The following is a 72,089-nucleotide window of genomic DNA, read 5'->3' as shown; positions in this document are numbered from 1 at the left end:
TAAAAAATAATCTTTAATAGTTAAAGTTGTTAGAAATTCATTATTTATCACTACAAATATATGTGTTTGATTAATTTTATAAATATATATGTGTGTGTGTGTGTGTGTGTGTGTGTGTGTAGAATTTGATTTATAAATCTATTTTATACTGCACTGGACCTTATGTTATGATGTTCGTATACTATAAGTTTTTATCTTTATCATTTTATCCTCTTAGGTGGTATATGACAGTAAAACTATTTTTTTCTTCATTAAATTTCATGATTTCACGTGCTGAATAATATTATATATCTTAATAAACATAACCCATACCTACTCTTTATAATATAATTTTTTATAGCGTACAAATTATATTATGTAACATAAATAATTTACAACCAACACATAACACATTAACATATAGCTTATTTATAATTTAATGTACATAGAAATATTTTTAAACAACCGTTATGAAAAAATTATATACATCTACTCATGCTAGATTTTTCTATATTATATTTATCTATTTAACCGAAATGCGTTAAAAAATATTATTTATTATATACCATTTTGAATGAATGTATAAACATACATCATCATGGTCCTCAGGCTCAACAAATAGTTTAGTGATATAGATGGTGTTCCGACTGTAAATATTTTAGAATAATAAACACATCGAGTCACAAACTTACATAAACAATGAACCCCTAGACTAAATTGTCACTCATAAAAATAAATTTTTACATAAATAAAATGATATTTAATATGAATTCACTACAGTGCATATATGCAATACATGGTTCGCTCTACATGATTACATATTGCAAATGTCACTGCAACACCCACCACGCGTAGTTTCTACGAATACGCAATATTGGTATACTCCGAGGAAAGATTATTATATAATAATATTTCAACGAACCAAGTGTATTAATGTCTTCCGGGCAAATAGTAATATTGTTGGTATGTAAGCAACTATACTTTATCTATTTCAGTCACGATAAAATGCATTTAAATACATAGTGTACTTATATAATTAACCATGACTTATCTATTCGTATAACCAATTGTATTATTATATGCTATTATATCGTACAATATTCTGTATAATAAATTAGTTATTTTTTCAATTCCAGATCGCGTATGACATCATGACTAAGAGTCTTAAATTTCGTTTACAAATGGATTTACTGGATAAAAAAATTATGAAATTGAGTAATTTACATACAAAGAAATATATTTATAATGTGAAAACAGAAATATTAAAAATATTAAAAGTACCCAACTACTATTTGTTGATAAAAAAAACTACTTTATTTTTACAAATTGAATTATACTTTAGATTATATAATATATATATATATATAACCACATTATTTTGTATGTATTGCAGTATACTGAATTAATTTTCATCGAACAATAATATAATTTCATTCAAACAAAACATTGCAATTATCAAATATTCACTCACTTTTAAAATATTAATACCTACCAATTGATAAAATGTCTCATAGGTAGGTATTGACATTTTTAACCCAACATTTGTATACATGATGTATTGTAGTACTTCTGTAGATTCCTAACTAATGTAATGGTAAGAAAGGTAGATAAGTGGGTATCGATCTGTTGTGCATTAGGTACCGAGTGAGTCGCTATTATAGTGATCCCATAGTGTTGAAAAGCGAAATGACAAAATTGCAAGACAGATATTAATAGGTAAATCATTTTATAAACAAGTTATTTGCTTTTATCGACATTTTTAATATTGCGTATTCTATTGTTCTAATCAATTTAAACTTAAAATGTCTAAATATAAAAAAAGTATGTAAATAGTACCACTCTGCTTGTACATTAGGTGTTGAGTAGGTTACTGTTATGGATGTGTTAAATTTGAATTCAATGATACATCATTGTATACTAAAACGATTCTGAAAGGAAAAAGTCTGCGAGCCTTTATTACTCAGTATGTTTCATAATATGTTTTTTGATATAGCTATTAAAGTCATTTATTTTTGTTTTAATATTACGGTATGTTGATATACATTTTTTTTTTTAAATATAACATTTATTATTATATTAAGCTGTATTTATACCATATTATCAACCTACTACTATGTAACTCAAAAGTTTAAGAAAACGTTCAGTAAATACCATAAAAAAGTGAAAATAAATTCATAGTGCCTATAAATAAATAATATCTTAAAACAAATCAAAAATGCCATTCCGTATAATAAAATTCATAATAATATAATATAATAAAAGTTTTAAGTCATCAATTCCCCATGCATAATGTCTTCAAATTATAAAACAACAGTTAACATCATTATTTATCGTCAAAATACGCAATTCCGTCCAAATTTTAACTTAATATGTCCATAAAAATAATTGTTTATACATTTTTATTTTAGATTTTATGGTTCAGTATGAACTATTCATGAGAAATCTTCAATCAAATGTTTAAAACTTGATATGAAAAGAAAAGTATAGTAATTCTAACATCTAATACATATAAAAAATATCATGGAAATATATTTTTTTTACATATATATAAGAACAACTTATATTTAATATTGTATTAAATTTTCTAGAATTTATAGAACCCAATTATAAAAAAAAAAGTTAGTTTTCTTTAATTTTGACCTTTTTAAAATACAAACTAGATCTAATTTTCCATACAAAATCACATTTTAAGTTAAAAAATCAAAACATGTCATTAAAAACTTTTCGTTTACTATCGTATAATAGATGATAGTACAAAATAATATATTATTAGTTACCTATTCCAATAAATATTTTATTATTTAGCTAAAAATTTATAATTATAATATTTCATCATAATTAATGTCGTTGTGAGTATTAAATACATGAATGTATTTATTTTTAATTTTTTTGACAAATACGTTACTTGTAAAAATAATAAATATTATTGCAGTTAACCAAATAAAACAATCGTAAGAAACCGAAACGTTCGTGAGTTTAAAAATATAATAGTGTACATTTTATACATTACTCTCGACGATTGTATATGGAATATAATGTATACGTATCTCGATTTATTTTCGGCCGATGGGTTTTCTATAAAAAATTAATGACTTTCCGATGCTCTTAAATGGAAAACCTACAGAGGATTAATGTTTTTCCTTTTTAGAGAATACACACATACATGTCCATCTATACATGTGTATATATATTATACATATATTTTATGAGTATATAGTGCTAGATTTATTTTTAAGTCTCGTGTAGCCCCATATACACAGCGAGCGGTGGCATATAAAGCTTAAATAAACACCGTCAATGCACGGATCGTTGATAATGGCTGCACCAGCGGTCGGTTGGATTGCGTTATCTTTACTGAATATGTAGTTTTTCTATTCGGTCTTATTTTTAATCTCCGTTTTTAATCCCCGTGTGTGCGGCGGTACCTTCCGCGTGCGAAATGATCATACCTCAGACAAATAGCGGTGATATTAAAACGCATTTATACGAATTTAAAAATTATTATTATGTACAAGGTGATTTTACTATCTTGCACCAAAGAGTATCTTAAGAAATGATTGATATTTTTAAGTGGAAAATTTTATTATTTTAAGTCTATAGTTCTAAAATAAATTAAAAATTGTAATTTCTTAATTGTTTTAGATATATTGCGCGGTTTAAGGTAAAAATAATTAAGTCCAAAGTTAATATATAAAATCCGATAATTGTATCTATATTATAATAATAAGGTAGATGAACATTTTCAAATTGATATGACGTGTTTATATCAAGAATTTTCACATTACGTAGTAATAATCATATATTTATTTTAAATAATGTGATAAAATATTAATAAAAATACATGAAATTTCATCTTTTTAACAATTGAATGTGTTTTGTATATATTATCTGTTAACTACTTTAAAACAGAAACTATGGAAATGTTCAGTAAGATCTGGTTGTTGTTGTGTTTTCAGACATTTATAAAATATTGAGTTCCTATTATATATTAAGTACTAGAAAAATAAATTTATCAAGCGAATAATTTGCGAGTTATATTAAAATTGTTAAATAAACCATATAATTCTGTTAAAACTAAGAATGTACAACCATGATTTGAAAAATATTAAAATTTAAATTTAAAAATTAACAAATTGATAACAAATTTTATTGACAAAATCACTTAGGTACTTATCGTCTATCATAAGTTAGTAATTTTTTTAAATGTTAGCCAAATACCATTTTCAGGCATTGTAATTATAGCTTTTTTACTAAATCGTATAGGAATTTCAGTTCTTTCACATGGTTTTACTTCAAATTTAGTTAGGATCTCAACCAAAGCCAATTTCATTTCCAACTCAGCAAAACGTTTTCCTATTGAAATAAATATACATTTTTTATATCCGATAAAATATAGGTATTTCACATGATTATTTCAATAATATACCTATACATATTCGAGGTCCATCGCCAAATGGAAGATAAGTACCACTTATACGTTTAGCTTTTTCTTCCGGTGAAAATCTTTCTGGATCAAATACTTCAGGATCCGTAAAATATTTTGGATCGTAATGCAGTGAATAAATAGGAATTATAACTTTTTGGCCCTTTTCAATAGTTAATGAATCGTTTGGTACGTGATATGTTTGTGATGCTTTTCTGAATAAAGCAAAGGTCGGAGGATACTTACGGAGTGTTTCTAAAAAACATAATGTTTATATAATTAAATTTTCGTGATTCAAATTTTGTACTCAGAAAAAACAATAAATAGGTAAAAATGACCAATATAATCTTTAAAATAAATGCAAATAGCAATTCAAAATTAATAATACAGTCTATATTATGAGTTTGATTTTGGGACTTCGCTAATCTTGATATATGTGTTAATATATTTTGTATATTATGATAAATCGTTAAATTAAAAAATCTCAGTGTGCTATAGATTTAATTTATGTACGACAATTCAAATTTTAAAGCTTCCTTAAAAAAGCAAATTTTAAATCTTCCTAAAAAAAAATATTAAAATTATTTAATAATAATTTAGTTATTAAAATGAATCTCTTAACATCATTAATATTATATATTTTATAAAATAAGAATTACCAAAAATACTTAATTTGGTTAAAAAAAATAATCTAAAAATATGCTAAAAATTAAAAAATTAAAATATATGTTATACATTTAAATCAATTCTAAATAAAAAAAATTATTTAATAAAAATTCAAATAATGTTTTTAAATACAATTTAATTATCTTCGTTAAGTAAATATCATAGCGTGTCCTATTTTCCAATAAGCTGATTAAGACCATAAAAAACTTTTCTGAACTCTCCTCAAACACCAAACATTAGAACAAAAATATATTATTGTAATATTAATAGATTTCTAGATTGACTCAGGTAAATAATAAAAATAATTGTATTATTTAAACAATTATTACCTGCTAAAACCATATCTAAGTAATTAAGTTCTATCAGCAAATCGTTATTAATCAGTCCGTTGTTTTTCGATAGTTTCAAATTAATTTCTTCGCGTACTTTGTCTTGGATATGCTTCTTTAACGCTAACTCATACAAACAAAAACTCATAGCAGTAGATACGGTTTCAAATCCAGCAGCAAACATAACAAATGCATTGGCAACAATTTGTGACTCTAAAAATCTTTCTAATAACAAATAAAATTAAATTCACATAAATTATTTATAAGTTTTCAAGAAGGAACACGTTTACCTCCTTGAGGTATATTTTTATTCAAAACCAAATCGTTTCTCGCCTGTATCAAGGTTTGAACAAAATCGTTTCTGACTATGTTGTTTTTTTCTCTGTACGTTATCGTTTCGTGAAATGCTGAATGGAAAAATTCAGTTGCATCCGCTGGGAAATCCTTAAACTTTAGGATATTCAAAAGAGTAGGACTGATCATCAAACTCAATTCCCTTAAATGTGTTCTCAGTGACGGAACAAATAAAGACTTCCCGTATTTCCGAAACGTAGAATTATCGTCGCTTACGGCGTTTAATTTTAGACCGAAAATGCAAGTGCCAATGACGTCCGTTGAATATTTTCCCAAAATGTCTCGCACTTCTATTTTATTGTCGGTTTTCATTAAGGTCTTATGGATATTTCTCATTAGTTCGTCGCCACACTCTTTGATTTGATCATACATTAGCTTGAGTTTTCCAGAAGTGAACACTGGACTCAATATTTTCCTGATTAATTTCCATTGTGGATTTTCCATAAAAAATAGGTGGTTTGACAGGGGATTCGCTGAGAAATCTGAGTAAATACCGCGATTAGGGAAATTTGAGAAGTCTTTGATAAGCACATTATTTATTATTTCCGGGTCGCGGATCATCAAATACGGAGTTCTCATCTGAAATAAACCTCCGTATTTGTGACCAGCCAGCTCATAGTAAATTTTTCTATAGAAATCTATGGGGTGTTGCATACCAAAAGCTACATAGAAGAAATTGCCGAATAGTGGAATTGGCTGAACATAAGGCACTTTTATTTTGTCCCATTTACTAAATGTCAAAGTACAAAAATAATAAATAATCGTAAAAATTAGTAGGCACGGTGTTATTATATTTATCCACCAACTGGAAGTAGACACAAACATTATAAGAATAACACAGAATACAACTAACTCAATACACACAAAAGTTAAAACTGTATTAGCATTAACTATTTTCATTAGATTTAAAGTGGATAAAGTATTAATTATCCTTGAAAAATTCACTGTAATTTTTGGTGGGGTTTTCTAGATGATTGAAAAAAGTGTATAGCGTGTTGTAAACCCCATATTTAGTCAGCCAATAACTGCAATTATATTTCCTTAAAATAATTGTTTTAATGAATGGATATTTTAAAATTACCAGTAATAACCATGTCATGTATTGAAGTCAATCTATAGTCTTTGATAAACAATTTCAGGGTTAACATAAATTTAAAAATTTAAAATTCTTTTCATCTATATTATGTAATTTAAATTACCCATAAGACGGTATAATTAATTGCATTTGTTTTTTTTTATCATAATAACTATACAATAATAATGTTTTCTTTCAAACACTTATATTCAACAATAATCAATAATATTTATAAGATATATTTATTTGATTATAAATTATCGGACATAAAAGTACGTACGACACATTATATAACGTACATACAATACACAGAATGTAGAACAATATCAATATTATATTGTTGATAACAATTTTACACAATTAATTATGTGCAATATCATAACATATCGTAATTTAATATGATATTACTTATTAGGTATAATTGGTATTGTAAATAAGTTCGCGTGACTGTTATTGGTCAATTACGTTGATCAGTCGAATGTAAAACAATCGCGTTATTATAGAGTTTCAAAATTCATGACGTTGAAACATATATACGATATAATTTCATGTCATATCACCAATTATAGCTTATAACACGGCATTTAAATATATGTGAGTAAGATTTTGTATTCGTTAGTTGTTACTTATTGCGTCTCTGAAAATTTTACAATACTGTTAAAGGTAGCATAAGTTAAAAAATAGATGATATTCTATACACATTAGGTACCTAATATTTAAACATGTAATACTTGACTTCTAGTTTTAGGTACTTTGTATGAATGTACCTAATCCAATTTTACGTTACATGGGTACAATAAAAAGACGCATGATATTATAATATCCACGCAAAGAAATTAAGTAGTATTACATAATAATAATATTATATTCAGTTATGTTTATCATTTTCTTGTATATTTACTGTTTCTATGTTTACTCTCGAATGCACATTGCACATAGCAAACTGTAAACGGTTTTAGTATAACTGACAACTGTTTAAGTTGATTCAATGAATCACAAAATAATATTTAACGTCAAGTTGAATTCATGTATTGTTAGCATTTTTAAACAAGTTCATCGTATATTAACTCCGAATTACGAATATCATTTTTATCATCAATACATATTATTCATACACGAAATTTCTTTTTTCTTTTTAAATATGTAATTTATGTGATACATTTTTTTACTATTATCTATCTTTTTTTTAGCATTTGACGTACCTAATACCTACAACAACTTATGTATAATACTACCTGCACACGATATATACAATCTGTAAAATGCAAGTGTTAACATAGGTACCTACAGAGGATTATTTATCCGTACATACTACGCAATAAATTATACAGTTACGTGGAAATACTATCAAAATCAAATCAGAACTGTATTCAACGTGTATAAAAAATATCAAATGAATTTCAAATTTAAAAAATTTAGATTTTCATAGTTTGTGGCAAACCAGTACCGTCGCGTTAAATGATCGTTGTTCACAATAGTGTTTTGATGAAATGGTCTTAATTATTGCTCTTTTTTATTTTATCAAAACTATATTAATAGTTCCTTATCCTAATTTTCATCTATAATAGGTATAAAATTTACCTATCGAAATAAACATTATATAATAATGTTATGTTTATGTGATAATTGTTTATTATTAAACATTATCCTTTCACTATTAATAAATACTGATAAGTTGTAAAATATTTATTTTATTAAATATTTATATGTATCTATATGCTTTGTATGGTTTTGTGTATTATCGATTAAATTTCATTAATTAAAACAAAAGCTTTTGATTTATCAAATGTATTGAAATGCAAATCATATTTATTTAATAATTTAACATAAGTATCAATATGTTAGTGGATACATCGATGGAAATGTATTCCTAGAAATATTTTACTACGTCACTGTTGAGTGGTAAACGATAATAATATGGAATTTAATTTGTACTGCTCGCTTGTCAGACATTTCCGATCTAATCACGATCACTTCATCGTCAGAGCAGCAAACAATGATGGAGAAATATCGTTAATCAATGAAAATATTAGAATATTATCTCGCTTTTTGTTTGCACTGTTTGTTAACAATGTCAAAACTACTCTAAATTAATACTAACTTCTTTGTTTCACTGATGACGTGAAATTGCAGTATAATACTATAATATGAAATTAAATACCATTGATAACTGTTTAAAATTGCAATACAATTTAGATAGCTATGTCGAATGTTCTGATTTGCTATCATTAAATTTGGACAGGTTTAAGATTATGTAATATTTTATATTACACTAAATTTTTATTTTTTTGGTGCAATTTAAAAATAAATAACTATAGATATCAAAAAATTTCACCAAATATTTTATCTTATAATTTTCTGTACATGACACATGGTATAATTAATATTTTGATATTGATGTAAATGTCAATAAAAAAATATTCAATACATCGCAATTCGTAAATATATAATACAAGATTCTACGTAACTAGTTTTTATATCTGTATAATATTATTAAATATAAGTACATAAACACAATTTTTTTTTTTTTACTGTGCATTAGAATTTCTAATTTTTAAAAGAATTTACAAAATCATGAAAATTACAAACTACAAGTATTTTTTAATAAGACGTTTTAAGACATTTAAAAAAACTTTAAATTTTATAGCCAAGTCTTGAAAATTCAATATAATATTCCTCATAATATGTATCTCATACTGAAACTAAAAATCTAAAAAATACACAGATACATTTTTTTATAGACATTTTAAAAAGTTCAATTTTCAAAAAAAACTACGTATTTTGACAATGAATAATGACGTTATAAATCAAAAACATTATTCGTGGGGACTTAAAACTTTAATGTATATTAAATTATTATGAATTTTACTATGTGCAATGATATTTTTGATTCATTTTAAGATATTATCTATTTATACTTTAAACCTATTATCACTGCTTTACGGTATTTACAGAAAACTTGTATTAACTTTCGAGTTATATAAGATGATAATATGATAAAAATACATATTATTATAATAATTAAATACTATAACAGTTATATAATAAGTAAAATATTTTCAGAAAAAAAAGATGTATCAACGTACCGTAATATTAAAACAAAAATAAATTACTTTACTAGCTATATAAAAAAAAAAACATATCATAAAATATACTTAGTAACATAAGCTGACAGACTGTCTCCCTTCAGAATCGTTTTTTGTGTACAATGATATATTACGGAATTAAAATTTAACACACCCACTCGATACCTTATATACAGAAGAACGATACTCACTTGCCTATGCCTATTTAAAAAAAAATATATTTTATATGTAATACTATATTAATGTACTGTTATAATAATTTTAAATGATGTAAATATCTTTTTTAAGGGCTTTGTCCGTATAAATTATTGAAATAAAATAAACAATTGCATTGGCAATCCTGAAATAGTGTTGTTAGTTAACTTGTCGAGTTGTTACACAGTAAAGTAAATAATAATCATTATGATCAGTAAATAAAAAAAATATATACAGCTACTGCTCGTTTTACTGCAACTTCATACAACATGTACACAAGCGTTTATAATTCGAATTTAGCCAAATTTACCATGACGTGTACATATATGAAAAATAATAAACCTTGACCAGATTAATAATTAATTATTAATTAAATTAATAATTGTCTATAATTATTTATTCTATGACGTATAATATGCATAATAAGTGTTATACTGTGTAAATTATTTAAAAAAATTAGAATTCTTATTAATACTAACACATAACAATATGGTATTTTTTAAATAAATATATTTTTTTCATGCTATAAAAAAAAAAAAAACAGAAGTAATCCATCTGAAATAATTACAATGTCTACTTTCACGTATTAAAAAGTTGTTCTATATCTTGAATATGTCTTAATTTATCAATTTAATATGATTTTTACTGTAGTTATTATTAATTAATAATTAATATTATAATGGCATTCAAAAAATATATTTATGATGTTTTGAATAAAATTACATTAATCTTATAATAAAATAAATAATATATTATAAGAATTTCTTCTAATATATTACATTTTTTAATTCAAAATTATAAACGTTAGGCAAAATATGAAAATATAATTATTTTATGTTATCATAAATTATATTACATTAATATATTTTAGTGGTACAACCATGCAAGTGCGTGAGGTCGCCATAATTCCATAATCACGATATCCTCCCGTTATTGGCAGGATCGGTGCTGAGCCGGTATCATTTGTAGAAAATGTCAATATTGTTCAGCCGTGATAATCAATGGTCTACAATCCAGGACCGTAAACTCTACTCACTGTGAAATATGATTGACATATTATTTACATTACGATTCTCATAATCGAAAAGATACGAATGTAATATAATAAAAATATATAATTATAAAAATACCATTATAAAATATGTATTATCCGTGGTATTTGCACTGTCTATAAAAAATAATATTTAAATTGTTATTCACCAATAACTCTAAGCCATTTTTAACATTTTCTATAACCGTTTCGATTATATTTTTTACATAATTTCTATGTTGTAAAATGTACCTCATTCTATAATGTATGTAATGATCTTTTATCAATAGTCAATACTTTGACTCACTAATTGAGTCTTTGTGCAATGGTTCTAGCTGCAGAAAGGGAAAAAGTCCATTTTTAACAATTTTGATTATATCATTATTTTGCAGTAATAGCTATTGAAATTCTATACCGGTGTCACATTAAATTCCTCCTCTATATAAAAAAAAAATTGATGATTATAATGATGATACTAATCACTATTTGAGCAAAGTTTTGGTGATGGAAGTCTCATGCACTCCGCAGTGAATATTTACCATAAGTCCAAGATATCGTGTAATAGATATTTTCTTTTTTTGTTATTGATCTTTGCACAACTTTGACTGTTATGTCCATTAGATACATTTTATATACATATATATTATATTACATTATTCTGTTTATATTAACATTAATTGAAAACAAACCAGCTAAATCTTACTAACATAATAAAACACAAAATTATTCAAACACCGCCTTGGATTAGTCAAATAAACATCAATACCGAACTTGAAAAATATAAGAAAAGTGAAATCTACCTAAAATCTTCCTCGACGTAAAAAGGTACATAAAAAACAACCTCTCTGGTTAAGACATTTACATAGACACTTCCAAAAGCGAATACGGAGTGGCATAGCGGTCATAACCAAAAACGTAAATAAGTCCCACAAATTATCTAAGTTCAATATATACAGCTGAAGCACTTGTCATTTTAACGGCTCTTAACCATATAAATAAAAATCTCATACAAAATACAACATATTTACAGACTCTTTAAGTGTCATATGCCCATATTAAATGATATAAATAGCATACAATATAATCTTTTGCTCAATGACATCACTACAGTAATAATAACTAAAATACCAAAATTAAAACAAGCCACACAATATAATAAAGAATTACAAAGTGGCAAAATGTAACATGGCATATTACAAAACATAACTTCGAGTAGCGCGAACAACTCCGGACCAGTGCCCATATTCTGTAACTCATTTGCGAGACTCACTTTTCAGAATTCGTAACTGCCTGCTTTGGACACCATCAAAGTTTTGATAGTGGTGATAATAATATTATGTAGTATGTAACAACGGAATGTTCAAATCGAATTAAATAGAATCCCCATGGACATAACTGAAAATGTGTGCTCAGTGACTATTCTTGGTACATCCTACCGATTTTATTTTTCATCCAATAAATGTATATTATAACATAGTTGTTAATTTTATAATAGGTCTTATTAGGTAATAACTTTTATTTAAGTACTATTTATAGTCTACATAATAGTTAATAAGTATAGTGTACCTATTTTCATATTTCCGAATTATTTTGAAAATGCGAGAAATTTTACACAGATCATAAATTCATTATATATTGTAATTACATGTTTTAATAGACTTATGAGTGCTCTTATACTCGTAGAAGTGATAAAATTTTTTATTAAATATTTCGAGTTTATGGATGGAATGAATTTTATTATGTTTACGAAAATATTAAGTAGATTACTTAAAGAATACATATATTATTTGTTTTTAAGCTTTACGAACCATTTAGACTCCTCTGCTTGAACGCCAAAACAATTTCTTTTCACTGCTCTTTATCAAACGCTGAGTACTCTTCAATTTCTTTCAGTAATTCACTGACACTGTCATTCCGTCTTCTTTGCGGTCTTACCCTTAGTCTCTTTCCCTCATCACATCTGCCAAAGTTCCTTTCAATATGCTTCCATCGGCCCGGAATACATAGTATCCTTGTCCATTTAACTAATTGAACTAAATCTTCTCTTTTGTACGTGTAGCTGGTATAGTTGGAATCAGTTTTTATTTTTAATATTTTTTCTTTATAGTGGAAGGTGGCTCAATAATTTGTCTTAAACACATTCCATTCAAATATATGTAGCTTTTCCATATCTCCTCTGGTTGTTATCCGTGTGACACTGCGTACATCGATACAGGTCGGGCATAGCCTAAAATATAGTTGTTGTTGTTTTGTTTTTCATGACAACAGTTTGGATTTAAAGAGGCTGTTAATGACACAAAAGCATAAGTTGGCAGAGGCCTATCTAATATTGATTTCTCCGAGCCTAATGTTTTGACTCTTTACTATTAAAGATTCCAGTTTTTTAGTTTATATTATGAAATTGAGATTATTTTATTATTTATTACGACTTATTTTTATGTAAATAATTTTGAATCATAGTCGATTCAGTTAGTTGGTTTGTAAACGTGGTCGAGCACACATTTAAATTAAAATTATTTCTAAAATTCAACATAGCATATTAAATATCGAAACTAAAATCAAAATATTAGAAAAACTCGATTAGAAAGAAAAACGTTATGCATACACATAAGTTTCATTTTCAATCAAAACATTGCACTTATCATTGTTTGATTATCCCCCCTCCTATCCCTGTTCTTGAAATATAATATTATAATAAAAATTATATAGGATATACAATTTATTTTTGTCAAACATTATTTCAACCTAATTTACTACTAATAGAAAAATAAATTACTAACAACAATATAAATTTATTATACATTTTTTTAGAAGAATAGACTGACAGATTGTCTCCATTCAGAATCGTTTTTATTTATTCGCTGCAATTATTTGTTGTTGAATTCAAATTTAACACTTCCATTACATTGACCTACTCAATGTGGAGAGGTACACTTGACAACTAATATACAACAAAGTGAATTTATATTTTATTTAAGATTTATTAAACAATATTTTAAAAGAACATTATATTATTTATTATATTCATTTTAAAATAAATAAAGACTTTCTTTTGAAGGGATATTACGATTTTAAACTTCGAACACTAACATTACATAGGTATAGCTATAGAAATATATGTAACATATTTAACTAATTAATACAATTTTCCTTATTAGAATATTATTTAAGCGCCAATATTAAATTATGTTTAACATAATACCTACGTCAACAATACTTATTAAACGGAAAACTGGTACGGTCCACAATAGTCAAGGTTTCCCAAACTTTTATCAAAAAAAAAATAATAAAATATCAACAATTATTTTTAATTTCATTTTACCGACGATCGATAAAGTATATACATAGTGTAATAGAATGTATCCAACAAGATGAAGCGACAACGCGGATTGAAAGAACCCGTTTTGAATCAAATATACACAATAACTTACCGCCTAAAAGTTCAAAAAAAAAAATACTCTGCAAGACAAACTAGTAATTACACAACGAATGTGAAAGTTTCTTAAATAATGAAATTCAAATAGGACAATTTTTACATAATATAGCAAAGTATTCGAAATAATTATTATTAGTCATAAATTATATTATATCATATTTATTGTACCTATATTTGATATTTATTTTACCTGTCTGTTACTTTATATGTACTTATTTGTGTTTTTTGTTAATTTTGATTGCTAACATTATTTTTTTGTTTTAAGTATTATTTAAATTTAACTTGTTGACGATGGTGATTTATCGAAATTATATTATAAACATTGTAAATATTTGAGGACCACTGAAAATTAAAATTTGAATAGTATCAGTTTTCCGCGTTTTTTATTTCTTTTTATATAAATGTATGAACCATACCAATATTCCGAGCATTACAATACTTATTTTTAATCTTAATTCTTAGGTAACCTTTTGTATTTAATATAAGTTTTGGTATTTACAAATTTAATCTGTAGTTTTGGAGTGAAAATATTGATATATAAGTATCATAAGTAGGTATTCATCAAAAATTGAATTTTAAATTAATAATTTAAAAATGTAAATATTTTGATATTTGGATATCATGCTTTTTGATAAACTCTATAGTTTATATAATACATACTCTATTTTAAAGATAGTACTTACTTTATAATTTTAATTCTTATGTATAAGTGGAAAATGCACCTAAAGTATCATGAATAATTTTGAATAATCAAACGATAATTCAATTTTTGAATTCGGTTGTTGCAAGAAGTAAGTGTATGTTAGATTATTTTTATTACTTTTTCAAGTTATTGTCGTGCGTTTGGATCTGTGTGTAATAAAACTATTTTGGTAGTATACTAAATAATTATAAATATCTAAAAGATTTGTGAAATGAAACTTCAGATGTAAAAAAAAAAAAATAGAAAATGAATAATTGTATTTGACTACTATTTGTATTACACTCACGGTAAGTTGCGAGTTGGTAACGAGCTTATTATAATCCAGGAGTTTTACCTATGCAAACCATTGCCATTATGTGTATAGTTGTCAGTATAGTTATAACTACCTATGTAATAATTTGGACGGCATAAATACAAATTTGTTGTTAGAAGAGTTTTGTTAAGACTTAGTTTAGTATGAAGGGAAAGTTTTCATTGTTATTTTATTATATTTACTATAATTCTATTCATTATGCCAACTTTGCGTCAGTACAACAATTTTTTTTTGGGAAAATTGAATTACCCAAAAAAATAATAATCTTTTTTTCATTCTAAATACACAAAAGTTAACAAGTACCAAAAGAAATACAAATAGATTATTAACTTATTTCACTTTATAGGTCAAGAAAATATTTAATGATACGAAGACGAATTCAGCTTGAGCTTGGTTTTGTGAATACCTATATGTAGATTGTAGTGGGTCCAAGTCAATTTTCAGTCAAAGTGGATAATATACCGATAAATGTTGTGTTTAGTAAGGTTGGCGATTCAAAAAGTGTAAAAAAATAAACATCAGTTATGATAAAGTTTAGTTAGAAATCGAAGGTAGTTTTATACTTAATCGTTTTCTTATACTTTCTAAATAATAAATGTTATAAACATAATGAAAAACCAACATATTTTTTTTAAATCTTACATGGAGACCAGTACAAAATATTATTCAGTAGTATTTGAAGTCTGATATATTTCGTGTAAAATATAGTGAAATATTTCACAAAGACATAAACGATTGAAGTTTTTATTAAACACAAATATTGACGATTATCATATTGGATGCCGTAATCGACATATTATTTGGTCCTTATATTATTAACTATTTAATATATTTTACAGCGAAACTATATTTTTTCCTTAGGAAACAGCTTATCGTTGGCTAGGTATATGGTTCAATAATATAAAACTATTATTAATTAACAATATTACTATAACTACAATAAATTATGACAATACCGTTTTAAACGGTAATTACATGTCAACTATATTTTATATTTTCATTATTTTATTTTATTAACAATAAACGTATACACACTTTATTCGTATACCTATGGAAAAGTCATTACTACTATATTGTGTACAAATTTAATATTCATTTGTCAGTGTAGATCCCAGTTTTCTTTTGGTATTTCGTTTCACATCACTAATTATATGGTACGAACTGCCATTATCACCGTACGATGCATCTGGGAAATGAGCACCTAAGCCTCTTATAAATGTTTTCTATTATTATTATTACTACCATCTGTTACATTATTAATTCATTTATTCTGTTTTTCTTTATTTATCATTATTTCTTAACTGTGTTGTATTATGTAATTGCTATTATCTAGACTCTGTACTTAGGCACTGTGTATACTACCTTATTGCATTCAATTGTGTATTATACACCCAATATAATTGTTTGTGTTTTTTGTTAACTAAATAAACATAAAACATTTAAAATATTTTGAATACTATATTTTAAAAGAGGACGTTACACGATCGTTAGAAAGATTGGTCAGGCATTCTTGAGAAAAAGAAAATTTTAAATCACGAATACATCGTAAATACCAATTAAAATTTACAAGCACTTCTAAGTATGTACCGTTGTTGGTTTTGTATAATACATTATGAGAATATATTATAGAAAAATGGTTTTGTACAAAAATTTATTAAAGAACTGAAAATAACTATACAGATTATTATAGCTAAAAGTAACCTAGTTTAGAATACTATAGCTTGAGTATAACTCGAATAATACATAAGGTGGCTTGTAAATATACATTTATTATATGTACTTATTATATTATGTATTCTTCATAAAGGTCTGATTCAATATTACTCAGACTTGCAACGGTTCAAAACACTTTTAGTACCTTTTAGTTATGTTTCGCCCATATATACACAAACATTAACAAATATAATTTTTTTTTTTAATTTGCATTTATATTTATATTTATTTAATTAATAATTAGATAATTATTTTTAGTAATACATACCTATTAATAATTATAAACTAAAAGTATTCTTCTAAATTCTAATATAGGTACATCATGTTGAATAACAAATTAAATTTTAAGTTATAAGATTTAATGTGAGAAAATATCAGGTATTGTATTTTAAAAAATATACTTATTATTTAGAGTGCATTTAGTACTATAATAGTGCAACTGCATTTTATTAAGTCATTAATAAATTATCGTAGCAATCGATATTATGAAATTCATCCTTAAAAATGACAGAATTAGTAACGTGTTATAAATCACGTAAGACAAACCATTGGAAAACTCAACTCTTTTGCGGTATATAGTTTCGAGTGTACTTTATTTGCGTACTAAAAACAGTTCTATTCATAGACTGTATCTACTATTATTTTTATTTTTAAGGAAACTTATTTTACAATTTATTAACAATAATTACATATAATTTGTAATTATTCCATTAGTAATATAGATACTTGTGTTAAATTAATATTTGCCAAAAAATATCGCAAATATTATATAACTTATTATTATAATTTTATAATCGTATATCATAAATCATGTAATATTTGTTATCAACTTACGTCAATACTGCATTTCGTAAAATATCATAAATAGGCCCATGCCTCGTGGTATAACTACCTATCTATGGTAATTTAATTAGCTTCATATAATTTTGAAAACAAATTTTTCTAATTATTAGTCATTTTATGTGTGTACTAACATTTTTTAATGTGTATCGTCTATATTACTATACATTATTTATGATACATTGATACTGAAATGTCATCTGAAAAAAAATAATAATTTAGAACTATCATTTACGAGCATAAACTCGAAATTCGACGCGGAAACTATAGGTACGTAAATCGTGTTATAATATTACATTACCCGTGAACAATCCACCGAGACGAATCAACGACGTGTTCGGTGCATTTTATTTAAGTTTCCGCGGTGGCGGCTAACACTTAGGTAGTTGATATTTAAACACTATAATATTATGTTATTATATTACGCCATTAGTATCATCCGCAATGTCTTTGCGGTGTTTTCTACCAAGCCGCGGACGACGATAATTCGATAACAATAGTGCACCCGGAGTATTATATAGAGGACCCGGCAATACCGAAAACAAATAACTGTGGTAAAGCTAACTCATTGTGTAAGACACCAGAACCGCCATAGTACATAGGTACACGGATGAATGTTTGTGCATTTCGTGCTGTTTCTATAAAGGTGGCTGTATTTTTAAATATTATACAATTAAATCTCAATTAATGCCTTATGTGCTTGGTACTTATAAGTCCCATGGCGAAGATAACGACTGCAAAACGGTGTAAAACCATTAAAACGCACGTCATTTGGCAAAATAATTAATATATATAACATTTCCGAGACTTTTACAGATTTTTCAAACTATACCTCGGGTGTATATAAATATGACCATACAAGTCGTCGAATTTTCACATTTAATACTACTATTATTTACTTAAGTCACGTCGACAAGCCTAATTCTTTTAATACCAATGAAAATATTTTCCGAGGATAACTTTACTGGTGTAGAAATTACTCGATTACGTAGTCGCGTGTAAATATTATTGTGCCGTGCGCACAATTTATTTTGTTTGTCGTAATAATGGATTAATATTTACGTAAACTATAATTATCTTTAACTTTATAACCGTTAACAGTTTTTACAACTTAATCTTTTGTAAAGTTAATGAAACCCGTTATACAGGTACATTAGTGGCAAACTGTTTAAACAAATTTTGCGTTTTATCAACACCAGAAACAGTTTCTAACCAGGGCCTTATTGTGGTTATGCGCTCAAGTGAAGTAAATTAACAACCGGCAACAATTAAAAACTTATTAATTTTATAAATTATAAGGCGTGAATGGCATGGAAAAATACAAACATCGTATAATATGATAAAATTATTTGCAATTTTAATATCTTATAAAAAAAAAAAAAAACATTATATTAATATTGTTTTTGTTAAAGTGTAACTGTGGAAGTATTAAATAACATAACCACACTTACCAAATTTTTGATCGTACCTACCTACAATAATACTCGCAATGGTTACATAAAGCGCATCGAATATTGATATAAATAACAACTAAATGTAATTAACATGTTATTTTATCGGTAATTGCTTACTGAAATATATTATAGTGTAGTTGTAGTTGTGTTCGCGTTTATACTGATTCACTTCCGCTATAACTGTCACGAGTATTAATAATCTATGAATACATTTTTCCTAGATACATAAATCATAATTCGTGATTCATTATTTTTTCTATTCGTTTCTACTGCCACTATATCTAACCATATGGATACACAAAAACATTAGATAAACTACAGCTTTGTAAAAAAAAAACAAGCTGCCGACACCGTTCATTATAATGTGCCGTATCTACATGGGTACCCGAAAATGTCTACATGCAAATGTATTATTATTTTTTTTTATCTATTAGTCATTTTTTTTTTTTTTTTTTTATAAGAAATATAATGGTCGTTAAACATAAACCAAATGGTATGGCAAAGATTCTACTGAAAAAACAACACGTTTCTCTCTATAAAACTAAAACTATTGTGATTACCTACTAAAAATAAACGACATACGCAGAAAAATGTTAACGCAAACAAAATACCTAACGTATATTCAGTTAATCGTATTACTGTGGAGTTGGGTAGTAGTTTAATCTAATTAATGTGCAACTTATTATAACTGAATTATGAACATGCTATAGCAAACTGTATTCATTATTAAATATATACATATATATACCTCTACATGTATACTGTATTATAAATATAATGCCTATTAAATTATTTTTTTACATATCATCGGTCATTATTTCTTTCAGTAACTCTTCCTAATCGTTTGCTGATTGTTATTCATATTATGAAATGAAAATTCAGGTGAATTATTAGTCCAAAACCTTATATTTTATAAGTTATCGAGGAGTCATCATTATAATTAGAAAAATAAAATCAGAGCTAGGAGCGCTACGTGTCTTATAAAAACCAACTAATATATATACTAAATAAATAATTAAATACATTATTTTAAATACAAACATTTTTTAAATATTGAATACCTACCTCTTGACTTTTTATATTTATCAACTTTTTAAATTACCTATAGGACAAATTATACAATATATATAACTGGATTAAAACGCATGAGTGCATTCACTTAACATTAGTACCATAATGACATTTGCCTACCTCGGAATGATTTTTTTTTTTTTATTCCCATAATAACACGAACGACAAATTTATGCTTGACAAAACTAAGATTATACTAAAATATGCAATGAATATTGTATTTATACAGGAAGTTTTTCAAAGTCGGCATGACGACATAGAATTATTTAATAATAATTTGTCGATTAATAATGTGAGTGAAAATATTTTGGAATGTTTTCCACAAAGTTGTGTACGTCGAAGTATGTTTATCTGCTAATAAACAAAATATTACTGGCATGTACCTTAAAAATATTTTTTGTAAATTTGAATGGTATACGGGTGAGTAAATAATTTCGGACAAAGCAAAACAATATTTTGTATACTATACGTATGAACACGTAGTATATTATTATTGCGCAAGCTAGTGATTAATTCTATAAAGTGTTATGCGCAAACAAATTCTAGGTTTAAAATAGGAAATTTTAAAATGTGTGAAAAACGGTCGTAGCCAAAAAAATGATCATTGATATAATGATACTCAAGGCGACTAGGTAACTTAAATTATTATTCAATACTATCAAGATTATTAATTATTTAATTAAGAAATGTCTTTAATAACAATCGTCAATTAAGTTTTCCAATTTTAATGGTCTGAATATAGACCATAAAATATATATTATTTTACAAAAACGAATTTGTGACAATTTAATGTTTTTAGTTCTACTCTCTGTTCTAACTACAAATATAGTACCTACTATACCCGATATCCGCCACCGATGTGGTGAAAAAAGCATTCCAAAGAATAACGAGCAATTTTCAGTCGTTAAAATAAATTAAATACTCGAGTGTCGTATTTTTTCGATCTTGGATCCATGAATTGATGAAAAAAACAAGTAAATTCTGGTTTATGACAAAATATAAAAGAGAAATACTTTAAGGTTGTAGATATTACCATTTAGTGTAAATATACATTTTCATCGTAAAAATTGCATAAATTCGAATTACCTACATTTAATATTCAGATTATTTAAATTATAGCTAATTTATCGAAACTTATTTATAAAAACAATATGAACATTATATAAATTTAAAAAACTATTATTATTGTGTGACTGTAAATGCGCAATTATAACAAAAAACAAAAAAAAAAATGTGAAAAAGTAAAATTGTAAAATCTTATGTATTTATACTGAGCTAAAAGTGTGTAACTACTAACTAATACCAATTATAGACATAAAATCTATGGACCAATAGATAAAAACGATTTTAATGAATGTTACAAACTGTATTATAACTCATTTACAATATTAAAACAAATTATATTATTGTATGGTGTTATCACCAACACTAGGAGTCAGGACCAGATAACCAAAAAAATGTTTTCGTTATAATATCTTATAACATAATAAAAGTGCGTATAATATACATTGCACGAGTAGGTACGCAACATTAGTGAGAATAATTAACAGTTGAGTATATCAAACAATATATTAAATAAGATCAGATCCTTAACAAAATGATCACTATTGCTCGCATGTACTCCTATAATGGACTAATCTGCCATCATCACTGTAAACATCATCAATTATTTTAAAATTAAATTCCAAACTAGAGGTAATATAGTGACGTCATTTCTCATCGAACACTGTCGTCCCTTAGATAGTGGCCTTGTAACACGTGTATTCATGCACAAACGCACCCACCTTGTTCAGATATTTGCTCAAAATGGGTTACATTTGAAAATTCGATCAAAGGAAATGTTGCGCAGTACATGTATGCATAGGAATGCAACAAAATAGTAATTATTCAATACTAGCCTATTAATTAGTTTATTTAACATGCATAATATAAGTGGAAAATTATTCACTGCTAATTAGTAATCATTAATAAATGTAAAATGATAGTTATAAATAAACATATTTGAATTTCAAAAAAAAATACATTCAAAAATAAAGTAACTACTAAAATAAGATCATTTTAATTATTGCGAATGTTTAATATGTTAATTATAAATTTATAATAAAATATTAGTACTATTTATACTTTATATACAGTCAAATTCGCTTATAACGATCTTCTAGGGACCTAGGGAATCTGATCGTTATAACCGAACATCGTTATACCCAGGATCATAAAAACTAACATGATTTTTTTGAAAAATTGATTTATTAAACATATTTTTTACTGTATAATTTTATTTAAGAATACATATTATATTAACATTCAAGGTATTTATATAAATTGTAATAAAAATTCATATTATATTACATATATAGTATATGTTTACGATTTATTTGAAAAATAATCTATAATAGTAGTTTGTTTATAATTTGAATACGAATTTTTAGCATAATTATAGAAATATTATTTTTTAAAACGTAATGTTTGAGACGGTGTTAGACGATAAAACAGTCCAGTTTCATCAGCATTATAAATGTCACAATCTGCATAATTTTTACACAAATTAGGCCAAACGTGGTCCAGCCAATTTTCCGAAACACCAACAGGAACGCTTGACGATTCTCCACTTATTTTTCCAAAAACGATATTGTGTCTTTGACGAAAACGGGTAATCCAAGAAGAAGAACATTGAAAATCAATTTTATTAAAACGCTTCCCGAATTCGGTCGCTTTTTCTTGAAGTATCGGACCACTTATTGGAATATTTTTAGATCGTTGTATTTTAAACCATTCCAAGAGAGCCTGATCGACGTCTTGATGTTGGCTACATTTTAATCTTTTATTAGATGTCACGTCTTTTTGAAAAACGCTTTTTATTTGGTCTTTTGATTTCCATATGGTAGATAGTGTTGATTGACTGATTCCTAGCTGTTGATAAAGATCTTTATTAGAAACACCACTTTCTAAACGTTCAATTATTTTCATTTTTTCAGCAATAGTGAAACAGCGTCTTCTTTTATTCGACATTTTTAACTTATTCGTAACGTGTCTAAGCGGATAGCAATCAAAACGGCGACTAAACGACTAAGAAACGTATGCTGTATACAATACGGTCGTATACAACACATTATCTGTTACAGATAAGATTAAAAATTATCGATTTGGACGAAATCAAATTTACTACACAATATACTATACAATATACTACAATATAATATTATTAATCGCTATAGGTGATTATAAAAACCAATTTTCGTTTTAAAATAACATCGCTGTATCCAGATTATCGTTATAACCGATATCGTTATATACGAATAAAAGTACTACACATAACATATAAAACCAACCAAATTCCATTGCTTGGAATCGTTTTACCCGGAATATCGTTATATACGGCATCGTTATACGCGAATTTGACTGTACCTCGTTATCTATTTTTTTATAAAAAATATTATGTTAGGCCCGCTTGTTAGAACTTTTCGACCTCCGTCATTCTCCAGCATTTTCACAGCGGAATCCTATGCGTTATATTTGGCAGTCCAATTCGCCATCCAATCAGACTACAAGTATACTCTCATAATAAGCGACTCTCTCAGCGCACTGGTCTCACTACAAGATCACCACCCTCAAAATGAAATAATCCAACTAACCAAAGACCTCATTTCATCATCGAAAAACAATATTAAGTTTATGTGGGTCCCTTCTCACATAGGTATCCCCGGGAATGAAAAAGCCGACCAAATGGCGAATGAAGCGGTTACATCCACAACCTCTACCTTCATAAATAAAATCCCAAACAAAGATCTCTCAAATGAAGCCCATAAACGGATTATAAAAACATGGCAAAATCACTGGGATTCAATTCCCGTCAGCAACAAACTCAGAAACATTAAAAAAACTGTGTCCAAATGGGCAAATCCTGAGAACGCATCCAGAAAAGAACAAATAATTATAAACAGAGCCAGAATAGGTCATTCCCACATCACTTACTCATATTTGATAACCAAAGAGTCCCCCCCTTCGTGTGACACATGTAAAACTCCCCTTACAATGCAGTACATCATTAATGGTCTGCCCCAAACACTCAACCGCACTTTGTCTTCTCAATAATCCAAGGTCACTCGAAGAAGCCCTCAGTCAACATAACTCCGTCAACATTTTTAAATTTTTCAAAAAAATAGATCTAGATAAAAAACTGTAAATATTACAATTTTTTCATTGTACCCCAACAATAATAAGATAATGTCGTCTTTTATATTGTAAAACTATAACTTTTTGTAACTATAGGCTAATAATCTTTGTAATTAAAGCCTTTATGTCAATAAAAAAAAAAAATTTAAAGATCAAATTTTTATGAACACAATATTATTACAATGATGACTTAATTACAATTAATACAATATATTATTATTATTATTATTACTATATTATTATTTATTTATAATATATATTACATTATTATATTTTATTTATTACAATCATAATGTACTTTCTTAATTGTGGATATATTTTTAATGTAAGAATATAAGGGCGAATACAATTGGATTTACATCTGCCTCTAATCAATCGTTTCAACAGATTCATCGCATCTGTTTTCAACTGTTTTGAGTAAAATTAAGAAGTGAAAAATCATAAAATTAATCATAATAATTATGTTCATAATATACTATATTTGAACTGATGGAAAATGGAAAATGATAAATAGATAAATTTTAATCCAATCGAAGTTGAGTAATACAGCAATTAATAATAAAATAATATAACTATAAGTATATTTTTATGCATATAAATACTTGGAAAATTAAGTTTTTAAAGATGTGTGTATTTTAAGATATTGTTATCTATTTTTACTAATTTATTACGAAACAATTTAAATAGCATTAACATAACAAATTATAAATTTAGCCGTCCAATCATTCGATTATCTTAAGCTCGAAATAACGTAATAGCCAGTTTCAGTTACAAACAAAAATGTAATCAAACTTTGAGCAAAATTTAAATTATTTTATTTAATATTTAAATATGTATAAAATACGCGACTTTTATGCAAAATCATCTTGAACTTTGTAACTTATATTAATTTTTACTTAAATATGCAAATATGCAAACAAATTTAATAACCGCAGAGTCTACGAATTACGAAACGTCGACATATCAAAATTATTCTGGTCAAGTGTAGGCAAATATGCGTTTGAATAAATATCTAAGTGTTAGTGATTGCCAAATACTTGGGATTTGATTGATACTGCCTATATCGAATAATTGTATAACGTTTTCGGTCGGTATCGAATATTTGTCAATAAATCGATATCATACCGACTTATCAATATCGTTCGTTGCTAATAAATAATAATTATAATGTGCATTGGTTACTTTGAACACAATATAGTCTTATTTTTATATAGCTATATAGATATTATATTATGTGCCTATCTATAATATGTGCGCATATTATTGCTGCTCGCGGTTGCCGAGTTAAAGTATATATTGTTGAACTGATATTATCAGGTTATAGGCTAACTTATAATAGTTCACTAATAATCTACTAATAATAATCATAATAAATCTGTTACTATGGCCATTGCGAAGGAATATTTATTACGAAATACCCAATTAAAATTAATTTCTCCCGTAATTATAATCGTGTCAATATCATCACTGTATATAATAGTGTTCCGTTGTTTGTACGTTCAGCCTTATACATAACACCATATCATGTTCAACAGAGTATGTACTTACATTTTCTGCACAATGGCTAGTTAAATATCATTAGTAGTACCATCCAAAGTCCGTTCGACCGTACACAATACCTGCGCAATACAAGAACGTTCCTTTTTAAGGTCCAAGTGTACCTACAACCTGTTATGTATAGGTGTATAAATAAATATACTCGTACCTATGATTTGCAATAAACATAAACTTTGAAACTTACTTGCGAATTGTATTATTTCGTAGATAACCGACAGTAAAATAAATAATGATTTAATCGTGCGTGTCAACATTTTCATTATCACATACGTTATACAGATTTAACATTCGTTAACGTGTGCATAATACATATCTATATATACCTGCAATAATTCAATTCCATTGTTTGGTTTAAATAATAATGTTTTCAATTTTTTAATACGAACATTTTTAATTCGAGCTATGCGATTTTATGTGCAAATAAAACTATGTCGATTGTTAAAAAAAAATATTGATATACCAATCATAATATTTACCTTACTTAGACACTAATGTTGATAGAATTTTTCTGGTGTCTCAAGTATTAACCTGGCTTGACAAAAGTTTCTGCAGAAGGTAGAACAACCCCGACGCGTACGCCCACTACGGACTTTATAAACAAGAACTTTTTCATTACCTACCTGATTTGCATTTCACATCAATGCAAATAATGCTGCAATATTATAATATAATTATAAACCTTTATTTTCATTATGGTTTCTTGCGGCCAAGAATTATTTGAGATTTAAAATTAACGAGAACAATCAATCATTAATAATCAATATTTAAATAATACAGATACATTTAAAATATAAAAAACAATCACTCTGCTGTATAATATATACTGAGCACTGAACATAAGTTACACGCGATTTAATAAATTCAAAAGCAGTTTTTTCTAATTCTGAACTACGATCAATTTGGTGAAATAATAATTGTTTCCATCCATTCAACAAAACGTGTGCAGTGACCACATAAACACGATTTCATATTTCATGTACATGGGCGCCTCTATACAGCATAATATAATATATTGCTGATGTGAATTGTGATTATTTGCACGATGGATAAAATGTACAATTCAAAAAATTATAATTGTATGGTGCAAATACTGCGACTATACTGTAAAATGTATCTGTCAATTCATAAAAATTTACGTATTCGAATGATTTGTATTTTATTTGAGAACAATGCATTACCTACTTGTGCTGTTTTAAATTATAATTGAATACAGCTTTTTCGTTATTATTAATGTAAACGCGTCTCCGAAGAATAATATCTTACCTAGGTACCTACAACAATAATAAATAGCGCAATTTGTACTAGTATATAGAAGATAACCTTAAACAGCATCGATTTAGAAATCAATAAATTAATCTTCATTTAGAAGTAATTGAACTATGTACAGCGTATTATATCGATGAAAATTAGTCACTAATTAAACACGTTTTCAAATAATAATACTATTTCTTTCAATAAAAAAAAGTTCGTGACTTACAAGTCTAAAACTTTGTATTGACGACATAAATTAATACGTTAGTCGGTGCAATTTGATTTTTAGTATATATTAATTTATACGATTAATGAACTCATAATAACCTTCCCTAATCCAATTTCTCTGCACAATTACAATATAAATTGTACTTTATAGGTTAAACATTTTTGATTAATAATTGGCTTTATTTTATTGTAAGTCACTTTTAGAACGTCTTTTAGATTTATTGATAGGTATCGGTAAACATTGACCTTTTTAGTTTTAAACATAATTTCATTGATCGTATTTCGATCTTTATTGTATCAAAAAAAAAAAAAAAAAAAAACTGAAATTACAATCGAAGATCGTGTACTTCGATAACTTTGTCTCTGTAAGGTCGCTTTAGTTTCTACGTACCTACACATTGACAAATACTTTTGTTCGATCGCAAAGTACGATACGCATTGTTTATTGCAAAGGCATTGTACGGCCTCTATATGTAAGTAGCATAACTATGCACATGGTCAATATACAAGGTTCCTCGGTGAAAGCACGATTTATTATTATTATTATTATTTTTTACTTCAATTAATTATAATATTATATTATAAAAATCGATAAATAAGCCATATCAGTTGTCGAGACTAATTCATTACGAGTTAAAACTATTATGTACGCGATTATTGTATTATATATATATATATATATGTGTGTGTGTGTGTGTGTGTGTGATGGTATAAGATGGTTAATAAATCACAAAGTAATTGTAACATTTTAATCTAGGTCAATAAACTTAGTTTGTCGGTTTGGACAAAACAATGTATACACATTAATTGTACAATATCAGTTTTCAATTATCTAGTGTGTATGGTCATGTTAAATTTTAAAACAATGAAATCTTTAGAATACATTTTTTTTTCTTCAATCAAGTCAAGTCAACAACAATTTATAAACATAAATAACAACTACTATAACTAGTATAGTCTATTATTATTATTTAAAAAATCATTACTCATTATTTGGAAAATATTAAGTTGAAAGTTTAGATTTGCTGAGTTAACCATAATGTGCTTCATTATTTGCTGTCGTAGTATTCTTTTTTAGGATAAAAAAAAATTCCAAAAGAGAAATTAATATGAAAAAAATAATCAAGCAAATCACGTGAAATAAATAAATCAAAACTCTGTATATTTGTATTTAAAAAACTACTTAGTAATTTCGTTCAAAATATACGTACCATGTAATACACAATATTATTATAGCAATAAAATATATAATATAGATAAATCGTATAATAAATCGTATATAGAATGATAATAAAAAAAAAATTAATATAATTTAAAAAAAAAACTAACACTCTCAATAACGTTATATTACGATTACGAAAAAAAAAATGTTAATGTGGACCCACTTGTTAGTCATATAATGCGTATAATATTATATAGGTACCTATATAATATATATGTATATATATGTATATTTATAAATATAATAATTATAAAAGATTAAAATAGAAAAAAAAAATTAGAAAATCGCGTTGCGAAGTATTAATATAATAATAATAATAATCATAAAAATAATGACGTTCGTCGATTGTGCATATTATTATAATATTATATTATATTTAGAAACGCGTAAAAAAAGGAAAAACATTTTTTTAAATAAATCATTCCGTATACGTTAGCTTCTGGTGCTGGTGATGGCGGTGGTTTCTTGCTGAGGTCGTCGATCAAATGTGTTTGGCGATGGCGGCCAATAATTTAATCAGACAATAAATACAAAATATAATAATATGCTTGTCCAACGTGTTCGTCTCACATGGCACCGCATTCTCTAAGCACTCTGTTTCCAAGTGGCAGTGGCGGCCTGTAGTTGTTGACCAGCTGAGGTCCTCCGTGCGCTTCCGAGCAACATTCTTCGGGTGTCCATGTCCTCATGCTTCTGAACGCGTTCAGCTGTGAACAGAAACGTCAGTGTTTAGAAATAAAAAACAACTTATGTTCGATATTGAGCGAAGACAAAAAGGCGTGCATGTCAAATTAAGGTTCGGGGGTCAAGATTTCAAACTTGAGAAGTGACCAGGAATATTTAGTCCGCGAGCACTGATTTAAAGGGGAAATTAAATGTTTTAAATAAATAAATTCCACCGGAACTTCCTTATGATTTGTAGAAATAAATCTAAACCACTGAAATTCTTCTAAAACTATTTTTGAGCATCATCAAGGAGGTTAATTAGCCAATATTATAATTATTCTTTTGAACGAAATATATAAATAGAAAATTTAGCTATATTTATTTACTAATTATTTGCAATTATTATATTATTATTAAGTTTTTAATATGTTGTATTATTAATTAATTACCTTATTGATATATTTATATTTTGTCATTGTTACTAATTATTATTTACACATTACTATTATAATTTCCTTTATTATTAATTGTATTGTATAACTGTTCATGATTTGACATATTGTAGACATTCAAAATGTATTAAACTGTAGAGTGCTACAGTCGGACATAACATACAAAGGAAATGTGCCTGGTTCAATTATACAAAAAAAAAATTCACAACATATCATGAAAATAAGGTATACTATAAATATAATAATAACTTTATTACCATTTTACCAGTTAGTCTTAATTCTGTTAGTGGCCAATTAATTTTGGCCTTCAAGTAAGAAAGGAAATACGTGTAATTATAGACAAATTCAATTTTAAGATTTAATTTATTATTATTATAAATATATCGTTTCTAAAAACCGAGTGACTAAGTAATTGATGTAATTTGTGTTTTTTTAGTTAAAAAAAATTGTGTTACAGGAACTAGAATAAAAAAAAGATACAATCGTACAAGTACCCAATTAGGTGTAACATATAGCAATTACAAATGTCTCACCAAATATTTTGGTTTACTTTGAGTAAACAAAAACACTGGGCTTAAAAATACACGTTATCACGACTAATATATTAATTAATCAATATTCATTGAAAAAAAACCCGTAGTGTGCTACTTGATTCATCCAATGTTCGGAAAAACATTGTACTACGTCATATTTTTAAAATTATTATTTTAAATATATGTTTAAACGAGGTTGCTATGGTAACGGAATTATGTTATGTGTCAGTTGCTAGGGGAAACCTCAATAACCTTATAAAAAAACATTATTTATCCAAATTTCCCGGATCCATTATTATTTGGTAACTATGGTAACGTAATTATACTTCCTAGTAGCAACCTACATAAGATCATAGAAACTGCAACGCGAAATCATCACGTTTTAACATAATAACAAGAAATCAACAACGATTACGAAAAAAAAGTTGTAACCAGCCAAAAACATATCTATGATAAAATATGAATTAGGAAAAAATACAGTACTTAATTAATAAAAATAAACAAGGCGAAGGACTGTATAAGTATTATAATAAGCTCAGCACCCTCTCCGTAGCCCATATAACCAAAAATTGGGGCAAAGGGAGCTCGGGAAGATAAGCTGCTCCATTAGACGTCTCAAGCCCTACAAGATATGTACATGCTTCTTATTGTCTATACGACAGATTTATGTATATAATCATTGTATTTAAATTTTTAATAAATTGTATTGTCATCATAATATAAGTTACGCAACCGTCGGTCATATTTTTTTTTACGATAAAACCTGTTTAGTATGAAACTTTATTAGGACTCTGTCCACGTGTATACCACAATGCGGTATGATCGACACAAACAGCACCATAACTCATAAAATGATTAAAAAAAAAAAGTTCACATTGGTCTGTTTCATTATTACAAATATGTAGTTTCTTGATTTTTTTCTTATCGCTATTCACCGAGTAAATATTGGAACATGCATTATAGTAGTGGTTAAATATACATAAACACTTCTTTATCTTTAGTTTGAGGGACCATAAAAATTTTAAGTAGTCATAGCTCTATCTTTCTTTAATAATTGTCATCACTTATTATCTTTTTATAATGCTCATTCGTGTTTTAAACTATTAAATTACACATTGTATTGTCACTACACAGTTTTACAACGCAATGATAATTAAAAGTTAATTTCATACTATTTTTTAATTGCATAATTTGTGTGGTTGCCATAAAATACTTCAAATTCAATTAAAAAAAAAAAAATTGATGCCCAAGAGAATTAAATTGTATTTGTATTGAGTATACTGTTACTACTTTATTTAAGTGTAAATAGATTTTTCACAGCAGTCGTAATTTATTTCCCATCGACTATGGCGCTAATAACTACTTTATCGTAGCAACTGTACATTTTAATCCTTTGTAAATAAATGGATCCGTTATAGATGTTGATATGCACACGCTAATTTGTAAAAATATATTGTATATACATTATTTGCATTTTATTTACCCATACTACCAGTCGTTACTGTTTAAATAATAATTATTGGAATATTTTTTTAATTGTACATTATAATAATTATTTAAAACAACCAGTAAGGACTATCAGAGAAATATATGGATACGAATAATGTGTTGGGAGTGTGAGACAAACGATATGTGTATACTGTATATATATATTATTGTCGATTCGCTATTAATATTATTTCAGATTAATTTCTACGTCTTCTTGTTACAAAGATTACAACAGCATTGTCAATTGAGTTTAGTTTTGATCGATTATCTATTGTACACGTATTTCGCTATTATAGTTAATGTGTTAACAATGAGCAATTTATAACGTTATTAACCTTGTTCAGCTGATAACTATGAAATGGTTATATATAAATAAAAAAAATTTAAGTTTATGTCAGATATACATAAAAGCAATAATATTATAGTGTTAAGAATGTAATATCAGTAGTTACCAGTACTTAATGACTCGACTTACACACACATACAATATACATAGAAGTACTTTAACTCAAACATGAGTGTATATTTTATTAAAACCTTTTTTTTAAATATTAAATACAAAATAGTATGAAAACAATGATTGAAATAATATATTATTTGAATGGTATTAATTATTATGTTTATATTATGAATTTATCGGTAAATATTTGCACATAACACTGCCAACGACCAAGGTCAATAATCGGCACTTCGGGATATAGACAAGAAGTACCTGTCACGGTTCTTAACCTTTTAATCACAAACTACTTTTTATAAGAAGGCGTAAGAGATTAGGCAACATAAACGCAGTGATCAAAGTATAGAAGAAATTAAATTAAATCCATATAGAAGCGATTGTTATAGCACATCATTAATATACAAATGATTTTAGTTTTAAATTGTGTTAAGTTACAAGCAAACTATAAACTATTTATTTCTCAATTTCTTAAATATAATGATGAATAACATTTATTTTTTTATAGACACACAAATGCAGTGTAATCGTGATGAACTCTTAACTGATTATCAATTTGGACGTGTTTTAACACGTTTAACTTTTAAACGCTCAAACCTAGAATCTTATTAATTGAAATTACGACTTAAATAAAAAATAAATTGATTTATTTGTTTTGCAACTTCATTCCAGTTTCATTTCACACATTAAAAAATAATTTAAAAAACAAATAAAAACTAATTAAAGCCGAAATGCCAAGTTATTTCTTAATAATTCACTAATCAGCAGATATTAAATATAAATAATGTTTATTGAAGGCCTAATTAATGTGTTTTTTTTATTTATACAGGGTGATTCTTTCATCGAACAACACTAATTATTTTAAAATCTATTAACGTTTTTGAAAATAGTTTTTTTACATAATTTTCAGTCGAAATATACAAAAAAAAATGTAATATTTTTTTTTAATGAAAACATACGTTATTAATTACTTATTCTGAAGCAAAACATTTTTCGAAATATTTCGATTCTTACAAATCTAAATTCAAACGAATAGTTAATGAGTTATAAAACTTATATTTTTTAAAGTTTAAGAGAGTGGAATAGCATACTATTATTTTGCGGGTATCCTCATCCCCGTACCACTCCACTCAGCTAACCTAAAACTCATAAACTAGTCGTCCGATTTTAGATTTTGTGAATCAAAAAACTCCAACATATGAATTTAAAAATGTATATTGTTGTTCAAAAATGTAAAAAACTTAAATAAACATAACGATGAAAAATAAAAAAAAATATTTGTTTTATTTTGACTAGAAATGATATAAAACAAATATTTCAAAAACGTTAATACATTTTGTAATGAAGAGTGTTGTTCGATAAAAAAAATCACCCAGTATACACAGAGCTAATTAATTTCTTGTGACATTGGCTCAATCTCAATGACTAAAAACATTTAAATATTAACTATGGGTGCTGACGTAAATCACATTATACAAGTATTTATAAAAATTTAGAAATATAAATGAATGGTTTAATATGATATGGTATATCGTTTTAATATTTAAAATGGATTAATCTATGTAATAAAATACATGTTAAATGTTATCGTTACAAGAGGTGTTTATCATAATATTATTACTAATAAAGGATGAATAAATAATAATCGATATTCGTATAGATAATTTTAAAGATAAATGATAATTAAAACAAAATGTAGATAAAATAAATAACGGAAAAAACTTGACATTATTATATAGTTTTAAACATATTTAGTAATATTTCCACTAGGAAATAATTATAATTATTTTATTCATAAGACATAACTCATAACACTAATAACTAATGAAATACTTAATTATTTTAATTATCTTAAAAATAGTAAAATATGACTGTAAAATGAATAATTAAAAATATATAATAAATCTTTATAATTTCATTTTTTTATTTGTATATGTATACGTATTGTAAAATATTAATATTGCTCGTGTAATATTTTTAAACTTTAAAAATAAGTCTATCTAATATGTAGTAAAAATTAATAGAACCTGTTTAAGTGGCATAACCCAACTAAAAATTATATTTTATAAGTATTAATTCTAGATAAATATTTTAAAACTTAAGACAGGCACAACATAATTATTTGTCTTCAAATTATCTAATCATGCATAATACCTACACATTATATAATTGATCAATAAATTTTATTATAATAGTTATATAAACAGCTCTATTCGGACTAATTTTCAAAGCGGTAGATAATTGCTTTCAATTTTAATAAACGAGTATACTAATTAATTTGCATAAAATTTAAATTCAATTTAAAGCAATTTTAATGGTTAATACAAATATTAAATTAATTAATTATATTATTGGGATATAACTAGTAATATTGAAAAAAAGTCAAGTATTAATTTTAAAAACATTTTTCTACATAATTATTTACGCAAATAGCAAAATTACAAATTTTTATGAGGTGAAACCCACTATAAGGCAAATAATAATAGAAATATTATGCCAAAGGATAAACGCATATTAAATTAATCTTATTTAAGACGTAAGATAAAGTATCGAAGTAATGAAAAAATAATAAGTACTGTACCTAAATTATAACTATAATAAAAGCATATATTATGATAAACTCTTGACGCGTACGTCACTTCCATTCAACTTGAAAAGCTAAGACCAGTATAATATATTTTAGTCTAGTCTACGTTAAGTACCTACGTATTGCACATTAAATGGCGTAAAATTATGATAAATTAAATTACAAAATATTATGAGTATTATGACTATTTGGCGATGATAATTCGATTAACACGAAATACCATCAATATTGATATTAGTTATTAAAACTCACTTCAAAACTGTTAAACTGTAGCAAAAAATTAAACATTAAAAACGTAGCTGAAAGTATATTAGTTAGGTATAGACTATAGAAGAACGCCAAAGATTAAATTGATGAATGGATAGATGAATGAATTTAAAACAACGAGACTTAGTAAAATTGGTTATTATTTAACTGAAAGAAAATATTTAAAGACCGAGAAAATGTTATAATACTGACGGGGGTCGCTACAACTTTTACAGTTATGAAGCCATATGATGATGATATACAGCTTGTATAAATTGTACATTGTTTATTAACGATAAAATATATATTGTATTTAATATATTTACTTGTTTTTCGGAGACTTCTAAGGGGCTCTTGAACATAATCCATGTAACACATTCTGAACATGGTGGAGTGGTCAGTGAACCATGATATGTCCAGTAAGTTACGTCCTCTGAAAGTGAAGTACGCAAACAATATTATGCAAAAGCATATTGGCATAGTGTTCATGTGTATGTGTGGGTACCTAGGTGAATACTGTTCGTGAGTATATGGTTTATTTTTCAAATAATAGTTACCATGATCATCAAGATGTGTATTATATATATATTCGTATATATTATTGTGTGTGTTTTATTGATAGTTATTAACAGTAATTTAGGGAAAATTATTAATTACCAGGCAACAAATTTTTCGGATTTATGGAATTGGTTATTTCAGCAGTTTGGTTTCGTAAGGCAACCTGTGGAATCAATGACACAATTTTTTCCAATTCATCGTGAGATTCGGTTCCAGCCTAAAAAAATTCATACAACCACACACAGATATGATTATTAATGTTATAAAACAAATCAATTATTATAAAATGTCGAATAGTTAAAATGTAATAAATGATAATAGTTTAACAATAATAATTCCTAAACTATATAATGTGGGATTTATGTCCCAGATTCGATAACACTCAATGTGTCTGTCGTCTGCGACAGACAAGATATACTGTGAGGTACTCACGCGGAGTCTTAAACAGACCCATTCATCAGAAGTTTGCACGGTATTCTATTTGGAGGACCCGTTAAAAATTTCTAATTTCCCCGACTTGGACCGATCTATAATTAGACAGGTACAAGTGTTTTAAAGATCAATCGACAGATTAATCCTAAATTGGTGGCTGAAGTTGATCCGTTTCAATGTATCTAACCAATGCTAGTAAAAATTAAAAAAAAAATAAACAATAACAAGTATCTAAATACTACCGTGTCATATATTTACAAATATGGTAGATCAGCCCCAGACTCGGCACCATAACTATAATTTGGCATACACAAAGTACAGAAACTAACAGCAAACGTACAAGTGTAAAACGTAAGATGCATTATTATATGTTTTTTTATAATAGAGCCGAGAGTGGACAGACCTAAATCTATTTAACCAGTTGCGCCCGTAAACCATGCATAACTTTTGAGGAAGTTCTCAATTACGAATATATATATATATATATATATCACACCGCGTGGATTATTTTAAATACCTGTAAGAACACTCCAAGCACAGCCAAACCATCTGGATGTGCAATGGCTTCAGAAAACGAATTGTATTTATCACAATTCCAGTGGACAAGGTGTAACTGAAACATTTAATATTCATAAATTAATACGGACAACTAACAGCATCTGATGAATTTAGGTTTTATGTAAATGTGTTGAGTGAAATAACGAAATATTGTCCACCAAAAATTGAATTTGATCTCTTGTCACAAAATCGTTGCAATACTAATATTATGTAAGCGACTGCACACCACCATGCAATATCATCAATAGAAAAATATCAAATATCATAAACATCAATAGAAAAATAGACAATAAAAACAAATGACTATTGAAAATATACACTCGTATAAAAACAATGGTTTCACCATAACAAATGAGTAACAATAAAACTTGAAAGAGAAACAGGCAGAGGCCCATAACGGGGAATCTATTGAGTAGGTAAGGAAAATATTTCGTTTGTCATCATTCATCACGGACAGGGTCGTTAAACATGAGAATAGGTGGACGGACACATTTTATTGTGTTCATTAATGTAGTAATACATGATGAGGTATTAACTTTAGTGCAATATGGATTAAGATATTATAAAAAGCATATTCTTAAATTTTCGAAATACACTTACCTCGCCCGCATAAGGCATTCCATCAACAGTGTGTTCTGATCCCTTGGAGCTAGTACATCCCCAGTGGCAATGAAACTGTTCCAATTTGTACTTATGTCCCAATGGACCACCAGAGAGTTCTAAAAAAAGTAAAACATAATTGTAAGAAAACTCAATCTCAAGAATTTTTCATCCAAAATACAAAGTAAAACTATTTTATTTCATATTAAATTTTCAATCTTAACAAACTTAACATCTATGGAGTAAATTTTATTATTGATTGATTTTTTCATTGCATCGAATATGTTGTAACACATAAAATGCCTACGATACACGTCTTTTAATTATATTCAATCTCATATCTACAAGTTAGGCAATTATGAACATTGTTTTTGAAATAAAGGCGGTATTGTAATATTAGTTAACTAATATATTATCATATTGTTATGGCAAAAAAAACTTTACAGTTATTGTTGAAACGTGAATTGCTAATAATTTTAGTACAAGCACTACACGGCGATATTTAGATACTCGTAACTATTATTATTATTATTTTCAATGTACTATAATATGTAAATATTGAAAAATACCTGATCCTTCACCACCGGTAGCATCCACTTTCCAACCATACCCGGTGTTGATAATTTTTGTGCACATTTCAGGGCAGTAATTCCAATACAAAGGTTTGCACTTTAGGGTCATGTCGTTGGTAGACTTCGAAGTTTCAATGTTAACTGGTGATTGTAATAAACCACCGGCTTGTGGAAATAATTTTGGCCAGACCATTGGTCCTAGAACAAGAAAATTAATTTATAACAATCAATAAATGAATAGCAACATTTTTTTTATAAAATTACTATTACTGATTTTTAAACAACACAAAATAGAATGTTACAAATATAATTTATTCTATGTAACGTAGAAACCCAATTCTGTAACTTTAATTCCAAGTAATATTACTAAACATCATTACACAAAAGTATCCAGTTGTTTTTAATACCTACTATTAATTTTCCTGTTGCAATTTGTTAAAATAATAACCCTTGGGCCCATTAAAAAATCGCAAAACTAGTTTCCTGTTTATAATGTTTTTTTAATTGCTTGACAAAAGTATATTCGTGTGGGTATTGCATCAAAATAAAAACAAAATATTTGATGTTATGATATCGATAAAACCGGTAAGTACACTTCACACTGGTTTTTAAACTTGGAACGGAGAGCAAGAGGACTGTTAGATTTTTACTTGTACTTAGAAGTGCTTTCTTTAAGAAAAAACAATTTTAACCTTATCAAGTTTCACAAACAACAAAATTAAAAATCAACGGTTAAACTTGGATTGATAGTACTTCTTATCTGCGTAATTTTAAATTATAAACGATGCGAATAATTCTGTTAGCATGTATACTGTATATTTTAATAATTATATAGACAAATCAGAGAAAAAACAAAATAGTTATAAAATTAATAATACAGTACTATCGTGGTCATATCAACCTCACATATTGAATTTCATTTTTAAATATTTAAAAGCAATAATATTCATTTTTGATACTCAGTCATGAAAGTTATTATACTTATTTTTACGAAATTATCTTGCTTTCCATTTAAATCCTTTGTAATACCTACATCAAATATGTCTCTGAACTGCACAGTGTAAATTCATAGACTCATAGTACTGAAATTAACATATTGCAATAAAGACCTAAATATTAATCTATATAATAATAAGTACATATAGTAAACGGTTTCATTAATCATTATGACTTATATGAGAGAAGAGAATAATTAACAGATCAGTTAAACATAATTTAATATTTACACAACTAATGCAAAACATACATTTTTAATTCTATAATATATGTATAATTTTATTTAAAAACAATTTAATGGTCAACTAGAACAACGAGTAATTTTATTTATTGTACACAAAGTCATCAATTCTAAAACACCTGAAAATCAAAATAGAAAAATATACTATTATTAAATATGTTTATAATTTTCTAAAAACATCCCGATTCTCGAAATTAGACTTTATTGCATTTTTAACTCGCAATCGCATTGTAGCATTATTTTCAAATCTTTTTTCTTTACCAAAATATGAGCCACACTCGCTTGCAATTATTCAAAACCAATTTAATTCGAAACAACCCATTTTGAATAAAGAATCGGCTACCCAACAACAGTTCACGCAAATATAATGAGAACAACGTATGCGACAGAATTGTATAAGATAATTTAGTGATTAATTTCTCGCTTCCTCAATTAATATAAATTTTTAAAATGACCAATGATAATAATTAATACGACGTCAGCCTTGACATTTTATCATAATATGGACATTAAATTTTAAGCCAGTAAAAGTCATAACCAATTTCAATAGAATCGAAAGTTATTAGTCAAGAAAATCTTGTACTTACATCTTCATCGTTTCGTCTATTTTCATATGAATATCGAATTGCTTAACACACATTACCTATCAAAAACTATTGAAGAATTTATGGACTTGACGTTAGGCCAATTTGTTTTCATGCCGTCTAACCAAAATATATTTATTTTGTTTTTATTAGATTTTTAAGGCATAAACTGCGTAGTTATTATCCAGCTCTAACCGATATTGTTTACACGTCTTACAAATACCGAGCAACTATAATTTACAACTTATTTTCAACCGAGTTTATTATTATTATTATTTGCAGTTTTTTTTCGCAGGAATAAAAAAAAACACATCGCATCATGATTAATATCGTATTTTGACGTACGATATGTACTTATAATAACCGGTTACCGACAACAGGTGGAGCGGTTCGGACTACGAAGCGTAGTAATATTACGGGTACACCGCCTGTGGCCTCGCAAATCGTTTGGCTTTCACGCCGACTCGTCGAGCCCGCGGTATTCAAATTGCAATCCAAAAAAACATTGAGCCAACCACAGGGCAACGTACAATAATTTGAGACGTAAAAGGAAAATTATATGTACGCGGTGAGCGTGCGTAGGTATGTGTACGAGCGTAGGTACTATAGGTATTATAGTACCTATGATCTACACAGCTATATAATTAATGAATGCGAAGAACGTAAAAAAAAAAATTTCTCTCATCAACACTGTGTGTGTGTACCTGCAACGATTGAAATTTGTTTTTGTTGGTCTGACGACAATATAATGATACACGTTGTACTATCCACGCCGAAACCCTTTCATTTTGGCCGCGGCCGTTGAACATCCCACACATCCTCCTCGTAGCTAAACCTCCTAAACAGCCGTACGATTGATCGGACACTACACAGCCCGTGCGATTCGCCAAAATTAAAAACGCTGGACGACCGCCGTGATGATACGTATGTGTGGAAACAGATGTACGAGTCACATTGGTGTATCTCGGGTACAAAAGTTATGATGATATCAATAATAGTAATTTATGGGCGGATAGGCCGATAGCGATGATTCCGATCACGATCCGAGCACGTGGGATACACCAAATGTATTACAAAACCATGTTCTACGACCGAACGAAACGTGTTTGAGAAATTCTGCGAAACGGGCAATTATCGGAAGCATCCGAGTGCGATGGTCAGTATTATGAATTATAATAATATACCTAGCCGGGACGATCACGATTTAAACGATATATGCCAATCGGCACTATTAAGCACCGTCAAGGCTGTTTCGTGCAACGAGAAGGTGTTAAAAACGCATAAGCTATATTGTATTACCATAATAATATCGATGGATGTATGTATAGTGCGTACATGTAATAGATAATTATTTCTGTGTTAAGTAAGTAATTTACTAAAAATGGAACATTATTGCGTATCTTTATTGACGTTAATGACTGGGTCCACTTAGTACGATTTATGAAATAAATAAAATATAATATTTATTTATTAACGATTCCTCGTGCCCGTTCTAGAATGTAAACAATCGTTACCCCTAATCGCTACCCCTCCCCCCACCACAACACGCGTTTTATTGGCCTACAATATTATATATGACTATCCTTACTCAGAAGACAAACTCAATTTGACGTCATGAACTATATTAATCTACTGTATGTCTCTATATCCTTTTTCATTCTTAATTTTGCTGATTGAAAATCATCCAGTTGTCCTGGCATCACCACGATCAAATCTACAGTTGTATCTTCTCTTTCTTTTTGAAGAATTCTCGTTACATAATGTTAAATATGTTTTTATTTTCGGTTCTCCATTTCCATGCGTATCGTTTACTCGAAAAGTATATGTAACTTTTAAGTAAGTTTTACTCTTGTCGTTATAATTTAAGTATTCTATTACTTTATAAATATAATAATAAATTGACAAGAATTAGAAAGTAATGTTGCGTATCAAATGTAATATTATTTAAACATAAGTATGTCTTATATATTAAGACGTGTACTAGGTATATCATATGGCTGTATATAAATCATTTAATTATATATCTTACTATTTACCAAAATCTTTATATTATTTATAACATCTCAATTGACGTCAGTAAAATAAATATTATTTTGCATAACAGTTTTTTTAATTGATAAAAGTTTATTTTGGAATACAAGCCAATTCACATAGATTAATAAGTAAATATTATTAATAATAATGTTATTTCAGAAATTTTCAAAATTAAACTTTCAACACTTTGCCTATATTATACTCTATTTTCGCCATAAAATACGTTATAAATATTTTAGTAAAATACAAAAATAATATTATATTTACAATTTCTCAGTGTCCGAAAATCGCCTTTATAAATAATAATTTTACGAAGTAGTTTCAAATTGAATTGAAGCGATGCGAGAGTATATGACTATTATATTATAGGTGCATTATTTGTGAAAAAAAAGTAAAAGAAACAATTATATAAACGTGGTTACAATATAATATAGGGTTAAAAGTTAATTAAAAATGATAAACTCATTACTTAACCATATACTCATAACGATAACGTGTTATTTAGTTAATTATTTTTTCACGCATTAAATACATGCCGTCGTTATTATATTAGCATTATTCCGCCAAAGCAATTTCCGGCAATTTTTTAGCATATCATATGATATTTTATGTATATAAAAATTCGAAAACAAATATTATAAATGAAAAAAAAACAGCCTACAAAATGTCAACATTATTCGCATTCTATTAAGTTCAATAGAATTTAACGAAAACGAGCTAGATATGATAATATTATTAATTATTATTGCTATAGTTGCACGTATGGAATGTACTTTGTTAGGTAACTGTTTCTAGAACGTGTAATGATGTACTATAAGAATATTTTGGAAACATAAAATATAAAACCGTGATATAAAGTAATATCAATTTTTTCTTATCTGAATAAATTAAAATTATTTTATGTTTATAATTCGAAAAACATTAAACATCAATTGAATTTAATTAAATAAATAATAAAAAAATAATTCAAGTATATCAAATCCAAAAAAAAAAAACAAGTCAATAATGTTTTCTATTTTTAATGCACCATTTTGTTCTAAATTATATAATATAGACCTTAAATGTTTCATTTAAAGATTATAACACTTAACATAATATATTTTCTTATCACACCATGATTTTAAAATGTTAAAAAAAATATTAATGATGTCTATGAAAAATAATTATATACAGAATAATACCTACAGCATCAATTATAATTTTTTCTGTAGAATTAATAATTATTCCTTTTTTTAATTAGTTGAAAAATAAAGTGTTTAAAAACAATTGTGATTGTTAAAGTTAGGTAATGATATTTCAAATAAAAATTAATATTAATAAACTTTCATTACAATATTGACGAAAAGTTTAATATAAATACTTTATTTTCAACAAAGAAAACAATGAACAACTTTTCCCTTAACACTAAATGTACTTATATACTGAATAAAAATACTAAAACAAAGTTTATAAAGCCACCTCAAGTCATTGAACACAAACTTTTAAAAGTTAAAACAAGTATAAAATAAATGCTCTCATTCTAAATTATGTAACCACATTTTAGTGTTTATAAGGACATGAATCCCAATTTAATATAGTATTAAAAATGTCATTAATTACAAAATATAATTAAAACAATTGTCATACCGATATTGTAATTTAGAATAATTCAAATTTATCATACAACGGTTTATAGTCAAAATCATCACAAGGAATGTCCACTATTCTATAATATATTTACGCGATCAACTTAGTTGAATACCTACATATTTTTACAGGCAAATAGTTATTGATGCTCATAATTGTTAATGTTAATTTTTAAGCAATTTATATTCATTCAAGTTCAAATAAATAAATAGTTTATCTTAAGAAGTATTTCTACTGCGTAGAAAAATTGTAATGGTCTCAATAAAATTGATCAAGCGAATCGTAAATAAATAAACACCAAATGGTGAATTCGACGATAGCATGGTTTGGGTAATTAGAATTAAAATTATTATTTCTTATGGCAACAACTTGTAACATTAATATGTAGTTAATAGACTTAAAAATATTTTTTTCCATTATATAATGTACGTTGATGTTATACTGCCATTTTTTTTATTATTATTAAACGTTCTCCCGTTCCGGACTATCGGACAGTCAAGGACAATTCAAAGTTATTATGAATGTTATTATATTATATATTTTTATTTTTTTGACGCAGGTATTGGTATATTATATTATCATACAGTATTAGCTCTAATATATTATGTTACCTGTTCTTATTATTATCAATTTTTTTCCTATTATATCTGCACAAGAATACGTCACATTATTTTATTGTATGGTCACACCAGCATAATTAAAATTGTATAATAGTTTGATAAGATAATTGAAAATATTGGTAGCTCAAGGGCAATATAATACCGGATTAGGTTTTATGTCTAGCGCCTATGTCTTAAGTAAAAATTGGGTAAATAAAAATATAATAACAAAGCCTCAAAAATTAATAAAATCATTTTCACTCGTATATAATATTATATACCTACAAGTTATAATTAAATACCACAAACAATATTCAAATAATTCTCTTATTGAACGTTTTTTTGAACATTTCATATACTATATATACACGGTATAACTATATTATCTATTATGGATTACCACCATGCCTTGACACACCATACGCACATCATCAAACAAATGCGTGTAGCCATGATGATGATGTATCTTATTTGATTGATTTACGCTTTGATATAACATTATTCTAACAAGCAACAAAAAGTTATTTAAATTATTCAATTTTTTTAAATTATTATTATTGTAGCCTGTAGGTGTATTTCACTCCTGACGAGATTAGAATTTATATTCATAAACGCATTGTTTAGTTAATTTGAATAAAAATATCGTCATAACATCAAAATTCTGCAGAAGTATGTACCTATATTTCGTTAACATTATAATATTATAGCTGAAAAGATATAAAATAACGAATATTATTTCCTAGGAAACGAAATATTCATCGTACAATGGTTTAAAAAGTTTCGAATAGTCTTTTTTTATGACATTCTCTCTATGTAAATTCTAATCTGCGTTGTATAATTATTATACTAGTCACGTTTAAACACACCATTATGACAGTATAAGTATACATCTGATAATGTATTTAATTTTATATAGGTAGTAATAAATTTCAATAATCGTTTATATTTTGATTTAGTCAATTTGTTTTATGATTTAGTTTTTCTCACATTTTGTAGATGTTATGTGTCCTAAACTACTCAAATACACGGAAGATCACTCGAAGTGGCTATTATCAATCCCACTCGAATTATTCAATAAAAAAATATCATATTTACAACTGCAAATTTATTTCTCAACAAAATTATGTAGTTGCCAAATAAAGCCCACATAATTCTAATTGTGTGTGGTAATCATAATGAATTACAGCTTTCTACGCTAACCAATTTATCCACATATCTATTCTATATGATTAATACATAAATATTTAAAAACTTAATTTACAAATTTATAAGGTTTTGCAAAAACAATATATATATATACAAAACCAACATATAACTCTATATCTGGTATAATCACTTGTGTCAATAGATTTAAATAAAAAATAGAAATTGAAAACCTCATTTGTTAATACGATCGAGTTTCAATAGTCAATACATGAGTATTGACTCAATTCAATTCCCCGAGAAATTAATTTTGCACCTAATGCGTATAGGATTATAATCTACTTGAATAATTAACGATATTTTTTATTACTTTATTTCCTCTGCGGAATTTTCATACATCAAAAATCTACTACCTATACATAATATTTGTTTTAAAAAATATTATACAACATTTAGGTAATAGATATAAATGGTTAGGTTAATGGAAGCATTATGCGAATTTCATACACAAAACCAACTAAATTGAAACTTGATAAAACACTAAAAAGTCTTGCATAAATTTATAATATCATTTTTTTTTATATATATTGTATGAGAAATTGATATGACACGATTGAATATATTTGAAATTGAAGTAGGTCAGTTACTCTAATGGTTTATTTTCCGTCTACCGGATGAAAAAGATTAGTTTCAATTTTAAATTCCTCCATATGACAATATTATATACGTATTTTTAATATATCATAATATTAGAAAATAATACTTCTTAGTAAGTCGTTACAATACCATAACAATAGAGATTGAAGTACTTGATAAAATGATAACAAATAAATTACGTAACTCATAAAAAAATAATTAAATTTTAAATGTAAAATAAAGTGTAATTGATAAGAAATAGGTATACATGTATTTCGTTGTGTTACAATGACATGACTGTTTAAAATTCAGAGATGCAAACATTTATTCAAATAGAATAATTTAATGGCGTTTTGAATTATAAATGATGAATCATAATTTTAAACGCGTCTACAGTTAATAATAAAACCTGGTTTGCTGATTCGCAGAGAAGTAACAAGTTATTTGAACGAATACCAACAACAACTCCGCAAAGATGATTGATCAAAGGATAATTTTATTGCAGGGATACTATAAAAACTATTGGTTGATTGAAAACCAAACATTTAATGTATCTATAAATGTACAGCCAGATGTGCAGCTTATAAAAACATGTGACTCGCAACACGAATGATTGATTTAATATAATATGGATAAAATATACACATTATGTGTCAATATATACATAAATACCATAGTAATATTTGTATCGTATATATATTTTTTTTATTGAAAAATTGTAATTCTCAAAAAAAAAGTCATCTCGTTATTTTTAATACAGAGTGGAGCAAGAATATTGTATTAGTATTACAAATGTTAGTAATGTTACAAATGTAATGGTGTGTCTTATATTATGTATTATTAGAACAGAAAATTTGATCAATTTTCACCTCTAAAGGTTAGATTAAGTAACTTCTGGCAAACAATTTGATTTAGTTAGTATTTGGAATGAGAATTTCTCAATACCTAACTTGATGATGGAATACGTGAAGAAAAACTAATACAAAACATCGGGAAAACGGTAATATTTAAGAAACACCAGTCTTGGACAAAATTACTTTTGTTTTGTTATTTTTGTTGTATTTCAGAAAGGAATACGTTTTTGCCAAATATTTATATTACCGTTTTTTAAATAGGTTTTTAATCTTTTTTTAGAAATTTAAAATGTTCTACTTTTTTTTCTTTAATTTATATTTGTTAATAAACACTAAAATTGAATCATGAAACCTCTTACATTGTATTTTAAGTAATTAAAAAAAATATCAAATACACATTAACATTTTAAGTTCAATAACTTTGACAAAATTAGATATTTAAACGAAAATTAACGATTTTTCATTAGTTAATTTTAGTTATTATATTGCAATTCAAAAAATATTAATCATAGACTTAATACTTTTCACAATCACGTACACTATTTTTTTACAATAAAATTTTTAAAATATTACGAAATTATTTTCTCATCATTATTCAGTATGTCAGACGCCAGTATTGACTTATAACTTACGAGTTACAAGTACAAGTAATGTTGTTAGTAAAAATTAATTAAACTTATCGAATTATTAAATATTAATATTATAAATATAAAACAAAGTACCTATCATTAGAAATTGACTTTGATTCACTCGTTTCCTTCACTCAGAAACGTGTTTTTTATACAATGATTTATCGTTGAATTCATATAAACATATATATTACAGTGGCCAATAATCGTTTAAATAGATTTAAATAGATCTGCTACACATGAAACCTATACAGCAGATCAGGTTACACCAAAAGCGTGTTCCTCAATCTTTTTAGTATCCATAGTATGTCGCTCAATTTTTTTAAAATAAGAATCAATAATATATATAAAAATATAATTATACGATATTTCACCAAGACAAATGTGTTAAATTTAACAACATATAATGTTATATGATTATTATTGTTATTATTGTTATTATTATTATTATTGTAACACTGGCCTTGTTCTATCAACAATAAAGAAGATTTTATTTAGTGTAAAAAAAAAAATGATATTATATTATTATAGAATATAGTTTTATTGGTCGATTGGTTTTTTTTTAGTCCTTGAGTACACTGTACTATTTTTAATTTTAATTTTCATCTTAGATAAAAAAAAATATATTTATTAATTTGTATAATAGTTTACACAATACAAAACAATATTTGCATGAATTACTGTTCGTTACTATTTAAAACCTAATTTTGTTCAGTAAGGTATTAATTTTGTATTTAATGAGGGACATTCAAATTCTACTCATTAATTTACAAACAGATATTTAAAATAATATATTTCATTATATTTTCTAACGAAAAACTGTACATAAATTAATAATTATGAACACATTTTTTTAAAAAAGAATTTGTTATAGTAATAAATATCAATAAAAATAAAGTATCTATTAAAATAAATTAAACCAATTAATCAAAAACTATACTTATGAACTTAAAAAATAAATTGATATAAATGTTAGCTTCAGACATAATAACAAATTAAATTAATATCAAAAACATTTTTTTAACTTCTATACCTAGTATCTAAAATATGAATAGTATAAGATTTAAATCAAACCGCTCTAATTACCTCTAAAAGTCTTAGACACATGACAGATATTATACATTTTACATTGGTTATATTAATGAAATAAATCAAATACAATTTTAACATTATTATCTGTTTAAATTTTACTTATAAGTAAGTAGCATATATACATAATTTGTTAAAAAAATAAAGTTACTTAACTTGAGATTAAAGGTCTTACAATAAATTTTAATTTTAATTGGAACTCATTAACATACAATAATGCATTTAAATTAAATTGTTATGCTATATTATAGTGCCCAATGCCCGAGTATGTTAGAACTTCGAGCGAGACTTCGAGTTTTAAGCTGCAAGTATTTTATCTATCACACATCCTATATGTTTATGAAAATAAATGATATTTATTGGACTACATATTATTTAATTTGTTAATTGATATACATCCAAATAATCTATACTTATACACTAATATAAAATTAAATTAAATTGCAAAACCTAAAATTAACAACATTCTGCAGATAAAACATATTGTTATGCTTAAATTATCAGAGAATCGATGTAATTTTGCAAGTCACAACAATTCAGAAAAACAACATATTTTCTTTGTAATTTTTTTATTATTTTTTTATTTTTTACGTTTATAATCAGTTTATTGATTATAGTACTTCAAAAATTTAACGTTAAAATATTTTGAACTATCACATAATATTATACTTAACTTGTGTAGAAAAATGTTAGCATACCTACAATAAATAAAAAATTGTAATGTTTTACACTTGTACCAATCACTATTCAACAAATTAAATAATAACCATTGGCCGTGTAAATTAACTATTAATTTGTATAAAACATACCAAGTATCTTCGATATATATCATTATTTCCACAGTAAACCTATCCAAATTAAATTATAATAAATTTTCCAATAATATTTATTATATTTTTTTTTTGCGAATATAATATAATTTGTCGGTAATAATACTTCGTTTCCAAAATTAGATATAATTAATACCTTTGATTAAATACAATAGTATTGTATGTTTATCAATGGTAGTATATACGTAAGATTAATGAATAAGAAATATACGGAATGCCAAATAAATATCATAAATGTTTGGTTTGTCACTCATCTAAAATTGTCATACCTATACAATAAACACGTCAGAATTTTTTTTTTTTACAACGTTATAATTTTGTAAACGATAACGTCAAGGTCCTAACGGCTATACTCCTATATTATAGATAATTTACAAATGTAAAAACAAACATGATATATTGCATTAAGTGTACAAAATTAATATTAGAGCTTTAATGGCTTATCCGGATATTCCATATCACGATTAAATATGAAATAAATACATAACCGAGTTTATGTATATAATTCACTGATGACACAAAAAATACTAATACAATCTATAACTATACGGGGTAAAATATCTTTGTACTCAACGTAAACTAAATAGTTATAAAATTATTATAAATTCTTCTAGAAATTGTACTAGACCTATGCAACAATTTAATTAATTCATAATATGGTACATAGAATCTTGATGTAAAATAATCTAACAGATCATAATTTGATTGTGTACTTATATTTAATAAGATATTGAATTACACTAGCTACTTGCAAGTTAAAAACACTGAACTTGTTTTATACATCAAAATAGAACGTGTTTGTTATATAGGTATCAAATACAATCCACTGCACGTGTCAACTATAACCTACCTGTTGTAAACATAATATTATCGTTTTAGCGGTCTGTTTACCGCGACCTCGGGTGTAACGGACTCAGATAAAACAATGTGAAGATAAAAACCAAAAATTATCATTGAACGAATAAAATTATTATTTAATGGTATTAAATACATTATACGTCAAGTGAACTGTTCGCAAATAATGTGGTTATAAATTAAATGCCACACAAAGGCGTCTAAAATTCACTAAGTTTTTGAACAAAACGTGTTAACTCGACGATATTTCAAGAAGTTAGTTTTGTTTGTGTTTACTAACAACACTCGTTGTAATATACACTAACAAGACACAAACCGCTAACAAGTGTCGCGAAATGTAAAATAGGTTTTAAATAGTCACGGAATTAATATTAATAATAAGAAATAAATTTATATATAATATATAAATGAGAAATTTAATTTTTCATTTACCCAAAATATAATATTAGTATAAGAGTAGATACTAGATAACTAATACGGATACTATTCAACATCCGTAAAAGGAAAATAATGAATCAATAATGAACTTAACACGTATCCACTCTTACATTCAGTGATAGTGCTCATAAAAAAAATTGTCGATAGTTTTCACCAAAACTATAGGTATATGAAATTTATTCCGGTCTACTGGAGCACTCTACACGGCGCAGTTTTTGATCAAACCTTTAACATAATATTGTACTACAGTTTACAGCCTACAGATAGTAGGGTACTGTAGTATATAGTGGCAATGCGTGCAATACGCGTTTATATTTATAAATAATAAAAATATATATAATTTGTTATTACCGAGCGACTAGACGACTAGTTACGAAACTCACTTCTCACATTCTCATGATTGTATGTGATGACGCAGTGGTGCATCACAATATTTAAAATGGATGTTTATCAATTTTTAACACAAGAGCGCACGTTGCTATATTCGTAATACATTTACCTAATTCGTTTAATTAAACTATATCCCGTTTGTTTAGCAGTACTTTACCACCAAGGCTATATTTGTTACGGGTTTATAGTTACTCAATCGGCTACAACGCCAATTAATTATGGTACAATATTAGAATCATATTTAACGGCTGCCTCGCCTATTATGTACTTACTGCATTATAAAATGTATAAGTAATTAACAGAAATAATTATTTGTCGTTTTTCTACGACACTGTATATTATCCAACAAGTTGAGATATCATACTGTACAATGTCTCTGTTTTTTTTTTCTATTAGTTTCGTGGTAGTTTCGCCGCCTTCGTAGCAGTAAAGTCGAACGGAAACGATGCGTCGCGGATTAAAGTCAACGATTGACATAAAACACCACTACTAAACTTTTTTTTAATAGTGCTAATGGATACTGGACACGCCAAAGTCTGAGAAGATATATAAATTCAAATTTAATTTAATGAAAATAAAAATGGACTATTCAAAAAACAATAAAGTAAAGAATTAATGGGTCTTAAAAATGTTTGAAAATAGAATAATTATAAATTGTTTGAACGAATTTCTACTGTACATTATGTTATGTTATGTAACAATACTAATTAATGAGAGCAAATAAAGAATAATACTTAATTTGAAAATTGAAACCAATTTGTATTTACCTATATTTAAATTGTGTTCCCATTCTTTTGGAGAACATTAGGACATAATATGTTATGAAGTGTCGAGATTAGCTAGTATTCATGAAAAAATTAGTAACGAGTAACGAACAAATGCATTTAAGTCTTTGATAGTTACCGCTTCTATACATCATTAAATGGGTCGTTTTATTCGCCACATTTTAAAAATGCAAAGTTAAAAACAAATTTATTTCAGTTTGTCTGATAAAATAAATTCCACAAACAAAATTTGGCATGCAAATTCTAATCAACAGTCGATCAGAGTTATAATAATTATAATATGCATATCTTAAAAATAATAGTTATGATGGATGATAATAATAAATTAACAAGTAATAATGCATTCATTCGTAGAGCTTCGAATTTGTGTATAAATCGAAATAGTGTTTACGACGCCATGATAAAAAAAAATAAATACCTACTACGACAAAAAGTAATTCAATTTTTAAAACTAGAATTAATAACAACATATAATAGATACCTATACTTGATGGGCGTTATACTATTTTGTAAATAATGTTTTACCGGCGTGTAATTTTACAAGTATGATACATAATGGTTAATTAACTTAATGTTAATCGTCCGAAACACGGACATTTTGAAAGATAGATAGTCATCGAAAAGTAACTATTATAATATATACAATATACGCCTGACAAACGACAACCTATTATAGGATCATAAGCATATTTACGTATTGTAAACACCTATCTCAACAAAAATTGTTAGAGAGTCGAACATTTTACACAAAACTCTTGCTCGTGTGCTGAGTAAAACTCTAATCTAACATAATGCACAACAATTAATAACATTTATACTAAAGCTAGGTATAAACATATAGTAGTTGTTGTTTCTAAACTTATATATTATTATGTATATGTATGTATGTGAATGCACGTTTATAATCTAAAAATCTAGATCTGTTTAATTATATAATGATATTATTATTTAATTATGTTAATAATTAATATAATTTTTTAATCGCTTACGAATGTAATAAATAATAAAAATAATCACATATCTAACTATAATGACTACACACAATGTGCACGATTATTTAGTGAAAATGAAGAGGGTTTAATAACCTAAACATCAAATATTAAACGATTAAAAAAACACAATTGCTATTAATTTGGCAGACGATAGTCTTTATAAGTATACATTTGATTACAGACATTAATTTAATAAAAAATATCTTATTTAACGCATATATATAAGGTTATAATATAATATACATTAAGTTTTTTATACACCTTTATTGTGTTAATACAAAAGTATTTATTGTCCCTTATGTTTAGTTTTAAAATATACTACTACTTGTCTACTTGATAATTGCCAACAATAATAATTTACTATTCCACAATTCATATAGATGTATCCATTAGGTACCTACAGATAATACAATTTATTACAAAAACTACATAATATACATTGTTCAAAGTTGGAATAAAACAGGTTAGATTCATAAAAAATAAATTATAGTACCACATATAATTTAGGAAAAAATATTTAAAAATACTTGATTGTGTCATTAAAATGTCATCATTAATATTTCCTGAAATTCTAAGTTGTACTACTACATGGCCACATAAATATATGTATATTTTTTTAGTCGTTCGTGTTAAAAATGATAGCGAGAATATTGTATATATACATTAATATTATATTGTAAGATACATGGAATAATAGGTAAATTACAATGACAAATGGCGGCGATAATAAATTTTAAATTAAAAATGTAAATACGATAAACATTGCACTTGAAAAATGGCTAGTTACTTGTTTATACTATTTGCATTCTTTTCTTAAAAATAGGATCACACAAGAAATTTGAAAAATTACATCTCTTATAAATAATAACACTATAATTATTACTTGCGTCGTAATGAAACAAGTACATTAAACCCAATATTTATGTATTCTATATAGCTGTGTTCCTGACATTGCCTATTTTCTTTAAGTACACTTTCCAAAGCTTTCCATCAGGTTTTTAATATGTATTTACGTAAAGCGTCAAGATAGGTTATATCATACCCACACTCAAATCATAACATTTAAGAGAGACATACAGACAGTATTTCAAACAGTAAGAATAAATTAAAAAAGTCGCTAGCGTTCAATAACTTCGTAAAAATAATTTTAACATACAAATGTTATAAAATTAAAAAGGTTTAACCATTGTCTTTAAAGTCTAGTTCTATATGTACCCATGGTGTTATTTAATTCAAATTTTCAATAAAGATCGCTTCACAAATATTATTGTCAATAATGTATTTGTTTAATTACAGTGTTTACAATAATTCATAGATATTATATTGTATATTATAGAGTGATGTGTATGTAGGATGTGGATAGATAAAATAAATACTTGGGATGGGCTAGATATTTATACTGCATACCATTAAATTCAAATATAACTTTGTTTATGTGTTTATAAATTAATATATTTATTGGTAAATAAACTGACAACTTTTAAAAACGTTCTACGTCATATTTTTAATGTATATACAAGACACATAAATTACCAAGTCAACAGAATAAGAATGCTACCCGATTACAAAAAAAACTGAAGAAGTCACTTTCCTTTATAAAAGGTGTCAAGCTTACCTCGTCATTCAGTCATTCAGTAGGTCATATATACAAAATAGTTGTGTTGAATTTGAATTCTATGATAAATCATTGTATACGATAAACGATAGAGACGATTAGTCAGCCTAATTACTAAATATAATTTATATAATGAATATATTATTTTAATTACTCATTTTGCTATATTAAAAATATATTACAATAAGTTGAAATAATTTTTCCAAAAATAGAACATATATATTACTCGTTAATGGTCGTGATATTATTAGCTTATATTATGTCAATATCGTAGAACGGTGTAAACAGGTTCGTAGTGTAAATAGCTTAAATTTAATCGAAATGTTTTGAAAATCTTATTTTGTATAGGAAATAATAATATACGTGTTGTGAAAAGTAACAAATTTCTACGAATTTCTTTTCGTTTAACTACAGCAACGTCATTTGGACCACGTAAAGTAAATATTTGTGTATTTAAGCCTCAATATTATTGTAATTTAGCTACTATTTTAATTGATTGGCCTAAAAATTGATAAATACTTGACAGTGTTAATGACATGCGTAAAATAATTTAAAAAAATATTAGTGACGACATTGTTAATTATTCAATAATCAAAATTCCACTTGAAATGTATATAAATAAACTGTGAATCTGTATTGTCGATGTTTTGAATTTTGTAAACCCCCCAACATTTTTTTGTATACGTGCCTGGGTATCTATGATATGTTTCAAGCAGTTTTATTAATAAACAAAAACAAAAACTATAGGAAAAGTAAAAAAATTACAGTCTATAAATAGCAAAAAATACTAAAATATTTTGAAAATACCATGTCTAAAAAATGTCAGTATAAATATTTGCTAAAAATTTCAAATCTTTACAGTTTATCATTTTTTAAATACATATAAAAAAAAAAACAATATCTAGTTTTGACTATTTTGAGTGGGTCCTATTTTTAAAATTTGTTTGGAAAAGTTCAGATACGATTTGCTATCGGAAACTATTCTTGAAGTGAATGATTGAAACATTTTTCTTTTATAAAAAGTGTCTCGAGACAAAAAAAATAAATAAACAAACAAACAAAATATACATTATTGTAAAATCAATACATTCATCGCTCCGCTTTAAATCTAAACTGCATAGCAATGGTAAATTTAACCTCTGTACCTCTCTGTAACCTATCTTACATGGTATTATGATTTAATAGATAAAAATGTATCAGTAAAAGAGTTATACTAACAGCTATGAAGAATAAGCTAGAATATAAACGTATAAAGTAATCGTACCAAACATAATAATGCATTATTATATCATCAACATTTGGTAGCTTTCACTTTTCTTTGGAGAGGAAAATTAATTAACAACCTTTATTAATTAAATACGTATAATAATCATGACCTTTCATTTCAATATATTTAACTCGAAAAATACCTAGAAAAATGTCTTGAAAAACGCCACCGTGTATTGACATTTTGTGCGAGATTTTCTAAATATGTTTTAAGAATGATGTGCTTAAAGTTTGATAGTCTATATGCAAGTTAATGGTTAATGGTTGGTACATTCAAAGTATCAATTAATTTCTTCATTGTAATTGTCATGAGAATTTTTGAGCTCGTCGAATTACGTCATACCATGACAAGGAAAATATTTAGAAATTAGGATACCCACGGTCAAAATTATATATTCTGTTTTTCGTTAAATGGGTATTAATTATAAAGTAGCGCGGCGTATCAAATAATGTCAAATTTCGTCACGGAATCAAAGAAACAATCGGACCGAAATAGAGAAAACAAAATATATTCCACCATTTCCACTAATACGGGACCAATACCAAACCCGGTCAAAAACTGGTTTCAATCGAACGGGTGGCCGATAAACGGCAACAAAACCGAATATACTATTAAGTAAGACGTAATAGAATAATAACATAACAACAAAAATTATACAGGTTCCGTCAACACGATTGTCAGCCAATATAATCATCATACTAGCGTATTATATCTATAATAATGTATGATAATTATGTAACACAAACCGTGGGAGTCCGTAGTGGGCGGTTAACTGACGTACGTTTAAAACAGAAAAACGTAAACGCAAAAAAATAAAAATAAACGAATAAAAACAAATACAATATGACCGTCAACCGAGCCGAGCTCTCGGTGCACCTACCGTTAAACTCTTCGTATCCCCATTCGTCGGTCGTCATGATGTAGGTATTACTGCGGTGATGGCCGTGTGTGTGTTCGCTGTGTGCGAAAAGCTACGCGACGACCGGAGAACTCGTCGGCGGCGTGCGGAGAAAGAGCTGGAAAACCGTACCTACGAAAACGATTTTCGGCGTGAGACGATAATAATGGATTATTACCGCAATAACGGTAGAGCGGTGGTATCGATGTTGTTGTTGCGTTTACCAGTCGGTGTGCTCGGCGAAACGTAGAGAAACGGCTGTACGCGGTCGTGGTGGCCGTGCGATTGACGTCGCCGGTCGCGGTCGCCGTGTGCGTACGGAAAACTAGTTGGCGTCGATATGCAGCTCAGTCGGCAGTCGTATTGTAGCGGTACGTAGCTGCTGGTGGGCACGTACAACGGCGGCGTATAGTAACACTGTACCGTGTACAATGTTAAGTGTGTTGCAGCGACGAAATGCGTTTCGGACGGCCGGTGGGGGAAATCGCCGCACTGCTATAGCTTATTGAAGTGTGCAGTGTCGCGGACGTGCGCGTGCGCGCGAATACGGGTAGGTCTGGTGCGCGTGTGTGCGCGTATTACGAGCCGGTTGCCGGCGCACAATATCGTCGTCGTCGTTTTTCCGTACTGCGATTTCACTTTGGAATATATTATTATTGTTGTGTGTGTGTGTGTGTACACTGTACCTATTATAATAATACATTATTGTTCAGTACATTATTGTCATTATTATTATTATTATTATTATTATTATTATTGCATTGTCGTTTGTCGTCGCGTCTGTGTGTGTGTGTGTGTTTGTGTGTGTGTACACTCGGCGGAGTGGGGGCGAAAACGCACGTGCTCCCCGGCTCCCCGCGGCCCGCACCGACCGGGACGCGACATTCGCCGGCCGGCCGGCGCATGCGCGCTACGCTCCGTTCGAAGGGTGAGAGCTTTTTCGTAGCGGAGGGATCGAAGAATTCAGGACCGCGGGTGAAACGCTCCGATCGGTATTCGGCGCGCGCGTGTGCGTGTGTGTGTTATACACCTTATACTTCGCTATCACAACAGTGTGATCGTGATAAGTCTAATGTCTTAAAAAATATATATAATACGCCTAATTAAATACGTAACGATGATGCTCAGTGACACCTGCGAAATAATAATAATACTATTGTCGTGTGCAAGGCGTGTATAGTGTATACTGACATACTGTATCTGTGTGTGCATAATATGCGTGTGTCGAAGAAGCCAGAAGGTATATTATATGACCGACACTTGGGAACCTACCGCCGGCCTTAATAGGATTTACCGCGGCGTGGCGTTGGCGGGGACGATAAGTCGTCGTTTAAATCGTACCGTATCGAATTCTCCGAAAACACGTCGTTGACCTATACGACCACTTGATTAATATACCCTACAGTCTGCTGTCGTCCGCAATTACAACTGTGTAGTTGTAGATAATCCTATAGTACTTATATACCTAAATGTGCATACGACGACCGATCGAGCACACCAGCGACTCAATGGTATATTGACCCAGATATAGTGACGCGTCGTCTACACACTGTTACAATCTAGAATCTATAAAAAGAATTTATTTTCTTTCCTACAATTCCGCACAACCAAATATAAGGTTAAGTTAGTACCTACATTGGCTACGTTGAAATCGGAAGATAATAATGATAATATCTTCTAGTAATATAGTTCCAAAAGTGTATGTATTTAACATAAATGCAAAGTTTTGGTTTTGATATGTGTATATAATACGAACTCTATATGTGTGAATTAATTATGTTAATTAAAATATTAAACCTACGTTTGATATTTAAATTATTTATAAATCAAGCGTAAAGATACCTACATTAAATATACGTTAAGGTACGCCAGTCTCATCAAATATTATATAGGTATCAGAGTGCAATGAACTTCGACTCAAAGTTTTGAAAACTAATAGCAATAACCGCATTTCTAAGCAAATTTTGTACAATTTAGGTATTTTACACAATACATGAAATTATTTTAACAACATTTTTACGAGAGAAGTCTTTTTGAATATTTTCAAACTGAATAACTACTTCAGTTGGAATGCTTTTTCAAAATAATGTATATAATAGATATGTTAGAGATTTATAGAGGAAGTTGAAGCTCATGTGAAGGTTTCCTGGTATTGGAAAACCCCCCAATATTAAATAACTTGAGTAGGTATATACTTTGAAAACAACCTATATTACAATATAAATCATTAACATACATTATTATCACATAATCTATATTTGTTTATACTCGTACTTATGTATAAATGTTAAATTAGATATGCATATAAGTACACTATCAATTTATTATTTAATAAAAATACAATTTCATTTCATACAATTAGTTGCCAACTATTATCATGTTAGACATAAAAAGATTATTATGTTGTATTCATTTAAAAAAAATTGAAGTTTACATTTAATTTGTATTATTTATTTAGTAGGTTTAAAAGTGTTGTAAAATTTATTTGATTTATGTCATTTTCGTCCACAATATGTATAACCCCAACAACGATATGATTTTGGTATATATTTATAATTTTGGTCACAGGACTGAATTCGTATTTAATATTTATTAATATGTTAAACATTTACCTATACTATAGCTATCTATAAATTATATAAGCTTATCATAGAAGTGTTCTTTGTATAATATGATTAATAATATGACATTTTTAGATTCTGAACAGACCTACTCATTATGTATAATATATGTACAATACAGCTGGTAACCTGATAATTTGTAGTTTTTTTAAAATTGTTATTTTTTCTATTAAATGCAATACATATAATACAGTACAATATATATTATATATATGTATTATTTTTTTTATAGAGGGAAGGAGTTAAGATTTCCAGAAATATTTTCACCCCTGAACATAAAGCTGACTCCGCCGCTTTTGATAAGCATTAAACAGTATGCAATATGCATTAATTGCATACAGTGGGAATTCGAAGGAAATTATTTTAGAAACAGGAGTCAAGACTTGCTGAGTAGGGTAGATGGATAAATGTAAACGCATAAAAAGGTGAAAATCTGTAGTAAAATGTTCGTTATTAATATAGAGCGCAAATTTGTATGCATTTGCATACTTATTTTGGTTGACCGTATGATATATTATTATGCTAAGTGAGCACAAAATTTGTTTCATGACATAACAATTTAAAAAATGAAACTTTGTAGTGCATATTTTAGCATATTTTGACATTTTAAGTTTAAGGGCTTATTTTACAATTTTAATTGCATATTTCAATGTTCTATGTGTTTTTTTAGACATTTTTGAAATATATACTATTGTCTATTATAATATAAGAAAAAAATATTATATTTTTATAGTTTCAATTAATATTAAAATAAATTAATAGGTATATAACTTGTAGGTATAAACGGTTTTCCCAAATATATGACCTTATTAGATCAATAATCGTGGAAACAAAATACGTATACCAAGATAATGAAAGTGACGAAAAAAATGAAGAAAAGTAGATAAGTATCTCTATAGCAGGGTTCCTAATTTTTTTAAATATATTAAATTAATTAAATGTTCAAAAAATAAAATTTTTTTTGCTAACTTTTTTACGCCTATTTTAGATTTTTAGCGCATTTCTGCTTGGTGTTTAATGCATTAAACATGCATATAAATCCGCGCTCTAGTTATTAATACTGTACTATATACTTAAAATTTACATATTTTACTTTTTTTTCTGTCCATTATGATGGAGTGACTGTAAAAAAAAAGATCTTATTGTGTCTCAAAAGATCTAATATTTCTCACCGCACAATTGATTAAATGTACAGTAGATATATTTAGCCAATACTATACATTACTGTCCTATATTCAATATTCTTTTTAGTTATATATATATATATATGTACTATATTCATTATAAAGCACAAAATATGTTAATATATACTTAAGCCAAAGCAGGGATTCCATATATACGTCTCGTATTGAATCAAGTATTACGAATTCTCAACAAAATATTCTAAAAATCAAAACAACCTTTTGCATATCTATGCCGTATTTAAAATTGTCTATTCTGTATATATTAAACTTATTCATTAAATATTTTTTTTTTGTCAATTTTAAAAAAAAATTTTAAGTTATAATAATTGCATCTATAAAATATAAATAAGTTACCAAAATAATTTATTTTTATTATATTCATTACCTGCAATTTACAAGTACTTATCAAACACACTTTTTAATTAATTAAATTTTAAATATAAATTTTCTCTTTCCGGCGAGAGAACAATCTATAATGTGACCCGACGAATATCGATTCTTCTGTGTATCGGATATACTGTATCCCCAGTCCTCACAGATGATGCGCATAATCCTGCACGAGTTTTTTTGCTGGATATAGAGTATTAAAGTGAATACCGAGTTACCTATATAAGAACTTACTTAAGAAATTTTACTTTATGTTTAAATTTGTATTATATTATAATTAACATAATATGTACATCTAGTTGTATTTTTTTAGGTAAAAAATTATTAACGAAAAGATAAAAATAAACTAGGATTCAATATGATTGAATAGTTATCTTTTAGTTAAAGACTATTTTTGAGCGAATATATATTTAGCCCTTCTCTGGTTGTTGTTGTTTTTGTTAATTAAATAGGTAAAAAGATGTACACACATTTTCTGTAATCAAATATATAGGTATATATCATATATGTATCTGGAATCCCGAAGTTAAAGACATATATTAGTCAATGGGCTATCTAAACTAAAACTTATAACTTATTATAAAGTATTACAAAATATAATACGTATATAATAATATTTTGATAAAGAAAATCTATAATAAATCGTATTTATTTAATTTATAATAATTAAGTCATTAAATAATTTATTTAATTTTAAGTTCTAAAAATTTAGAAAAATATTTTTTAATTGGTTGGGTGTATTACAATATTTATTATACCTATATCTATCAAATAAATAGTTATTTAAAAAATATAACCGGACATTAATTTAATCGGTACCAATAATAATAAGGACATGGAGATAAAAAAAAAATTATAAATAATCTGTAAGTGTAATGAACATAAATAATACGAAAAATAGACGGAAGAAAATATTTTAATATCCTTGGCGTCAATCAAACGCTTGGAGTATGTATATGTATATTCAACCGTTTAGTTTTGTGGAATTAAATTACTAGTTTTTAATTTTTTACCTCGGACAAGAACAATTTTAATAGTAGGTATAATGTACAATGTACATGCATGTTATTTTATTTTGATGGATAACAAACGTTATTTCGCGTAAATATAAATTTAAAAAAATTGTTTCATGTACCGTAAAAAAAAAAAAAAGTATGCATACACTTAATACAATTAACTTCTTAATGCATTTTAAAATATTTCTTAAGTAGAAGTTTAAAACCTGTCTACTTTCAGAAGAAAGAAAAAACGATTCTGTTATTAATTTTATACTATGAAGTTGATAATATAATATTTCGTTATAAGTAATCCTATACCATTTAAGTTTATAACACTGCAGTAAATACGTTACACAGTAATCTAATTCTTTATTCTTTAACCTAATCTTATCGAATTTCAGTTTTTATTTTCATCTCGTGATTTTTTGACGGACAGCCAAACGAATAGCCCCTTCTCTTTTGTTGGCATATTCCAGATTCCTCACTGGAGCATTTGTTGGATACGGTCCCAACTTTATAATACATATTATAATAAGACATATTTCGCGTATGTAAATTATAAATGCCTAATCGATATTTCTGGACAAATACACTTTATACATTATGAAATAAAAATACTGATTTTTTTTTTTTTTAATAATCATTGTCATTTAAAAACTAGACGATGTAATTTTTGTTAATTTAATGATAAACTATTACAACTCTTTGCACGAAACCATGTAAATTGTTATGAGCTTATAACTTAGTAGTTACTAATATTTATAAAACATATGTGTTGGTATCTACCACTCGGTCCACGGCTTAGAAACTTAGTAACTTAGGAATAGTATAGTAATATTATGCTCAAATATCAACAATCTAACGATATGTTATGACGCAGTAGACATTTCATACCTTTGCATGTTTCGCTAATCATATGTACTTAACTCTATATAATTAGGTACTCTATCGCTTTCAACAATCAAACTGTTCGAATTGATCACTTGAGGTTTCATTAACATCCTCAAATCTTTGATCTTTGAATATCTATAGCTTATAGTTTAAAAAACAAAAAAACTCAAAGAGGTAAATAAGGTGAAACCGATTAGATATATCATTGGTATACTTTTGGATGTCAAAAATTATCGTATAAAAACAACTAAAATCGCGGGTCATCGTCGTAATTCAGAAACCATGACTTTGATGTCCATACTTCTGGTCTTTTAAAAAGAACTTTCTCCTTAGAATTAACAAAGCTCGATAAGAAAACTTGATTTACTATTTAACTTCTATAAAAATAAACTCATAATAGACTAAACCAAAAAAAAAAAAAAAACAATGATCCATTTCTCAATATTTGATAGAACTTGCGTAAAGACAATATATGGGCTGAGTTTTGTAGTTTTCTTTTAATAATAGATATTTTTAAATAATATATACTTTGAAGTCAAGGCCGTATCTGAGGGGGTCCAAGGGTCCGGACCCCCCCTGAAATTTTTAAAAGTAAAAATATTTTAGTGGTGAATATAATAGTTTATTGACTAAACATTTTCAGCATTTATATTTGAAAAAAATGTTTGACCCCGCCCCCCCCCGATGTTTTTTTTAGTTACAGCCTTGTTTGACGTTAATAACTTAATGATAAATCTATAAATATGCATTATACTATTGTTATTATTATACAATTTATTGTTTAGACCTTTTAGCATATTTTAATTACGACTAACGTAAATAATCTATACATTATCATTACTCTTAAGTTGAGAATTTTTATTATCAAAAAAATAATACAAATAAATCATAAATTAGGTAAGTATTATCGCTATGTTTAATAAAATATTTAAACACCTAAGCTCTATACAAAAAAATAAAATATTAAAACAGTTTTTACTGGCAAAAATAAAAAGTTTTCAATAAATTCTATTCATTCGTTTACATTAACTTATTTTATATGAATTTGACAGTGTACATTTTGTTTAAGTATTAAAGCAATTAACCTAATCCTAATTGAAACTTGCTCACATGGGTAATGAATGAATAAATAGCATGGACCACTAAATACATGTATCAGCCATATTTGTCTGTTTCCGCGTAGGTCGTATTGATATAAATGTATATTTACCTAAGTAGATATAATTACTAGTTTTCTTCGAAACCTTGTCAGGGGTGATTTTTTAGTCTTCTGATGTTATTTTCTTGGCTCTTGCGCATTCTTAATAGATAATAGACAATAACACATTACTTTTAATAATCCTTATGATTAGACTTAGGAACTTATAATTTCCAGAATGTGTACATTTTTTCATATAATTAAATAAATAGCAGATGAGTCAAATAAATCTCCAATTCGGGATAAAATGAATAAAATATCAAAATATTTCTATGTTTCAAGAATATTTGTTTATTATAGCACATTTAGGTACCCAACAAGAAGATAAATCTTGTTTTTTTTCTTTTACTAAATATGGAAATATATAATTATACAAAAATAGATAAAAAATAATAATACAAATAGAGATAAAATAGAAATATTAATAAATCAGGCAACGAATTCCCAACATAATGTATATTTAATAATATCAAATCATTTTCTGCAATTTTGTCTTCAATTAATTTTAATTTACACGCACAGTTAATATGCTTTATATTGCTCGCAATTATAACAAATTATTAAGAGTGAGTACGATATATTACACCACAATCAAATAATGTGTTTACAATCACATTTTTCATAACTTTTCCGGTTCTATATAATTAATAAGGACCTCCCTATGTAAGGACTAAGGACCATCGTGTTACTGACATGTAGTTGCATGTCTATACATTTCACTACACGATACTATTAAAGAAGATCTAACAATACTCGATAAATCGTATACAAGTGAAAGTGCTATTATGGCTTATATTTAATTTAGAAACGTTATTCAATAATGTTTCATGCTGCTCAGTGAATTTTGTGTTCAATAATTAATCTTCAAGGAGAAAAAATTAAATATGTTCGTGATAAAACTTCAAACTAAAAAAAATAACTAGGTATAGGTATTAAAAAATATACCTTCATTAAAAAAATACATGTACGTATGTTAAGTACACGTACATACATGAATTATTAGTACATCCATATAGGTACGACCAAACCTTCGTTGTAAGTTAACCAATCAAAATTGTTTATCCCTTTCACTTGTCACGAGTACATTTGGGGATGACTGATGGATCCATACCCTCAAAATTAATCATTTTTTCTGATTATATCAATAAAATTATTTCGTCGAATGTAATGCATTGATATATAAATGTTAGAGACTTGGAGTTGTTATATATAAAACTTCAAAACTTCAATATAATACATAATTAGTAATAATAAGTGACAACTAGAGAAAAGACTTAAACATTTACATATATTCTATTTCTATAGTTAATCTATTTACTAAGTACAAAATACGATTCAATAATCAATAAACGAATTGAAATGTCGATCATAAGTTATTTTTATGTATATAGAAAATATTCTGTTTCCTGTGCACAATCATACATGTAACAGGGTGGGTAGGGATAGCGATTGTCATTAAATATTTTTATGAAGTTACGATAAGATTTAAAGTTTTGCTAAACACATATATTTTTAGTGAAAAATAATTTAAATCAATAATGCATTGTAATAATGTCGGCTCGAAACTAATACAATGTATTATGTAAAAACAAATTATTTTAGAAATAGTGTTGATGTATGCTCCCTTCCCACACGTTTTCAAGTTTGGTACATTAATTGTTAACTTATTTACTTATTGTTTTATATTTTGTATACAAATTGTAAATGTCTTTTATAAATAAAATAAAATAAAAAAACATACCATTACATGAATTGGTAACAATACGGATATTGACTAGAACGATCACTGAACAATACTAGCACAAAGCTCAGACAACTTACTCATAGAATCGAATAGAAAAGATTTAATCACATTAGTTATTACTACTCATTAGGTTTAGTTAGTAAATTTTTAATTTTATACACGGAATCAGTTGGTAGGCAGGAACGGTGATAAATTGCTGCATGTAAACTATCCGTCCATGTTCTTTGGTTGTCGCATTACGATAAGAACCGTATCATGTATGTCTGACATGTCTGATGTATAATACATAATATTTTTATACAGACATACTTCTCGATGAAATAATGATATTTTTTCATATCATTATTTTTTTTTCGAGTTTTCAAAGTAAACTTTATTAGGTACTAGAGTAAAATATTAACTAAGCTCAATGTATTTCATCATTTCAAATAAATATTGTACTATATATCAGGGATGGACAACTGAAAGTTACTAGAGGGCCAATTTTTAGAAAATGAAAATTTAGCGATAAAAAAAATGGTCATTAAAAATGTGCATTTTAATTTAACGTAGACATAGATTAAGATAGATAGATAAATAGATAAATAGATAGATTAATAGATTAATAGATCTATAAACATAGATTTAGCATAGAGTATAGACGATTAACTAAAATTTTATGATGTAATTTGAAAATGAGGCGCGGGCCAGATAAAAAAGGTTCGCGGACCGCCAGTTGCCCACCCCTGTTATATACCACTAATTAAGATCTCGCATTCTAGAAATTCCAAACATTGTAATACTTTTTTATTAAGTAGGTGTGTATAAAAAAATGTGCTCATAAAATTATGTGTTAAAATAATATTATTAATTTGTTATAGGTACTTAACAATATAATATAGTACGCACTTTTATATATCACCAAAATTTCACACATAAGTTTCTAATTAAAAGTATATTCATTTTGACAATATAATTGCTATATCCAGCTAAATTAAATAATTACAATAAGCACATTAAATTTTTTTTTACATTTTTATAATATTTTTTTTATACTGCAACTAAGTAAGACATATAATAACAGTTAAATTCATATTTGTTACAATAGGTATGACAAAATTATTGTTTTATTTAATTCTTTATTGTGAATTGTGATTATATAACGGAATTGGTTCTATGTATATTTTGGTCTTCAAATGTTTTAATGTTCACAACCCCTGCAAACAATTATATCTAGTTACGCCACTGCACATATAAAATAGTTCGGCTGTCCCTTCATAATAATATGTAGAACTCATAATATATGCCGGGTGACAGTACGATGTATCGTGCATGCATATATTAAAGTTATAAAATATGAATCGTTTATCAAATTATTAGCAATTTAATTATGTCCTATTTTCGTTATTTTCTACACGACAATAATAATATACATAGCCATATAGACACTAGACAGAATATTACTATTTATACTACCTCTGTTAGATGTCAGAATTCAAAAGTCTCAAATGCTAACAACAAAGTTAATATGAGTGGCCAATACATATTTTTATAATGACCATAATATTATATTGTATGGACATGTGGGTATTATAAGACTCAAAACATGAAACATGCAAATTAAAATTATATATTTATTTATCAGATCAACAGTATCTATTTTTATAATACAAGCTATTACGAGAATGTCTACACGTAACAGTAATTTCAAATATAGGGAAATATGATATAATCATAAAAATGTTATTTAACTCACACGCGAAGCTCAAATTTGAACCATTCCTGAAAAAAAAATTTCAAGACTATCAGACCACAGATATAATCTTATGAAAATAATTATTATAAGTGAATTAGTATACATACTATATTATATAATTAATTACAAAAGAATAACAACAAGTATCTAATTACATACAATTTAATAATATCAAATTATATTACACATTATATATCTTTTAAGAGGATGCCATACCCACATGTGTTATCTCTGTCTTACTAACACACATCATAACAAATTTTCGTTCAGCAGAATACACTTTGTGATGTTAGCTTTAATATTAGAGTAAATTTACCTATTATCAAATTTAAAGGTAAGAATATTATCTAGACAATGACTTATGCTTTTAATGATATTATTATTTTAAAGTGAGTTACAGCTATGTAAAATATAACAACTTTAATATGATAATATCAATAAAATCATGTGTCATTGTCTAGATAATATTCTTATTTCTTACGTTTAAATTTATAAAATGTATTTAATAGGTAAATTTACTCTAATATTAAAGTTAACATCACAAAATGTATTCTGCTGATCAAAAATTTGTTATGATGTACGTTATAGTAAGACAGAGACAACGTAGCGGGTATGGCGTGCTCTTAAGTGGTATCCTTGAACTTATGTATAAAAGTATTATAAATTTTATTTCATTTTCTGAAAATGTTAATGCATAAATTTAATGTTGAGTATTGAACATTTGAGCCAACGATTAATTATTTTATAAGTACCTATTTAAAAGTTTAGATAATATAGCGATGAGGAATGAATAGTGAGTAATAGGTCACAGTGTAAATAGTATAGTGTACATAACTACCTAAGGTATAGTTATAGCCGTTATATAGGTGCATATATAGTATACATAGAACAATATGTTAGTGCTACGCTATAATCCGATCACTGAGACATCAAAACAATAAATACTTAGATATTATGAATATTATGATTTATGAATAATAAGCAATTAATTCAATACTCTATAATACTGGTTAATCGATACTTTTAATGTACAACAGTTATCTATCTTTAATACCTAATTTCAATATAAAATTAATACAAATAGGTATAAACAAAGTATGTCATTGGAAAAATTTAAAATTCACTGTGACAAGAATTTAGTATATAAATATAGAAAATAAAAATATAGATTCGAAGACTGAAAAAAATCGAAACTTAAGATTGTGAATTGTGGATAGTAATTGAATATCGTATTAAGAAAATTGCTCTCCGCACACATATTTTATTATTTTTATTTTGTTTTAAGAACTGTGTTGTAACACAATAATTACCGTATATAACGAATATATTATAAATATATAGTTCATTATAGTTATGACGTAAAATAAAATCTTACATAGGGGAAGCACATCTTAAAGCTTAACTTATTAACAGGCTGACTAAACATTAAAAGAAAGTCAAATTTAAATGATATATCCGAAGTCGTTACTTCGCAAAAATCATGAAAGAAAATATAAGCTCTTTACGTTAAATCTTAATAATTTACTTTTATTTTATTTTTGTTTGTTAATTAAATTATGTTTATATATTATTATATATTTATTATGCACACCTATTATCTATGTACAGTATGTATGTGTTGTATATTTAATACATTTCCTTGTGTTATATATATATATATTTAACTACAGACCTTAAATTATATTTAAAAAAAAATCTTATATCATAACTATATAATAATATCATATTATTTTCCTAAGTCTTTGACAGTGAAATGACTGGTGAGGGCAAGGCAACACTATACTGGACTGATAGAGACAACAAAATATTACATTATGCTGACGACTGACATCCACTTTAACTCTGCAACCTGATACTTGAGTTGGTATATTTTTTATCAACGAGTTTTGTATCTACGTCGTTGTTTTAACTACCTACGTCATTTCCCAGAAAACAATAATATTATCAGAAGTCAATATATAAGCTATATAATACAGTGGTACGTATGGCGACGCGCACGTGATGTAGGTATAATAATCTGCTGCTATTCTGCAATGTAAACAGTAAAATATTATAGATCCTAATTTATCGAGTTAACTCTAAGTATCGATGAGTATAATTGATATAATTATATCATTATAATTAACAGCGATATAATATGAATTCATTAGTCAAGTTAGTACTCGAATAGTATCGCAAAATTCCTTATACACAGGTCAAAACTATTTAGAATAAAGAGTAAAGACCATACTCAATTATTTATGTACGTAAAATTTATAATAGAAATAGATACTTATACATATTTTTTATTTTTATTATATATATTATATAATGTATGGAATTTTATTGGTTTTTAAAAGATTTTAGTCTTTTGATGAATTAGAAGAATTAAATTAGATGAATGGAATGAATTAGAATGTATGGTCTGTTGTATGTACAATATAAGATGTGTGCATTTATTTTGTCACTTTTTATTGTAAAAAAGTGCTTCGATCTTTAACCTCAAAGGTGCTGTTTATTAACTGCTAGAAAATTAAATCTAGTCTATACTTTTTTGGGGGAAGTCATCAATAATCAAAAATCCCAATTACTTTTCTTAATCATTTTTGATAAGATTTATTTTGTTATTTTATCATAATTCAAAAACAAATAACCGTTTACACGTTTACTTACCTACTTTACTGTTTAAGTACATACTTGAAAGATTTAACAAATATTAATTATGTTATAAAATTCTCTAACTTGATATAATTTCTAAAATAGTTTGACTATTTTTTAATTTACATTTTAAATTGTCTACTTTCTTTAAGTTTTTTCCTATAAATATGAATATAAAATAAAACTTAATATTTGAACAAATGTCTAAAAGATTCATTACAAGGTTCCTTGTCAGTTATTCTTAGTGGAATTAAAAAACAAAGTTGAAAATAAATCAATATTTATTTATACGATCGTTTGAAATTTAAATAATGATGAACTTGGATATTTATACGTGAATAATGATTTTCTCGTATAATATAATAATTAATAGTTGTTATTTAAAGACCACAAGTTATGTATAGGTATGTCATGTATGATATATAAATATTATTTTAAGAGTGTCAATGATTATTCATACAGTGCCAAAAAACATTAAAATTTTAATAGAATATAACTCATCAATATACAAGTATGTTATAAGTGAACACGAATACTTATTTTTTTAAATATTTTATTTACGTTTACAAAAAAGTATATATTAATTAAAAACTTAAATAAAATAGGGAAATCATTCTGATATATTCCAAGTTTAGAGTATTTGTTTAGGTCATTAACCACACCTATAATAGTATAATGGATGTGTTACATTTGAATTTAACGATAAATCATGAAATATGAAAATGAATCTGAGTGGAATCAGCCACTAAGATATGAATTTAAAACATATTTAACTTATTTATTTTGTAAAACTCTAAATTATTAATTTTCTTATTATAAATATACACTATATAGTAGGACGTAAGTTGAACTAATTGTTGGAATAAACATCGCATAATTTATTTGATAATTTTATTATTATAACATTATACTATAGGTAGATTTATCACATATTCCATGTATTATTACATATACTATTATACTATTACTAACCATAACTATGAACTAAGATCTTAGTCTATGACCATAACGTATAAGTAATTACTGCACAACATAGAATAGTGTAGATAGGTTCGTGATATAAATAGCTTAAAATATTAATCTAAACATTATGAAAATTACACTGTGTGTACCAGCTAATGTGTATAAAAAAAATAATAATATACGTAATGGGAAAAAGTTTCAAGTGTTGGTATACAATTATTTGCATTTTTTCATTACTTCAAAATTAAATAAAAACATACTAGTAAAAAAATGTTATTTTTCATTAAAATAGGTACATAATTTCATTAAAATTTAAACTGCAAAAGCTTATAAAAAATAATAGCAGTGTATAAATATTCTCATTTTTCATACATTTTTCCTAATTATTTTGAAAAGTACTCAGAATTTTTCCATATTCGATCAACCAAACTATTAATTTTTTTTTAAAAATCCACCCTCAAAGTTAATAAAGATTAAAGTATTTTTACTGTCTTAAAGGTGACATCAGGGTCAGATACGTAAACAAAAAATTATATACAATATACATCATTGAAAAGTCAATTAATTCATCGATCCGCTCAGATAACCTAAGATATTTAATTGCAATAAAAAATAGATAGACGATTCTTAGCCCTAGAGAGCTATCATAGACACATAGTAAGTTTTTGAAATTTCTTTTTTTCGTGTTTTACTATTTTTATTCAAGTACCTTTTTGAAATAAATGTAAAGATATTTTTTTAAAGTTGGTGTACATTGCACACGCGTGAATGCGTGAAATATATAGTTTGTAATGACAGATAAACAAAAAATTACTTATTTGAGACTGTGATTTAGAGAAAGAGGTGGTTAATGGAGAGGGTGGGAGAGTTAATCGAGAGGAAAGTGTGTGAAAGATTGTAAAATACGTATCGTCTTGTGTTTATTTATCTATCTGGCTACCTTATTTCCCGTTATTATATTATATACTATGTGGTATGTACGATGT

General features: G+C 26.7%; 3 protein-coding genes across 3 annotated transcripts in view; all 3 read right to left on the bottom strand.

The window, feature by feature from the left end:
- The window catches only part of LOC113552478, a 19,318-nt gene extending 12,720 nt beyond the window's left edge, over positions 1-6,598 (bottom strand). The window contains exons 1-4 of the mRNA XM_026955354.1: positions 5,688-6,598; positions 5,398-5,622; positions 4,406-4,657; positions 4,163-4,332 (exon numbers count right to left, since the gene is read on the bottom strand). Of these exons, the coding sequence (XP_026811155.1) occupies positions 4,163-4,332; positions 4,406-4,657; positions 5,398-5,622; positions 5,688-6,576 (1,536 nt within the window). The 5' untranslated portion in view covers positions 6,577-6,598. The remainder of the gene's footprint in view (positions 1-4,162; positions 4,333-4,405; positions 4,658-5,397; positions 5,623-5,687) is intronic.
- A 16,514-nt stretch (positions 6,599-23,112) lies between these two features.
- LOC113552477 (tigger transposable element-derived protein 4-like) lies at positions 23,113-23,676 on the bottom strand. Its single transcript, XM_026955353.1, has one exon. The coding sequence runs from the start codon at positions 23,674-23,676 to the stop codon at positions 23,113-23,115; it is 564 nt and encodes a 187-aa protein (XP_026811154.1).
- Positions 23,677-29,398: 5,722 nt separating this feature from the next.
- On the bottom strand, positions 29,399-57,164 carry LOC113551496 (carbonic anhydrase 2). Its single transcript, XM_026953763.1, has 8 exons — positions 56,970-57,164; positions 56,728-56,877; positions 38,242-38,442; positions 37,673-37,791; positions 37,032-37,127; positions 36,182-36,299; positions 35,851-35,957; positions 29,399-29,805 (listed from the first exon to the last, which is right to left on the bottom strand). The coding sequence occupies exons 2-8, from the start codon at positions 56,762-56,764 to the stop codon at positions 29,665-29,667; spliced, it is 819 nt and encodes a 272-aa protein (XP_026809564.1). The 5' UTR covers positions 56,765-56,877; positions 56,970-57,164; the 3' UTR covers positions 29,399-29,664.
- Positions 57,165-72,089: the final 14,925 nt, after the last annotated feature.

Source organism: Rhopalosiphum maidis, chromosome 2, assembly GCF_003676215.2.
Source record: "Rhopalosiphum maidis isolate BTI-1 chromosome 2, ASM367621v3, whole genome shotgun sequence".
NCBI lineage: Eukaryota > Metazoa > Arthropoda > Insecta > Hemiptera > Aphididae > Rhopalosiphum > Rhopalosiphum maidis.
This window is presented reverse-complemented; position numbering and strand designations above follow the sequence as displayed.

Coding starts and splice junctions, on each gene's coding strand:
- LOC113552477 (XM_026955353.1), bottom strand. CDS start 23,676: ATGTCGAATAAAAGAAGACGCTGTTTCACTATTGCTGAAAAAATGAAA.
- LOC113551496 (XM_026953763.1), bottom strand. CDS start 56,764: ATGACGACCGACGAATGGGGATACGAAGAGTTTAACG. Junction 36,300..37,031: donor TGCTTGGAGTGTTCTTACAG/GTATTTAAAATA, acceptor GAATTTTTTTAG/GCTGGAACCGAATCTCACGA. Junction 35,958..36,181: donor TCCGAAAAATTTGTTGCCTG/GTAATTAATAAT, acceptor CTTCACTTTCAG/AGGACGTAACTTACTGGACA.